Here is a 72,089-nt window from a genome sequence, read left to right as displayed (position 1 = left end):
CTGTATTCGGAAGGTTGAATAACCATTGAACATTCTCAGTGACGTTGATGTGGACTTCCTCTTGCTCCTCGAAGTCCGGCATTGTGAAGACATTTACCTTGGTGATATGATCACCAGAGTTGTTGAATTTCAGTTCTTGGTAGAACTGTCCAATTTGTGTCTTCAAGAAGAATGGTACTTCAGTGGTAACGAAGGTGTGCCATTGATGCCTTGAAAGAATCTCTTCTGCTTCCATGTATCCATCCTTCATTTAAAACGATGGTATATGCAATGATTGCTCATAATGGACTTGTTTCCCGCTGCAGTCAACTTTCACCATTGTTTCTTGTGATTCTGTAGAAAGAGAAATGATGAGATTTTCTCACAGAAAATTGTTGTGGAACAAGGGTTAGAATGCAGGAGAAATTTGAGAAAAGTGTCTAAGGATGGAAGAGAAAGATTTCTATAGGCTGAGGTGATCGGTCGTGGGATGAGAGCAGTTCTTTTAGTGCTTTTGAAAAGACACTGGCGGTTGAGATCCGCGCGCCAAGGTGTATTTAATGAAATTTGAAATCTGCATTAAATGCCCATCAGTTGAAATCCTTAAAATAAGGGATTTTATGAACTGGAATGTGCTTGATTAAATGCTAGAAAAAGAAAAACTGAAACTGATTCTGGAAAAGGTGGGACAAATTAAAGACTAATTTAAATTAAACATAAATGACTTGTCCAGTAAGGATATTACAAAATCCGTTTCCCCTCGAACAAAAAACTCCTCTTCTTTTATTTCCACGACATCAGTTATGAGGCTTGATAAAACTGAGCATCAGTTGTCAAAACTTCAGTTGACATCTTTTTCTTCAGTCGAAAAACTACAGTTGACGATAGGTCCACTGATCATTGTGTTCAGTTGACATCACTGATAAAGACGATGTCTGTCCAGAAAGTTTTCTCTTCTGTGCTTGTGATAGATCTTTAGATGTTGAAGTTCCCACTTCAACAAGTCATTGATTTGATCCTTGATTGTAATCTGCATTTTCCTCAGGATCCTGTAGATGTTCTTTGACTAAACCCAAAACACCTAAGGGATTGACTCGCAATCGTACGAGGTCGTCCTAGTGTAATAAGCTAACCTAAGTCGTCTCTCAAGGAAGGCTAAACAGGGCTCTGATCATGCTACGCACAGAAAACAAGAAATAACCTAAACACTCTAATCAGAAGGTTGGGTCTGACACTCTCTCTCCGGTTAACTAATTCGTAATTAAAATAAAGCATATAAATTTATCTAGGCGAAAGATAGGAAGCAGGTAAAGAAAGCAATAAGACAACATAAAGAACTAGGGTTCTAATCTAACAATCTAAAAATCAATAATCAAATCCAAAATCATAAAGCAACAATTATCTAGGCAAGGAAAATAAACAAGCATTCAAATCTATGGCAAACACTAATCATGATTTTTCCGAAGGAACATGTAAATGAAAAGCGACACAAATTCAACTGAGTATTACTCTAACAAATCAACCAACGATCTAACTATACTAACTAGGCAATAAGATTAACAAAGCATAAATCAATGCTAAATATCATTATCAAAACGTGTTCAATTATCTAGGAAAAGAGCAACCAAGAAAGCTTGTAGAATTCGATAAATCAAAAGATAGAACTTACAATTGATTAAAGGAAACGACGATCTAGCGTAATCTGAGAGTTTCTAATGTGTTTCTCCCTACCAAAACTCTAAGAAAATACAATAAAAATGAAGCTGGAGGTTGGATGGGTCGAGAATGGGCGCAGAAAACCTAAAAAAATGGGTTTTAAACCCTAAAAAACGTAACTGCCAGATCGCGCAGGCGGCCATGGCCACCCGGGCAGCGGCTGCCGCCAGGCGGCGCCGCCGCCTATGCCTTTCGCAGAATGGCCACGGCGGGCGCCGGTCACTGCAATGCGCAAAATTTTTGTTTTGGTCCGTTCTCCCTCATTTCAAGTTGAATTTTAGATCCGTTTTCGCCTACGAACTCGTATCGAAAAGAACTTTGATTCTTCTTCAGACCGTTCAACTAAATTCTGACTTTATTTTTGTCCACATATCAATCAATTTGAGCATAAAATCCTGAGACAACAAAATTAGCACAAAAGCTCAAATCAATCAACTCTTGAGTGAAAGATGAAGGAATATTAAACTGAATTAATGTTCCGCTTTGCCCGATGATCGTTTCTTGGTTATTATTAATTTATCATACAACGATTAATCCTAACATGCTCCTATGAATTTAACAGCTGCACATAGGTGTTAGGAAATACTTGTAAAACGGATGCACAGGTTGTTGATGATCGTATCGAAAGACTCCAGTTCTGATCTTCTCGACTGTATCCCGCTCAGCTTTCACCGTTGGATGGACAACGAGCTGTGAAAGTCCCAAGGCAGAAATCTCCCAACGTTTCCTGCACCTCCTCTCAGCTCTCAAACCCTAATAATTATCAGTGTGTGTTTCCTGAGAGCTGACATCTGTATTTTATAATAAAATAAGCAGTAGGGGGCGCCACTTTAGGGTAGGGGGCTATTTCTGCTCCGTCTAGGGCTAGGAGTCATTGGGCCAGTCCAGGGACCAGATACAAGGAATAAAGATGGGCCTCAAATAAATTAATTTATCTATGGTCAGCCCAGACCATAATTAATTTATAAATATCAGTTCATTCCACTAGAGAACCGATATTGACTTACCCCTTTATTGCCGGTGATGAGTCGGGGCTTGTATTTAGACTTATTAAATCCTCATACTTAAAATATCTGACATCCATTAATTAATTAGAGCTCTGACAGCCTAAATTAATTAATCTCTTTGTAATCCTTAAGCAGTACCACTCAAACCTCATTATTGCGCCTGAACTTAATCAACCTGCAGGGTTTAGCGCAATAAACATTATTGAGCTCCTTAAGGGGATGGCATTATCCTATACCGGATACGAGTACTAATACAGATAATCAGATATCATATATTAACCGCTATCACCCAAGATACAGAGTACTCAAGTTACTATGTAACTCTCGCTCATAGTAAGTCAAAGTGATAAACGAATCAACATATATATCTGACATCTTATTAGTATTAAGATCTTATAAGCCACCGAGATCTTTAATTCTTCACTTAAGTCAGATAGAAGAATATATCTCACCATAGTCCTATCAATACGTTATGACGTACCAGTATAGATAAGTAGTCAAGACAAGGTACTTCCATCTACACCGCAGCCTAAACCAATAACTTGTCATAGAGTTATTTCGGCTGTGATTATATTATATCTCTTAAGGTTATTCCAATTATACGGTCTTCTGTGATCTACAACACACCATATAATCTACTTATATAGAGATAAAGAACATACATATGCAATCATGAACCAATCAGATAGGAGATTAAATAGTGAACACAGGAATCATTGTATACAAGCATAAAACGTTCTTGCTTTCAGTATACAAATCCAACAATCTCCCACTTATACTAAAGCAAAACTTTTAGTATACAATGTGTCTAAATACTAGCTATTACAACATCCACTTCACACTTCACTTCTTCTCCCACTTATACTGAAAGTTTTTCTCTAAGTGGGTGGCATCAACCGCAATCCCATCCCTCGAGCATGTTTCTCGTAGACCTTTTGCGGCAAGCTCTTCGTAAAAGGATCAGCTAAGTTCTCCAAAGTGTCAATCTTCTCAACTAGCACATCTCATCTGCTTACGATTTCTCGTATGATGTGGTACTTTCTCTCTATGTGTTTGGTCGCCTTGTGGCTCCTGGGTTCCTTAGAATTTGCCACTGCACCCGAGTTATCACAATAAATTATGATACTCTTAGGCAAATTAGGTACCACTCCTAGATCCAAGAGGTAGTTCCGGAACCATACAGTCTCTTTAGCAGCTTCAGAAGCAGCTACATACTCGGCTTCCATGGTGGAGTCTGCAATGCATTTCTGCTTTGCACTCCGCCATGATACGGCTCCACCTCCCAAGGTAAACACATATCCAGAGGTAGATCTCTTCTCATCCCGGTCAGCCTGGAAATCCGAATCAGTGTAACCCAAATGAGATAAACTGTCTGATTGGTAAACTAGCCTATAATCTCGAGTCCTCTTCAGGTACTTGAGAATATGCTTTACCGCAGTCCAGTGTCCTGGTCCAGGGTTCGATTGATATCTTGCAACCAAGCCAACGACATAGCAAATATCAGGTCTCGTGCAAAGCATTGTATACATGAGGCTACCTACGGCGGAAGCATAGGGTATCTTCCTCATTTCCTCAACCTCACTAGGCGTCTTAGGACACATGTCCTTAGACAGAGGAATGCCATGTCTGAAAGGTAGCAAGCCTTTCTTGGCATTTTGCATGCTAAAACGAGCAATCACAGTATCAATGTAGGACGCTTGAGATAAGCTCAACATCCTTTTCTGGCGATCACGGACAACCTTGATCCCCAGGATGTACGCTGCATCTCCTAAGTCCTTCATTTGAAACTGTTCGGATAACCACTTCTTTATGTCCGATAATAGCTCAACATTGTTGCCAATGAGGAGGATATCATCTACATAAAGTGCAAGGAAAACCACGTCGCCATTGGCATCTAAACGGTACACGCAACTTTCATTTTCACAACGAGTAAATCCATGGGATTTAATCACCTCGTCAAAATGCTTGTTCCATGACCTCGAAGCTTGCTTAAGTCCATAAATGGACTTCTTCAGCTTCCATACAAGATGTTCTTCGCCCTTTTTCACAAACCCTTCGGGTTGCTGCATATAGATGTCCCTTCCTTCTTCAAGGAAACCGTTTAGAAAAGCAGTTTTGACATCCATTTGCCAAATCTCAAGGTTCATGTGGGCTGCTATGGCAAGGAGTATTAGGATAGACTTAAGCATGGCAACCGACGAAAAAGTTTCATCATAATCTATACCCTGTTCCTGGGTATAGCCTTTCGCCACCAGTCTAGCTTTAAAAGCTGCGACTTCGCCATCCGAATCTCGCTTTCTCTTGTATACCCACCTACTACCTATAGCTTCGAAGCCATCAGGTAGTTCAGTTTTCTCGTATACATCCATAGCAGTCATGGATTCTATTTCAGAAACCATGGCGTCGTACCAAGAATCTGCATCCAGATCTTTCATCGCTTGTCTATAGTTATCAGGGTCAATAGGAAGAAGATCCGAAGACTCTCCCAAGAACATAAATCGATCGGGTTGGATTATAACCCTTCCACTACGACGAAGCGGTGGTGGTACAGCTGTGACAATGGTTCGTGCAGTATCCTGTGGTGCATTCACTTGCACACTTGGCTGAGGTGATGGAATCGCCTGTCCATTGCCTTCGATTTCTTGAAGGACAATCTCGGACCTTGACTTGTGCTCATTTATATAATCCTGTTCCAAGAATCGTGAGTTGGTGCTAACAACCACTTTCTGATCCTTAGGATTATAAAAATAAGCACCTTTCGTTTCCTTAGGATATCCTATAAACAACATTAACTCGCATCTAGGCTCCAATTTCTTCGCTTCCTTGTCTAGCACGTATGCAGGACAACCCCATACCTTTATATGGTTCAAACTGGGCTGACGCCCTGACCATAACTCGATAGGAGTTTTAGGAACCGATTTGGACGGTACCCTATTTAGCAAATAAACCGCTGTTTCCAAGGCATATCCCCAAAACGAAATAGGCAATGATGCATAACTCATCATTGACCGTACCATTTCCATAAGAGTTCTGTTTCTTCTCTCTGCTACACCATTCTGTTGGGGAGTACCCGGTGCAGTCAATTGGGATGTAATCCCACATTCTGACAAGTATTGCAAGAACTCGTTTCCAAGGTATTCGCCACCGCGATCAGACCACAATGACTTGATAGATTTACCCCTTCTCTTCTCCACTTCTGCCTTGAATTCTTTGAATTTCTCAAAGCATTCAGACTTGCGTTGAAGTAGGTAAATATATCCAAATCTTGAGTATTCGTCAATGAAAGTGACGAAATACTCATACCCTCCACGAGCCTTTGTGGACATCGGTCCACACAAGTCAGAGTGAATCAATTCTAACACATGTGAGGCCCTATTCCCCTTGGCCTTAAAAGGCCTTGCCGTCATCTTTCCTTCTATACAGGATTCGCAGGTTCTAAATGGAACAGCTTGAAAGTCTTTCAAGACTCCATTTGAAACGAGCCTTTGGATCCTATTTAGATTGATGTGGCCTAACCTTAGGTGCCACGCATGCGTATATTGTTCATGAGAATAATACTTCATCTTATTCGGATTAGGACAGATTTGTGATGTAGATGCAACATGGACAAAATTTTCATTGGACATGTAATAGTATAGAGAGAGTTGTTCAAAATTCCAGAACAAATAGTCATGTTATTTTTCATGATAGAGACGCCTCTATCAAAAGTAACAGAATATCCATCCAAAAATAATTTTGAAACAGAAATTATGTTCCGCCGAAACTCCGGCACATATAAAATATCTCTCAAATCTAAAATGTCATCACCAAAACATAAAGATAAATCTCCAATAGCAACAGCTGCGACCTTCGACGCATTGCCCATGGAGATGGTGATCTCATCACTTTCCAGCTCCCTTGTCGGCTTGAAGCCCAGCAAGGTGTAACAAACATGATCAGTTGCCCCCGTATCCACTACCTATGAATGAGTAGAAAACGAAGCTAAACATGTCTCAGTTACTAAAACTTGTGGCGTACCTTGTCCCTTTGCCTTGAGCATCGGACAATCTTTCTTCCAATGCCCAGTCTTGCCGCACTTGAAGCACTTTCCCTTTCCGGTCGGCTTCTTCACGCCGCCGCTAGGGCCGTCCACTTTGGCTTTGCCACTCCCACTAGCTTCGTTGTCATTCTTGCCCTTTGGACCTTTCCACTTCTTTTTCCCGCCTTTCGACGAAGAAGTAGATCCCTTGGCAGCGACAAGAACCTCTTTCCCTTTTCGCGTGCCCATGACTCCCTCCGCCGTAACTAGAGCATTCAACAACTCATTAAGAGTATAGTTGACCTTGCTCATAACGACATTGAGACGGAAGTTCTCATAAGATTTGGGGAGAGTGTTAATGATGATATCGACCTTGGCTTCGCCCTCGATACCCCCTCCTTGCAGATCAAGCCTGTCAAACAGATTTATCATATGCATGACATGATCGTGCACAGGACTGCCCTCGCTCATAGTACATGCTAAGATTTCTCTCATTATGTTAAAGCGGGCAGACCTTTCGGATTCCACATAAACCTCAGAGAGATTTAACATGATCGTCGCCGCATCGTCCATGCCCTGATGCTGGAGTTGCAAAGTTTGCGACATAGTCATCATAATATAGCACTTGGCCATATTATTTGACTTGTGCCACTTCCTATGCGCCTCACATTCCGCATCAGTCGACTGATCAGTTAAGGCCGCGGGACGTGGAGTGGTAAGCACAAAACTGTGCTCATCAGCGTCAAGAATGTACATTATGTGGCGTTTCCATTCGGTATAGTTAGGACCGGTGAGAGGATTGCTAGCTAAAATATTAATGATCGGAGACATAGACATATCTGAAAGTAAACAATTTAAACATGTAAGAACATGAACGCATATAGTTTGTAACAATAATATTGTAACCTTTTGATAAAACAATATTAGTGAAACCTCCAACGGCTCAAAGAATTCCATATGTAAGCCACGTGGGGTGGACAGTTACACACGAACTCCTCAACCAGACTATTCACCTAGTCATTTAATTTCCATGTCAACTTAACCTTTTGACAAAAGAAATTAATAGTTGGCACCTTGACTAGACCATATCATCATCAAGAAGGGACTCCGTGGGGGAGTTGTACATTGTACTTGATATGATATCTAAGCAATGACCACATTTTAACCTTGAAAATTAAATTCTCAAAATTGACATACTCACTCGGAGCATGTCGCTTTCAATTTAATTTTCTTGGTTATCTTATTTAATACCATTCTCCAAAGTACTTGTGAAAATTACACAAGTAAGCCACGTGGGGTGGACCGTTACTGCATAACTCCCACTACTTTAATGGTTTAAATATTTTTATAGAAACCTCTTCTGACAAACTTATGAGAAACAAATACGAAGTAAGCCACGTGGGGTGGACCGTTACTCATATTGCTAAACACTTTGTCTAGAGACCGCATGTGGAGGTCTAAAATAATTTTAATTGCTTAAAATTATTAAAACTGCTTAGTGTTTTTAATTCAAAAGGTTTGTTCATGCTCAAGCACATAATCCTAATCATGCTTTTCTAGAACGCAACATGTAAAACATGCTCGCAGAATTCTAAAACATGCTTAAGAAAACGATAAACCTACTATCATGCTTGTCTAAGCGCAGCTAATAAAGCACATTAACAAGCAGAGACGAACAAAAGCAGGTAAAGAGCATAAGGGATTAACACCACGGCATGCAAAGAACAGTAAAAAGAAATTAAAAATCTTCGTGGCCCATTCGTGGAATCCCAACATCTATTCTATTTTTAAAGAAAAATAAAATAAATAAAAAATAAGCCCAAAAACTAAAACTCGGCCCGAACACTTAGGCCCGTCGTTGGAATTAGGGTTTGGGCCCCCTAGAGTTTGAAATACGCAGCTAGGGTTTGGAAACCCTAGCTGCCGCCGCCACCTCCCTTGGCACCCGCTGCACAGCGCCGCCGCAGCAGCAGTCCGGCGTGCGCCGCATCCGCAGCCCAGCGAGCGGGCAGCTCAGCGGCAGCAGCCTCTGCGCGGCATCCGGTGTACAGCAGCAGCAGCCTCGGCGTCCAGCAACAGTACGGCAGCAACAGCAGCACAGCAGCAGCAGCGGTCAGCCTCGGCGTCTCAGCGCGCAGACAGCAGCTCGGCAGCAACAGCAGCGGTCAGCCTCGGCGTCTCAGCGCGCAGACAGCAGCGGCTGCGCGACGCCCTCCGGGCGCGCAGTGCGCGAAGCGCGCACGCGCAGCCCTAGGCGCGCACCGCCCCTGCTCACCCCCGTCCAGCCTCGCCTCGCCTCGCCTCGCCCAGCGCTCGTGCAGAACCAAGAGCAGCAGCGGCCGCGCGGCGCCTGCCTGGGCGCGCTGCACACGGCGTGCTTGTACTCGCGCGCGCGCTGCCCCTCGGCGCCCGCAGCCCCTCGTGCCCGGTCCCGTACGTTTCCTCCTTACACCATTCATCGTCGTTGCTTCGTCGTCATCTTCGTCTCGTTCCTCAGTTTTACAGATTTACAACGGAAAAGCAAATACAATTGAAATCCTAATCTAACCACAGATTTTCTCGCGGTGAAAAACGATTACAACGTCAAACGACGTATCCCACGAATCAACAGACCACGAAGAACAACAACAGTAAAAACAACACACATTATTAATCGTACATAAATTAACAATAGAGCCAAGAAAATAATCCTGGGCTCTGATACCAATTGAAGGAATATTAAACTGAATTAACGTTCCGCTTTGCCCGATGATCGTTTCTTGGTTATTATTAATTTATCATACAACGATTAATCCTAACATGCTCCTATGAATTTAACAGCTGCACATAGGTGTTAGGAAATACTTACTTGTAAAACGGATGCACAGGTTGTTGATGATCGTATCGAAAGACTCCAGTTCTGATCTTCTCGACTGTATCCCGCTCAGCTTTCACCGTTGGATGGACAACGAGCTGTGAAAGTCCCAAGGCAGAAAGCTCCCAATGTTTCCTGCGCCTCCTCTCAGCTCTCAAACCCTAATAATTATCAGTGTGTGTTTCCTGAGAGCTGACAGCTGTATTTTATAATAAAATAAGCAGTAGGGGGTGCCACTTTAGGGTAGGGGCGATTTATGCTCCTTCTAGGGCTAGGAGTCATTGGGCCAGTCCAGGGACCAGATACAAGGAATAAAGATGGGCCTCAAATAAATTAATTTATCTATGGTCAGCCCAGACCATAATTAATTTATAAATATCAGTTCATTCCACTAGAGAACCGATATTGACTTACCCCTTTATTGCCGGTGATGAGTCGGGGCTTGTATTTAGACTTATTAAATCCTCGTATTTAAAATATCCGACATCCATTAATTAATTAGAGCTCTGACAGCCTAAATTAATTAATCTCTTTGTAATCCTTAAGCAGTACCACTCAAACCTCATTATTGCGCCTGAACTTAATCAACCTGCAGGGTTTAGCGCAATAAACATTATTGAGCTCCTTAAGGGGATGTCATTATCCTATACCGGATACGAGTACTAATACAGATAATCAGATATCATATATTAACCGCTATCACCCAAGATACAGAGTACTCAAGTTACTATATAACTCTCGCTCATAGTAAGTCAAAGTGATAAACGAATCAACATATATATCTGACATTTTATTAGTATTAAGATCTTATAAGTCACCGAGATCTTTAATTCTTCACTTAAGTCAGATAGAAGAATATATCTCACCGTGGTCCTATCAATACGTTATGACGTACCAGTATAGATAAGTAGTCAAGACAAACTACTTCCATCTACACCGCAGCCTAAACCAATAACTTGTCCTAGAGTTATTTCGGCTGTGATTATATTATATCTCTTAAGGTTATTCCAATTATACGGTCTTCTGTGATCTACAACACACCATATAATCTACTTATATAGAGATAAAGAACATACATATGCAATCATGAACCCAATCAGATAGGAGATTAAATAGTGAACACATGAATCATTGTATACAAGCATAAAATGTTCTTGCTTTCAGTATACAAATCCAACAAAAGACACCAAAATAAAAGTCAATATAAGACGTAAACACCCACAAATTCATCACAAAATAGGGCTAAACATTCTTCTTGACTCAGTTTCTATCTTCGTCCTCATCGGAGACTATTGGGAGTGTTTAAGATCTGCAAGGGTCAGTAGCCATAGCAAAAGACGAAGAAAAACACAGATAAGAAGTACTTAACATGTTGAAGAGAAAAGTTTTAAAAAAAGATTTAACAACCCTCTTGTGAAGGATCTAGTTCAGTAGAACTAGGTCAAAGCAGCTTGTTCTTACAAACAACCTGCTCTGATACCAATTGTTAGGTCCCGGAGGGTTGATTGAACAGGTGTGTATGGAGGGGGGAATACACCTGAAGGCTATTTTTCGTGGATAATTGAAAACAAACAAACCAAACTTCAGTTGAAAGATGGTTTTAGACTGATACTGAAAGTCTTCAGTATTTTGATTTCAGTCAAGCACAGAGCTTTAATTGATATCCACGTAAGGTTTCAGTCTAGAGTTTGTAAAACAGAGTAGAGTTACTAATCTTACTGATTATCAAAAGATGGATCAGTTAGACTAATAATTCAGCAGCGGAAATTTAAACTTAATCCAGATAGCCTTTAGAAAGGTTTGTCACTTAACAAAATCCTTAGTTACACTTTTCAGTTAAGCCAGTTCAGTTGAAAAATAAGTTTAACGCAGATAAATAACACAAGGATTTTTACGTGGTTTGAAAAACACTTTCCTACATCCACGGCCAGATGATTAGTCTGACAAACACTTTAGGCTAATGCTTACGGGTGCACAGCAAACCTTACAATTGAAAATCAAATTTTCAGTACCAACACACTGGGTTGGATTTCTCGCTCACTCTTAGCACGCTAAGACAAACAAGTACCTTTGCCAGCGCTTGGCTAAGATCTCTAGAGTCAAAATCCTGGTCTGAACTTCGCTCTACTCAAACACTCTTCTCGCTCGGTTAAAAAGGGGTTTGAACTCTTCCAACTAAGATTACAGAGAACAGGCTCTCAAGTAATCAATTCTAGGCTTAGGATAAAATAGGGGTTGCCTAGATTTCTAAGAGAGTTTAGGTAATCAGCTAGACTGATTTTACAACGTTTGGGTACTCTCTTCTTCGATTCAAAGTTTTGTCTAAGTAAATGTTGGCATGTGATTTTGACATAGCTTCAGCGTATGTCTTGAATCGGTCCCCAGATTGAAGGTATTCCTCGAGCTCTATTTATAGGTGAAGTCCCGAATATATCCGTTGGAGAGATGGTCTTCAGGATTTCAGCCGTTGTGAGACATTTCGTTCTTTGGGCTGAGGATTCAATCTCCTTGGCTCCTGATTGGTCGAAGGTTTGAATCATTTTTTACCTTGGAACAGGGTATGTCAGAGCTTTAGTACGAAGAAGGAAAGTTGGTGTACTGGAAAGGAAGATCTTCAAATCTACTGCATTTAATGCTCCGTTGTTCACATGTGTTTGCACGTGAGACTTTAAGTCTGACTGAAGAATCAGCTAGAGCTTTTGTCCTTTGCTTGAGCAGTCATTGTCTTCAGTGAAATTGTCTGATAGTTTAACTGAACGTCTCTAGTTCACGGTGTCCTTCGTATCACCAGTATCTTTCTTCAGTTGTTCAGTCTTCAGTCGAGCTTTGATCTTCTAGTTCTTTAGTCTTTAGTTTCTTCGGTCTTTGTCATCGAGAAACTTCAGTTACCAGAAACCTTCATTCTAGCTAAAAGATTGAACTCTAACAGTTGAGTTCAAATAAAGAGGCTAGTCTAGAGAAAAGAAAGCTAAGGGTTTTGGGATAGGATATTTCTTCTATTTCCCAACATAGTGTCATTTCCACAAAATTAAGCAGAGTGTTAGTATCGTTTCCACAAAAACAGAGTGTTATTGTCATTTATAAAAGAGAATATTGTAACTTAGAACATGTAACTACTAAAAAAACTGATTAATCCAACAATACTTAAGCAATATATAAAAAATTGAATAAAATGAAGAAAAAATTGATGGTTTAAAGCATCATTAACACAATACACCAACAAAAAGCCAGCAAAAGATTGTATCCATCAACATTTCATGAACAATATACTCTTGCATCAACAATCCAACAACAATAGTATCTGAAAAATGCACCAAGAATCCAGCAACAATGCACCATGAAAAAACCTTCAATATTAAAAAAAAATACAAAGTGTATTATAAAACAATAGTAACAAACAAGAAATAAAATGCAAAGTATCATATGACAATAGTATTACTTAAATAAAATCAAACTGTGTATTTCACCAAAAAAACGCAGCATTACATATCTAACCACTCCATCATATATACCCACAAACTTAAATTAATCAAACACACACAAACAAACACAAAAAATACACAATTAGCTCAAAAAGAAAAAAATAGTAAAACAAATAAAAATTGAGTAAGACAAATAACTCACATTGAAATTGTCTATATTAATCTTGGATTATGAGTCTTGCTGCCAAACTCCTTTTCTGATACACGAGTAGTCTTTGACTTCTTACTTTTCAAACTACTCTTAATCCTTTGTTTCCTTCCTTTTGTTTTCGATCTAGAAGGATCCAAAATACTAATAGAGGAGCACGAAACATCTTCATTATCAACTGCATTAGCATCTACATCTTCAATCACTAGTGCATCAACAACACATACTATATTTTCAACTGCATCTTCAATGGCTCTCCTTGCTTCTTCATTATTTTGAGCCTTAAGAATAGAGTTATAAATCTTTCTCACAATCCCATGTCTCCAAGTAGCTGAATTCAAACCATTACCAGATTGTCCTAATCTAGAGTTGTTAGATGTAGAAGTACGTGCATCCCACAAATCTTTCTTAACATATTTCTCCCATCATTTCTTATTATACAATCGTGGTATTTCAGTCACTGAATTCACATGCAATACTCTTAAACAATGGTGACACAATAACCCACACTTTTCAAACTTTTTGCATGAACAAGTAACCAAAAAACCAATAGGGTAGAAACTAACATGATGGGATGTATTACTATCCATATCAGTAACTCTATAACAGCTAACATCATTTTCTACTAATAGAAAGGTACTTATGGTCGCAATAGCCTTAATAAACTATTTCTCAAACTCTTTAAAGAGTGTTATAGTGTATATCTCTGAGGCATGTTTCAACATACCAACCATAGGCAAAAAAGATATAGGATGCAACTTCGTGCACTGAAATTCATCATTAGCTTCCTTCATTCTCCAATTTCAACAATCTTCTGAAATATGGAAAAGAACTCAGTGATGCCAGTTGACTTTTTTGCATTTAATCCCAAAGAAGTATTCGTGCTTTCACTTCTCTGTGAGGATAAGATGCCAGCTGAAAAGAATTCCTTGTTGTATCCAGTGCACCACTTCATTCTCGAATCATAAAATCTCGTAACCCAAGAGATTTCCTCCAAATCATGCCTGTATAACAAATAACATTACTGTGTTAATGAAATAAGTCAATTAAACACTGTTTTGCAATATAAAAGACATTATTCTCCAATATAAAAGACACTGTTTTGTGATATATATAACACATTGTTCTGTTCAATAATATAACATTGTTCTGCAATATAAAAGACACTGGCACTATTCTCTTATATAGTTAACACTATCAATCATATAGTATTATAATACTCACAAGCATAATTCACAAACATAGTATAATAACACTATTGATTTATGAAAATAACACTAACACTGTTATATAATATAAGTAACACTAGCAGATTATATAAATAACATACCTTGAAATCATGGCAGTCCAACAAGCTTCAAATTCTTCTCCGGTTGAACAACCAGTAAGACACTTTTCAAATGCATCATGATTTATTAGACTTCAACTTCCCAAAACGACTTATGGCATTTTGGTACGAATGCGATATACATAACCTATGTCTTGAAGTGGGAAAACAAGTCTCAATAGCATTTGCAATTGCTTGATCCTGATCAGTAAAGATTGTTATGAGAATTTTTTAACTCATTGATATCTTGAAAACCTCAAAAACCCACTCAAATGACTCTGTTTTTTCATTAGAAATCAAGGCACAGCTAAAAATCACATTCTTCCAATGGTTGTTGACACCAACAAAGGGTGCACAAATAAGATTATACCTATTAGTCCTATATGTTGTGTCAAAGACAACAACATCTCCAAATAAGTAATAATCTTCCTTCATCATTGAATCCTGCCAAAAGACATTACACAGCCTACCTTCATCATCCAACTTAACCCTAAAAAAGAAATCTGAATCCTTAGCAACTTCTTGGTAAATGGTATCTATAAGTGTCTGTGTATCTCCACCTTCAATAATATTTATCTTCAAGTACTGAACATAATTGAAATGGTCCTTTTGGGTATGACCAAGTGCATCCTCTCCACCGGCATCATGAACCATATACCTATAGGAATCTACAGCCCTAATACCAAAAGAAATCATCTCCTCAATCACTAAAGCCTTCTCAACCCCAATTGATCTATGAGATCAGTGCATATAAGTCCATTCTGGTATTGAAAGTGGATGGTTATGCTCCATTTCATGAAACACAACTTTAAATAATCCATTATCAACATCTAATTTCGCCCTCAACATAGCCTTACACCCTGTCCTTGTCAAATACATTATTTTTGAACTAGAAGAACCAATATCTCTTCTATTTCCTGAACAGAGAAAAGCTTTACCATTTATATCACCCTTACTATTTTTATATGTATTTTCTTTTCTAACATTGAAGCCTACTTGAAAAACATGTTTAGAATATAAATCATAAAAGTCATCGAGAGTATCTTTCACCAAGCCAACCAAACAACCAGACATATCACCTATAAAAGTAAAAAATAACATTACTGAATAAGAATATCATTTCCTATAAAATAATAGTGCATATACTATAATAAACTATACAACAAAAACTATAATTAGAATATTACCTTCAACATTAACGAAACTTTCATTGTTTTTGGTAATTTCTTCTTCCCTAACTTCAATGTCGTCTTGATTGTCTCCTATCAATATATGAAAATATTATAAACTTTTAAAATCTACAATATTTCTAAATATGACACTAAATATACAACTAACACTATTATCGTATGAAAACGACACTGCCTTACATATCAAGTAACACTGTTAACAAACACAACCATATAAAATAACATTGTAAAGCATAAATTACAAACACAGCCTAATTGTGACGCCCGGGACAAAGTACGGAGTGATCGCCGGTGCAAAAGAGGCACGGACAAAGAGCGGCTCCGATTAAGACTTCCAAGCGGAGGGGCACAGTGATGAACCAGAACACACCCGAACGAGAGGGATTCTGAGAATATGCAGGTATGGGACTGCATATTCGAGGAGAGCTTAAATGATTTGATAGGTGCTACTCATATCAACAAGGTGCATCTTCTTTTCTGGTGCCCACGTGGAAGAAACTCTAAGGTTAAGCGTGCTTGACTTGGAGCAATTCGGGGATGGGTGACCCCCTAGGAAGTTTCTCAGGGAGCGTGCGAGTGAGGACAAAACACGCTAGAAAGGACTCGTGTTGGTCTGTGGGGATAGCCATCAAGTCTGGAGTCGGGCTGTTACACTAATAACACTATTATATTCCAAAAATAACATTATACTCAAAATTAAATATTCAATAATATAAAAGACAATAAAAGTATTCAATTTTAACACTATATTGTTATATATAAGAACAATTTTAAGCATAAATAACACAGTATCATACTATAACAATTTTCAACCAACAACTCAGCACCTAACTCTCTCTTACTTTCTTTCTCTCTCTCACACATACACAAAATATTACACTACAAGGAAACACGCATTTAACGACCGAAATTGACGACCAAAATTTTCGGTAGTTAATTTTGCGGCCTTAACGACCGATTTACAACCGATTTTATTTTTTAACGACCAAAAATTCGGTCGCTAATTATTTTTTTAATATTTTAATATTTTATTTTTCTTAATGACCGAATTTTCGGTCCTAAAAATTATTTTTTATATTTTAATTATTTTTATAATTTTAACGACCGAATTTTCGGTCGTTAATATATTTTTTTTTATTTTAAAAAAAATTAATTTTTTTATTAAAAATATTAATTTTTTTAAAAAATTAAATTTTAATTCGGTCGTTAATATTATTTTTTTAATTTTTTTTAAATTTTTTTTATTTTTTTTAATATTTTTAAATAAAAAAAATATTTTTTTAATTATTTTTTTTTAAAATTATTTTTATTTATTTTTATTTTTTTATTTATTTTTATTTATTTATTTATTTATTTATTTTATTAACGACCGAATAATTAGTCGTTAATATTATTTTTTCAATTTTTAAAATTTTTAAATATCATTTTTTTTATTATATATATATATATATATATATTTAATTATTTTTTATTAATTTTCTATTTAATTATTATTTTCAAATTATAGAGAATATTTCAAAAATGGTTGTTATTTATTTTCATAATATTATTCTAAAAAAATAGATAATATTGATTATCAATAAAAATGTGATATTATTTACAAATAATAATAAATTATTAGATTTATTATAATAAATTATTAGACTTATTAGATTTTCTAAATTATTAGATTCATTATTTTCAAAATATTAATAATTTTATTATTTTAAAATAATAAAATTATTTTTCAAATATTAATTTTATTAATATTGATTATTTGATTTAATATTGATTTTGTTGTATATTTGATTGTTATTTTTCATACTCATATTTTCTTTTCTTTTTTTAATTACGATAATATTAATTATTTATTATTTTAAATTCGATCGTATATTTACCGTCAATGTCTCGCCGGCACCACAAATCTTAGTTATTATCTCGACATATTATAACGTTATGAATGATTAATGATATTTTATATTGAATTAAAGTTTAAATGAATTAATAGGTACTATATATATCAATAATACGAGTGTTTTGTACTGGTGACTACTCAAAAGGAACTTCAAGGTTAATCGTGCTTGACTTAGAGCACAAGTAAGATGGGTGACCTACTGGGAAGTTCGTCAAATGGTATGCAATTAATGTCAAAATATATTAGAAATACAATAAAAATACTTGTGCGATACAAAGATAAAAATATATATATATATATATATATTTTTTTTTCGAAAACAAAAAATATTTTTTTATTAATTTTTAACGACCGAATTTTCGGTCGTTAAAAATAAAATTTCGGTCGTTATTTAAAAAAAATTATTTATATTTTTTATTTTTTTATCTTTTTAACGGCTGAAATTTCGGTTGTTAAAAATAAAAAATCGGTCGTTAAATTTAACGACCGAAAAAACGGTCGTTAAAACTCGGGCGACGATGCAAACAACGACCGGAAAAAACAGTCGTTAAATCGGTTAAAAATATTAACCGATTTTTGGGTTTTAACGACCGAAATTTCGGTCGTTAGAGCCGCATTTTCTTGTAGTGCTATAATCAAAAATAGTACCTTCAACAATAAAAAGACTTTCGCCATTTTCAACATTAGTTTCTTCTTCCATCACTTCATTACAATCCACATTATAACCTGTAAATATAAGAAAATATTATAAACAACGTACATTTAAAATGTCCAATACTTATAAAAATGACATTAATATAGAAATAAAACTATTAACTTATAACAATTACACTATCGTACCTATGAAATGACACTAATGACAGTAACATCAATGATATTATAGAAACATATCATTTTAATTTGTAGAGCCAAATCGAACAACACTGTTACATTATAAACTTAAAACTATCACACTTATAAAATGACACTAATATCAATTGACAGAGTACCTTCATCATAATTACAGATTTTTTCCAAATCATCCATTAAATTAGATTCAAAACCTGATCACAACCATAAAAAATCATCAATGCAAAATCAAATTAAAAACATGATATTTAATAAATTCAAACCAAAATTTGTTTGAAAATCAAACAAATTTTTAAAAATTTGGTTCAAGAATCCATTCGAAATCACAAGTAGCAAAAAACCACGAGAATTTCAACAAATTATTTCTCAAATTTAAAAATTCAGGGGTCGAAAAATAGAACAAGACATACACATTTACATACCTTAACTAAAAAGCTGGAAAAACACCACCACCGGAAAACAATCTCGCCACCAAAAATAACAACAAGAGCAGCGGCGACTATTTGTGTACCAAAAGGAGGCCGCCGCTCGCGAAGAAGACGTCGACTCCGACCGCCGCAAACCAAGGTTTCAATTTCTACAATTTTGGTTAGATTTTCGTTCCCAGAGGTGGTGAGGTAAGGGTTTCGATAGGTTAGGTAAAAGAAGGTAAAAGAAAGTTAAAAGGTAGGTCTACTAAGGATTTTGACTTTCGATTTTAATTTATTTATTTTTTTAATGAAAACGGGTCAGTATCTAAACAGAGTACAATTCGGTTGTACTGTACACTCGGGTGTACACAAGATTTTGTGTATATAGTCTACGATATTTTTTTTCTACAAAACTTTAGAAATGGGATAGAATAGGCTAGAGGTGTCGCCGGTTCAGGAACATAAAAGGCAAATGCTCCATTGAAACATATCGAGCCATATACTCTCGAGTATTTTGTGGCTCAAATTTCCATAAAACATTACCTTGTTCATTACCTTGGCCTTGGAAAGCTTCGGGATGTAGTTGAGAGGGTGCTTACTCTCGACGGAGTGCTTACTCTCCATGTGCCTTGAGAGGGTGCCATAACCCCCTCCCGCTTGCCATTGATAAGTAGCGTTGCAATAGGCAACGAACCTCTCGGTAGCATTTGGACCATCCTTTGGCTTTTTAGGAGCGGGTTCCCTCCTAAAATGTTTTGTGAAAATGTTAGAAGTAAGTAAATTACCCTTACCCTTACCCCCTTACCTCTAGTGGGAGGGATTTCCTCCTCAAAGTTGTGACGTGCTTGCTCGGCTTCCTCCTCCGCCTCTTCGTTATGCAAAGTACGTGCATATTCTTCATCCTCCGCTTCTTGGAGTTATCTAGCATATGCTTCACCCGCCAAATCGACAACCTCCCGGCGTGCGCCGAAAGGTCCTCGTTCAACTGGCACTTTCACCCTTCTCCTAGAGGATGATGATGGAACTTGAACATTTTGAGTAAACTCAGGAGAAGTGTGAGTGCTATCAATATCTTCTTCGGGGTCGACATTGATAGACTTGCCACGGTTAGGGGTGTAATCGAACCGAGCCGAACCGAATAGTGGTGTGCTCAAGTTTGGTTTGTTTAATATCGAATCGAATCCCGAACTTTACTTACCGAATACTTTGAGGCTCGCGAGCGGCTCAAAAACCTAATCGAGCCTATACAAACTTTCTAAATTTATATTTATATTCAAAATATTGATTATTTTATTTTAAAAATAAATTATTTTATTCAAAATAATAAATATATTAATTATTTTCTTATAACAAATAAAATTAATTAGAGATTTAATACAATTATTATTAATTTTAATGGAAAAATATAAGTTGTATCTACTAATAGTTTATATTTTTCAAACTGAATCACTTGACGAACATGTTCACGAGCTAACGAGCCGAATACTACTAAGCTCAAGTTTGGTTTGTTTATTTTACGAGCTTCTCTAAACGAATTTGAACGAGCTTTTTTCGAGCCGAGCTCCGAATAGTTCGCGAGCGGCTTGGTTTGTTTACAGCCCTAGCCACGGTTACCACGACCATGAGACATGATAACAAATAAACAAGTAGAGAAGAGAATATAGATAATAGAGGTTAGAGAATAATAAGCAAGAACAATAAAGTAAATGAGCAAGTGAGTGTAGTGATAGTGTAATTGAAATATATAGTATAGTATAGTATAGTATTTAGTACTTAATAGTAGTACTAATAGTAATATAATGTAAATCAAGAACAATAAAGTAAATTAGCAAGTGAGTGTAGTGATAGTGTAATTGAAATATATAGTATAGTATAGTATTTAGTACTTAATAGTAGTACTAGTAGTAATATAATGTAAAGCAAGAACAATAAAGTAAAGGAGCAAGTGAGTGTAGTGATAGTGTAATTGAAATATATATTATAGTATAGTATTTAGTACTTAGTAGTAGTACTAGTAGTAATATAATGTAAAACAAGAACAATAAAGTTAAGCAATTAAGCAAGAGAATAGCTAAAGAATTATAGAGCAAGAGCAATAGTAAAGAATGGAGGAGAATTAGAAGTAGAAGAGAAGAGAGTGTAGAATTGTTAATACAATGGGGTGAGTTTGAAGGTGGAAGAAGGGGGTATTTATAGATAAAATTGGGTGGGGAAAATGTGAATTAGATAAAATTGGGTGGGGAAAAATTAGAATTATAATTTTGAATTTGAAAAAAAAAATATTGAAAATTTTGAATTTTGAGCAAAAGAGCCGGTCAAGGCCTAACCCCCCTAGCCCCTAGTTGCGCCCCTACCCTGCCTGCAGTGGCGGATCCAGGATTTATAAGTTGGGGGTACGAAAAAATAATCTCATAAACTCAAATGTAAAATATACTTTAATGTTAAAAGTACTATATCATAAAATATTGTTCAAAGATAGTTAGATGCAAAAATAATCTCATAAACTCAAATGTAAAATAATCTCATAAACTCAAATGTAAAATATTTTTTTTTACCTTCAAAACTTCCACTATTATTTTTTAGAACAACTTGTTGTAAACTTGTAGTGCAATATGTCAATATCGATTATCCAACTCTACTCTCCTCTCTTTAATTTATTTTCTTTTTCTTTGAGGAATCAAAAATCTCGCCCCTGTCTAATTTTTTTCTTTTTCTTTAAGGAGTCAGAAGTCTCGCCTCTCGTCTCGTCTGTTAGCCTCATCTCTCTCCAATTCTATTGTTTTTCTTTGAGGAATTATTTGTAATCTCTAATCACAGCCGCCACTTTTATTAAAGAGGGCCGCCACTTTTTCACATTCTAATGGGCCAAAGGCCCAAAGTCCAATTCTTTTTTTTTTTTTTGCAATGCCTGGTGGGACTTGGAGTTTGGGATTGGGGGGGACAAAATCAAGCAGCAAACTTTAATTACATAATACATATATAATACTACTATTAAAAAAAAAAAAATTGGGGGTACAGCTGTACCCCCACCGCCCCAAGTAGATCCGCCTCTGCCTGCCTGCGCCCCCCCTGCCCCCCTAACCTCCTGCTGTCTCGCCTGCCACGCCGGGCCCGACGGTTCAGGGCCGAACCGGCAGGCCGCGGGCCGAGAACCTCTTGAACCTTAACCGGCCCTTAACTACCGGCGGTTCGGCCCTGAACCGGCCCGGTGGTCAACGGTGACCACCGGGCCGGTTCAGGGCCGAACCGCCGGTTCCGATTAGCCCTTGGCACTGATAACACTCATGTTTCCATGATTTTTAGTGTTCATATGATGTCAATTTGATAGGAAATTGAGTGTTGGATGATTGTTTTGTGCTCAATTTGCTTTATCTTTTGAAACATGATTCTTACTCGAACTTTGAAGGAAATTTCAGGTTTATTGAGTTCGAATTTGGAAAACTGTACTGAAATACAAGTTGTAGATCGTCTCGATAGGAGTTCGTGAGTGCAAACGGATCATAAATCCGAGTTCGGACGAGAAGGTTATGGCCGAAACAAAAACAGTCGCGCGCAGCAGTCAGAATCCGGCGGTCAAACACCGTTGACCACCGCCCGAAGAAGGATTTCCGGCGACCTGACCGGCGACCGCCGCCTGGGTCGCCGAATCTTCTGGAACGTTGGAAAAGACGCGGCGATCGCCGCCAGATGAAGGATTTTTGTGCTTGAGCCAATGACCGCCGGATGGGTCGCCGGCTACCCGGATTTTTCAGTTTTGCGCGTTTGTTGAGTTCTTCTGGGTTTCAAACTCTGTATTTTACCCTGGTACTATAAATAGGTCTTCTTATGACCTATTTTGGGTTCCTTTTTCAGTTCCCAACTTTACTTTTTCAATTTCATAGCTTTAGAATTTATTGCTTTCCAGTTTTTACTGCTTGGATTGGATTTTCACAAGATTGAAGATTCAAGCTGCTACAATTGTTCTTATTCAGTTTTTATTTAATTCAGTTTTTATTATTGCTTTCTTTTTAATTATGTTTATGTTTTATTTTACGATGTCTGACTAGTTTCCTTTAGCTGATTATAGGGTTTGTAAATAGTTGATTGAATTTATGTGATTTATTTGTTAATACCTTTGTGCCTTCCAGTTTATGATTCATAATTCCTGGTGCTTAATTTCTTGTGAATTATCTGATCAATAGTTTGCATGTTTAGCTATTCGGTTTGAGACCTAGCGGAGATAACTGTTTAGCGGATTCAGGAATGTATGATATGATTTTAACCTTGAGACCTAGCGGAGATAAGTGGATCATAGGGAGCTATTCTTAGGAGCTATTGGGAGTTAGTAGATTTTCTTGAGACCTAACGGAGATAGATAATTTACTAATCTACGATCGTTGCTGCTCTAGCGAGAGTGATTGATTAATTAAGTGATCTCTCATCATAACTGGATTAAACTGGTACATAGGATTAATAGATTTATTATGTGGATTTAGTTAATGAATTTACTACCCTAGGATCAGTTGTCTTTTAATATTCGAATTTTCCTACGTGTTTTTAATTATTGTTATTTCCGTTTTAGTTTAAGTTAATTAAACCTTCCTGCTTTCGTTTACCTGCATACTGTGAGAGTCTGTTTAGGAGATAGATAAAGTAATTTCGTTTTACAGTCTCTGTGGATACGATACTCTGCTTGCTATTTCTGTGCTACGATTACACCGTGTTAGTTGCGGTATTTGTTGCTAAGAAATTAGTGATCAACTTTTTGGCGCCGTTGCCGGGGACTAATTAGAAGTTACTTTAATATTTCCGATAGGACGTAGTAGTACTTCAGGCGTTTACTGTTTTTTTTTTCTAATTCTCGTTTTTTTCAGGCACTGCATACGATGGCTACTAATGAACAGATTCGTGCTCTACAGGAGCAGCTGCAACAGCTGTTGGACGCTCAAGCTGCTAAAGAGGCTCAGGAACAACCAGCCATAAATGAAGCGTTCATTCCGCAATATGTGTATCAGGAGCCCCCACGAGTGAATGTTAACAACTTTGAGCTGAAAACGGGTTTGATCACGATGGTCCAACAGAGCCAATATGGTGGACAAGCAATTGAAGACCCTAATGCGCACCTGGCGCATTTTCTGGAGCTGTGTAGCACGGTGAAGATGAATGGTGTCCCTGATGACATTATCCGTCTTCGTCTTTTTCCCTTCTCACTGCGGGATAAGGCGAAGTCGTGGTATCATACGCTGCAGCTGGGAGAGAATATCGTGTGGGAGGATTTGGCTCATGCATTCCTACGCAAGTTTCATCCGCCTGGCCTTACGTTGAAACTGAAGATGGACATCGTGCAGTTTCAACAGTACGATGGAGAAAAGCTAGCGGAGACTTGGGAGCGGTATCAGGAGAAGCTCAGAAAGTGCCCAGGCCATGGATTTGATGAGGGCACACTCGTGATAATGTTCTATAATGCCTGCGGGGAGCGTACAAGGATGCACATGGATACAGCTGCGGGAGGTTCTCTGCTTCAGAAAGGCAGTTCCGAGGCGTGAAGCATTATTGATAGTATGGCTTCTACGAGCTACCAATGGCCATCAGAGAGAATACAATTGAAAAAGGTTGCAGCTGCTTCCAGTTCTGATCCTATGGCAGCGATGGTTACTCAGCAGGCAGCAATGGTTACTCAACAGGCAGCAATGGCTACGCAGCTGGCAGAGCTGACTACTAAGATCAGTGAGTTGAATCGAGGTCAGCCAGGAATGTATGGCAGAGGTCAGCAATATCAGCAGGACCAGCAGCAGTTCCAGCCAGGAGGACGACCGCAACCGAATCTTTCTTATGGCAACCCAAACAATGCTTTGCAGCCTCCACCTGGGTTTTCTGTGTCTAGTGGAGGAGTTATCAATGAGCCGAAGAAAGTATCACTGGAGGATATGATGCAGCAGATGTTAACAGAGATGTCTAGTATGAAGACAACTGTTAATACAAGGATGACCAATTTGGAGTCTCAAGTGGGTCATATTGGAAATAATTTTTCAGCACTCTCCAAGAAAGTGCAGATGTTGGAGACTCAAGTTGGTCAGATAGCCAACCAAGCAGCTGCGCAGCACAAGTCGGGCCAATTCCCGAGCAACACTACTGTCAATCCAAAGGGCCAATGCAATGCTATTTTCGATGGCACTCTGTCTCCAAAAGATAGGAGGATGAGCAAGGAGAACGAACAACCAAGTGAGGAACCATACAAATCTCCTATTCCACTTAGGGAGTACATCCCAAAAGCTCCATTCCCCCGTAGGCTGATGAAGAGGGAGGTGCTTGAAGAGCAATGTGCTGTGAAGCCGAGCAAAAATGTGGATGCCAAGGAAATCAAGCTGGAGGTCTCCAATTGCAAGAATGAGAAAAAAATTGCCAATCCCGAGGAGACAGAGTATAGACGTATAGTGGATGAGCTAGAGAGACTACTTGAAGAATCGGACCGGCGTGCACAGCCTCAAACTCTCTCACAATTGCATGATACCAAGGATAAAGAAAAAAAAGGCAGTTGTTCACACCAAGAAGATGGGGGATGAGGATAGGAAAATCTCGCAGGCGAAAGCTGTGTGCACTGAGCTGCCAATGAAGCTACTTTCGAAGAAGAAAGATCCAGGTAGCTTCACCATTGAGTGCGAGATTGGAGGAGAGCTATTTCCCGAGGCACTTTGCGATTTAGGGGCTAGTGTCAATGTGATGCCCATCTCTGTTTTCAAGCGGTTGGGAATTGGAGATCTCAAGCCGACCTCGATGGAGATTCAAATGGCGGATAGATCAAGAGTGAAGCCGAGAGGAAAGCTTGAAGACATCTTTGTGAAGGTTGACAAGCTCATATTCCCTACGGATTTCTTGGTCCTCGATATTCCTGAAGATGCAAATCCGCCGTTGATTCTTGGTCGATCATTCTTAGCTACGGGGAGGGCTATGATAGATGTGCCCAATGGAAGTGTTATCTTTCACGCAGCTGATGCGCACGAGTCCTCTGTCTCTGTTCGTGTTAGGCGGTCTGTCACGCCCGCTGCGTTTGATGTTCATTGAGACCATGAGGTATCGTCGAGCTCTAGACGTTAAATTAAGCACTTGTTGGGAGGTAACCCAACTGTTTTTCTTTGTTTTGTTTTTCTTTCTTTTAGTTTCGTTTTGTTTCGTTGTTTTGTTTGGGAGTTTAGTGTAGTGTTGAGCTTGGAAGATGAGGGAACTCGCGTTTTGTTCATACCACCACCATGGAGCATATTTTTCTGTGAGTCATCCCTCCAAACTTATTTTCGAACTTATGTTTTGTAATAAGTTTGGGAGAGGGGGGTGAGAGTAGATATGCGTATCACTTTTATTATTTTTGTTGGCTTTATTGTTTTATCTTGCTTGGTTGGTGGTGTGTGTTTGTTTTGTTTTTCAGATGATTATTGCTCCATTAGATTTCTGGTGAGATGCCAATGATGATTTCTGTGAAAAAAAAATTTGGAGTTTGATTTTCTTTGATGATTTAAGCATAATTGGAACTAATTTGCATAATTCTAGAGTGATTTTGACCTTGACTTTTGGACGTTGAATAAACATGTGAGATTTTGAGCCATAACTGTTTATCATACACAGTTTATTCTTTGTTGTGAGTTTTGTCAATGCATGTGGTGATCTTCTAGAACTTGCCATGGTTTCTGTGTCGAGGTTGCTGTTGTGCCCAGGATTAGGAGATGATTTTAGGCCATCTTTTATTAGCCACATTATTATCCCAAACAATGTCCTTGAAAAAAAAAATCATCATTTGTTATCCACTTTGTGCCTATTTAGCTTTTTATTCTTTAGCCGGATGATAGGGGGTGATGTAGTATATGGGGATCTTTGTGTGGTGAATATTCATAGTGGATTGTGAAAAAGAAGGGATGATTTTGTGTTACTATTTACTCTTATAAGCTCTAGAAAGTTGTGAAAAGAGAAAAAAAAAATTGTTGAAAAAAAAAGAGAAAAAAAAAGAGATGAAGAAAAGTGTGAAGTCGAGTGTTTATTGAGAAATTTGTTAGAGAATCGACTTTGTTTGTTGGAAATAAATGGAGAGCATAAAAGAGTGTTTAGTTCTGTTTTGTGATGATTAAATCCCTTGAGTTGTATGATTATGGTGGCATAGTTGGGAGGAAGATGGAATTTATTACATACTTGATTTGTGAAGTCATAAGGTTGGTGTTCTTGATTTATTTGAGTCACTTAGCCTATATTTCCATACCTTAACCAATGTCCCTACATTATAACCCGAAGAAAAAGACCTATTTGATCTTAGTCTTGGCACACTTTTAGCGATGGAGATTGTAGACAATTGGCAAGCTTATGGTAAGTGATCTATATTGCATTGAATTCGATGAGAGTATACACGTCCCGTTCCATCAAATTGAGAGTTGAGTGATACACATACCTTGTGAGATTCAATTGTTTGGAATGTCAAGGTTGATTTTGCTATAGATTGTGTTTATTGATGAATTTTGTGCTTAATTATTGAGGATTTGAGAATTCTATCATTCTTTATTATTCGGAGGCATCGATGAGCTAGATTTCTTACCCATTCGTGTTATTGATTATGTTCTTCTCATTATTCGAGGACGAACAATGACTTAAGTTTGGGGGAGTTGATAACACTCATGTTTCCATGATTTTTAGTGTTCATATGATGTCAATTTGATAGGAAATTGAGTGTTGGATGATTGTTTTGTGCTCAATTTGCTTTATCTTTTGAAACATGATTCTTACTCGAACTTTGAAGGACATTTCAGGTTTATTGAGTTCGAATTTGGAAAACTGTGCTGAAATACAAGTTGTAGATCGTCTCGATAGGAGTTCGTGAGCGCAAACGGATCATAAATCCGAGTTCAGACGAGATAGTTATGGCCGAAACAAAAACAGTCGCGCGCAGCAGTCAGAATCCGGCGGTCAAACACCGTTGACCACCGCCCGAAGAAGGATTTCCGGCGACCTGACCGGCGACCGCCGCCTGGGTCGCCGGATCTTCTGGAACGTTGGAAAAGACGCGGCGATCGCCGCCAGATGAAGGATTTTTGTGCTTGAGCCAATGACCGCCGGATGGGTCGCCGGCTACCCGGATTTTTCAGTTTTGCGCGTTTTTTGAGTTCTTCTGGGTTTCAAACTCTGTATTTTACCCTGGTACTATAAATAGGTCTTCTTATGACCTATTTTGGGTTCCTTTTTCAGTTCCCAACTTTACTTTTTCAATTTCATAGCTTTAGAATTTATTGCTTTCCAGTTTGTACTGCTTAGATTGGATTTTCACAAGATTGAAGATTCAAGCTGCTACAATTGTTCTTATTCAGTTTTTATTTAATTCAGTTTTTATTATTGCTTTCTTTTTAATTATGTTTATGTTTTATTTTACGATGTCTGACTAGTTTCCTTTAGCTGATTATAGGGTTTGTAAATAGTTGATTGAATTTATGTGATTTATTTGTTAATACCTTTGTGCCTTCCAGTTTATGATTCATAATTCCTGGTGCTTAATTTCTTGTGAATTATCTGATCAATAGTTTGCATGTTTAGCTATTCGGTTTGAGACCTAGCGGAGATAACTGTTTAGCGGATTCAGGAATGTATGATATGATTTTAACCTTGAGACCTAGCGGAGATAAGTGGATCATAGGGAGCTATTCTTAGGAGCTATTGGGAGTTAGTAGATTTTCTTGAGACCTAACGGAGATAGATAATTTACTAATCTACGATCGTTGCTGCTCTAGCGAGAGTGATTGATTAATTAAGTGATCTCTCATCATAACTGGATTAAACTGGTACATAGGATTAATAGATTTATTATGTGGATTTAGTTAATGAATTTACTACCCTAGGATCAGTTGTCTTTTAATATTCGAATTTTCCTACGTGTTTTTAATTATTGTTATTTGCGTTTTAGTTTAAGTTAATTAAACCTTCCTGCTTTCGTTTACCTGCATACTGTGAGAGTCTGTTTAGGAGATAGATAAAGTAATTTCGTTTTACAGTCTCTGTGGATACGATACTCTGCTTGCTATTTCTGTGCTACGATTACACCGTGTTAGTTGCGGTATTTGTTGCTAAGAAATTAGTGATCAGGCACCCCTAGAATAGGCTCTCGAGATGAATTCTTCTTTCATTATTTTTTCCCCTAAAAAGAAATCTTAGGGAAACAATCAAAATTTAAGTGCTACGAGAAAATAAAATTCCAGACTAATTTTAGGGAGTAGGTCTTGGGTGAGGTTGACCTCATAGCATGAGACGGGTCGGGTCGGGTCGGGGGCGCGGGTCGGGTCGGGTTTGGACGCGGGTCTGGGATAAAGTACACATTATCATTAATAAAAGTAACAATTATTGTGAACAAATGTAATAATTTAAAAACATTACATTTCTTCATGTCAATAATTACTTTTCATTATAATAACAATTACTTTGAATAACGGAGAAAATAAATAGAATATAGAAAAAAAAATTAAATAATAATTTAAGTAATCATTATCTTGAGGAAAAGTAACTATTGATATGATGAAATAATCAAATAATAATTCAAATAATCATTGTCTTGAGGTAAAGTAACTATTGATATGATGAAATGTAATGTTTCTAAATTATTACATTTGTTCACAATAATTATTACTTTTATTAATGAGAATGTGTACTTTATTTCTGGTATCCCAGACCCGCGCCCAAAACCCACCCGACCCGTCAAACCCGCGCCCCGACCCGACCCGACCCGTCTCATGGTATGAGGTTGACCTCACCCAAGTTTTTGTGAATTTTAGGATAAGAGATCAAAAACATTTATGCAAGCCGACGAGTGGGGTCCACCACAGATTCTCTCTCTACATTTCTGCGTTAATTCCACGCTACTCGATTATGATGATATGACTTTTAACACCTTTACTTTTTCTAAAAAGAAAAACAAAATTAATTTTTCATTTACTGTACAAATCGACGAGTAAAATGGTGTGTGACTAAGTTTATAAACTACTATTTAAATTTCTTTTAAAAGTGTTTAAAGTCGTTCCAATTAATAATATGGGCTATTAACCGGGGTGACAAGCAGGTTATTTAATTGACACAATAATTTTGAAATCATGAAATCGCCAATTAGTGAAAAAAGTACTAAATTAATTGACACCGAATATCAAATAGTAATTGTAGAGAAGCGTACGCGGCGTCACGCAACCGCTTTTAATCTGGTTTCACACGCAGTAAAACCAAGTAAAAAAACCCTACCGCATCCCCTCAATAAAGAGTCGTCCAAAACTCGCACGTTATCGCTCGCTCTCTCTCACATTCCCTTTTTCTCCCTCTCTCTAAAATTCCTCTCCTTTTCTTTCTACATAGTCCTGCGTTGGTCTTCGTATTCTCTCTGCTTCAAACTTAAGCACGATCGAAATGGTGAGTTTCCGCTTCTCTGTTTCTCCAGATTTCCTGTCGCATTGCTTTCTCATCATCTGATTATTGCGTGTGGTTCGATTGCTCGCTTGATCTGACTTTCGTTTCTCGTCTTTCGTCTAGTCTAGCTTGAAGTAGTTGTTTTCGCGAGCTGTTTTTTTTAGTTGGCTAATCTGGATTGATCTGGTTTCTGTTAGATGCTGCTGCTCTCTTGAGTTGCTATTTATGTACCGAGTTCATTGAGATTCATAATTCGTGTTGAATTCATTTAACTATTGAGATAAGTTTGCAATTCGCGTCGCAGGATTGCAGCTTAATTGTGCTTGAGGCCTGGCACCTGATGTTTGATTGACCTGGCATTAGTTGCTATCCATTTCTGTGATTTTTTCGATTGAAGATTAATTTATCCAATTTTGGAAGTTTCTGTAGTCCATGAGATATTATTAATTGGTGTAAATCAGCCTAATGTGTAATAATTTTAGCAGATGTATCGTAAATGATTCGAGTATATGAACAGCTAATTTATTGATGGGAATTCCTCTAATTAGTTTCTCTATTCTGTAACAATGCAATGACATAATTGTTGTGGTGTTCTAGTTTGATCCATTTGTTGTTATTATCATCCCCCCCCCCCCCCCCGTTTGCTTGTGTTTTATTTTTTGAGTTACAGATTGCAGTTTACGATGTTTTTGTTATGCAAATGACATTCTTGTGGTCCCGTTATAGGCGAATGCAGCATCTGGGATGGCCGTTCATGATGATTGCAAGTTGAGATTCTTGGAACTGAAGGCGAAGAGGACTTATCGCTACATTATCTTTAAGATAGAAGAGAAACAGAAGCAGGTTGTTGTTGAAAAAGTTGGTGAGCCAACTGAAACCTATGAGGACTTTGCTGCTAGTGTCCCTGCTGAGGAATGTCGCTATTGCATCTACGATTTTGACTTTGTGACTGCAGAGAATTGCCAGAAAAGCAAGATTTTCTTTATTGCTTGGTAATGTCAGCATCATATTGCTTATCCCTTTAGTTAACAAATCACGATGCACTAATTTTTTAGATGAAAAAGAATTGTGTTGTACTCACTGAATCTGGTTTTTATGCCCGGTTTCTTTTGCTATATAAGGTCTCCTGATTCTTCAAGGATCAGAAGCAAGATGATATATGCTAGCTCAAAGGACAGATTCAAGAGGGAACTGGACGGTATTCAAGTTGAACTGCAAGCAACCGATCCAACTGAAATGGGCCTTGATGTTATTAAGAGTCGTGCTATCTAAGTGAACATTTGTAGGCAGGTGCTCCGTGCAATGCCTACAGTTTGTTGGACTGTAAACATGGGTATAAGTAGTCGCCAAGTACTTGGTATACTCTCTTATAACTTTGATGCAATTTATGTGTGTTCTGGTATATGATGTTTTCAAGTGTTGCAGTTGTAGCTTTAATCTACAAAAGCTGATATTGTAACAATCTGGAAGGTGCAAGACTAGCATGTTTTGGTATGATATGATATGGCTACATTTGACCCCTGGCTTTATTTCTGAGTTAAACTAACATTGCTTTCACCATTGCGTTGCCTTTTCAAGCCGTTTGTGGATATGAACGGAACAAACTTCCTTTCTTCATTTCTTTGTGTCTTGCACATGTATGTCATCATCTCGGTTAGCTAAAAGTTTGAATTCTTGTTTGCTTGATTTTCGTCTGCAGAAGATCTTGTTTTCTTAGGGTGCTCTGCATTTGCTTCCTTTGAGCCTGAAATGAGTTTGGTTATATCTATAGTATATGGTAAATTAGTCTCTGTAGCTATATATGAGTCCCATTCTGGATTTGCAGTGTTCCACTCTTCTAGCGTTAGACACTTCTCCGAATAAGTACCTTATCTCAGAATTCTATAGCAAAATAATGTCAAGTTTCTCATTTAACCTTTGTTTTCTATGCCATTTCTTCAATTTGTTTTTCTTATTTTTCATGCAAATATATTAGAGGTTAAAATAGTATAATTGACCAGTTTTTGGTCAATGAGTTTCGACGTGGTATGCATTTGTTTGGGGACGAATGTAGCGCACCTAAAATGGAAAACTTATATTTACATATAATCCACTCTCCGAATCTTCTTTTGAACGAATGTATCTTAGTGGACTAGGATTTAGAGTTTGACCGTAAGTCATGTTAATCCGATTTCGAAAACTATGCAACTCCGCCTGCGTGACAAAACGAATCGCAAAAACTACAAGCTAGAGATGTTACAATGGGCAGATTGAGTTTCCCAGCCCACCGGCCAAGACCTTTTGATTTTAAAGCTAACGTGTTAATCATTGTTACAAACGCATTATCATGTATTAGTAGTGTTGTAAATATATCTTCTAGATATATCTTATATGTGTTGATCAAAAAATCTCCTTAAAACCCTAACTTCCTACATTTATAAATAGAGGCCTTTAGTCCTCATATTGAATACACTTAATTCATATTCTCATCTCTATTCTCTAGTTTATAACACGTTATCAGCACGATAGTTCTAAATCTCCCATCTCCCTTCGATCGTAGAAACGTAAATTTTACTTTAATTTTTGTGTCATCAATATGTGTCGATTTTATGTGAATCATATAAGAGTGTAGTTAATTAAATAACTTCATTTCTGTTTGATTTCACGAAATTCTCATATTATATATGATCTTATAGAAAAAGTTTTAGGATTTTGATGGCTTGATAATCGAGAAATCTATTTTGAGATTTTGATAGAGCTGCCAGAGTTTGACAGTGGGTGTCTGCACTCGAAGCTATAGACGAGATTTTTAAATTGGATTAATTGTGAAATAATATGCACAAATCGCTACAAAAAACACGGGCATTACCGACGACAAATGTCGTCGGTAATCCCCCATATGCCGTTGGAAAATAAGTCACTGTTGGGTCCCTTGAGGGTTGAAAGGACAGGTGTATGGGGGGAGGGGGGGAATACACATGTAAGTTATTTTCGAAAATAAGGTTACTTAAAACCAACACCTTTGTTCTGAAAGACAGTTTGAGTGATTTGAAAATGCACGCTTCAAATGACAAGGGGTGGCGACTGATACTGAAACGAAGGTTCAGTGGGTGACTTCAGTTAATTGATCTGGTCAATTAACTTCAGTCCAAGTAAGGCTTCAGTCGTAAGTAAAACAGAGTAGAATCACTTGTTTAACTGACTATCAAAAGATTGATCAGTTAAACCTATAACTCTAACAGTGGAATATTAAACTTGGTGAAATAGCCTTGAAAGATTTTTTTCACAGAGAATCCGTTAGTTACTCTTTTCAGTTAATCAGTATTAGAGAAACATAGTTATGTGCAAGTATTGAATATAAAGCAAGTAAGAACACAAGAGATTTTTACGTGGTTAGGAATACAACGTTCCTACATCGACGGCTAGATGATTAGTCTGACGATCTCTCGCTAGTGCTTACGGGTGCACAACAAACCTAACCACGATGCTTACGGATGCAACGCAAACCTATCTGCAATGCTTACGGGTGCAAAGCAACCTATACTGAAAGGAAACTCCTTACATCAACCAACTCATAGAGTTGGATTTACACACTTAGCTTGCGGGTGCTAAGGAACCTAATTGTTTAGTTTACTGGTACTAAACAACCACTGAGCTTGGTCTAAGTCTCAAGCTCGATTACAAACACTCTTCTCGCTCATTTGAAAATGGGTATTGTAATATACCAACTAGGATTACTGAGTACAGAATCTCAAGTAATCAGTAATTTAGGTAATCAGTAAAACTGATTTCACAATATATGATATTGTAAAACTGATTTATCTAAGTGAAAATCCTAGTTACAACAAGAGAGTTTAGGTAATCAGTAAAACTGATTTCACAATATTTAGATCCTCTCTTCATCGATTCAATGCTTAAAGAATTTTAAGCTCTATTTGATATTTTGATGTAGCTTCGGCATTGAGGATTGAATCAGAATCTTCTCTTCTCTCTCCTCTCTTTTTCTTGAGAGTTCTTCTGAGCTATTTATAGGCGTCTCTGAGGAATAGATCCGTTGGTGGAGATCTTTTTCTTCAAATCCTACCGTTGGAAGATAATGTCTCTTTTCTGGCTCATGTACAAGGACATATTCTTTTAAAGTCAATGCTTCTAACTTCTTCATTGACTGCGGCGTGTCTTGGAATTTATTCATGTGACCTTTCTTTCTTCAGTCATTCCTGGTGCAGTTTTCTTTAGTTAGGAGCTTTCAGTTGAGTCTGCATCTTCCGCGTGTTCTAGACTCGTGTGGAGTCTTTTTGTCAAACACTTCTTCAGTCGAGATAATGTCTTCAGTTATTTCAGCTTTCTTGATCCGTCAAGCTATACAAGGAACTAAGACAGTCAGGATCATAGGAGCATCATCAGCTAGAGTATGCCTTTTGGGTGGTTTTGGTATCATCAAAATATAAGGGTTTAAATATATCTTTCTTTTCTCAACAATCACTGACGGTGATACCAGCGGCGACTTGTCACCTGTATTTCGCTCATCGGTAACGTCATCACCGACGGCAAAAGACGGCCGCCGGTACGTAACGACGGCAGCGCCGTCGAAATATATCGTCGGTGAGCGGAGGTCTTTTGCCAGTACTTTACCGGCGGCGTTGCTGCCGTTTGTAGTGTTTGGCCGGACGACGGTGGCTTGTTTGCCGAACATCACCGACAGCGGCCTTCTGCCGTCGGTAATCATCGTTGGACCGCAGTGGCCTCTTGCCGGTCAGTACCGACGGCGATTGTCGTTGGTATTTTTTTTATGAAATTATTTATTTATTTATACCCCACAAGTATTTTCATATTTATACTGTATTTTTAACTTAATTTCATACGTTAGACGAACTTCCCAGTGGGTCGTCCATCTTAGTTGTGCTCTAAGTCAAGCACGCTTAACCTTGAAGTTCCTTTCAAGTGGTCACCAGTACAGAACACTCGTATTATTGATATATCTAGTACCTATTAATTCATTTAAACTCTATTTCAATCAATATCATACATTCATAACCTTAGAATATGTCGAGATGATATTTAAGAGATGTTGTCAATTATGGATCGGTTTCGTTCCTATCGGTATTTTTATTTCAAAAAAAATATTTATTGATTTATTATTATTATTATTATTATTATTATTATTATTATTATTATTATTATTATTATTATTATTATTATTATTATTATTATTATTATTATTATTATTATTATTATTATTATTATTATTATTAATCAATCTAGCTTATACCCCATAAGTATTTTAATTTGATATTTGTAATGTATTTTGAACTCAATTGCATACGTTGCATAGGTAAGTGCAATGTTGTTACAAAACATGAAATAAATAGTTCAACAAAACATAAATGTAAAAACAAAGTGCAAGGGTAATGTTGTTCCAAAACATGAAATAAATAGTTCAACAAAATATAAATACATAGAAGTCAGGACGATGGATTGAGGATCGGAGACCTAATGAATAGGGGATTGAGGACCCGGCTGCCTCATATACTGCTCGAACATAGCCATCCTCTCCTCGAGGGCTTGACGTGCTGCTAGTTCTGCAGCCAACCGCTCCCCCAGCGTGGAGATTCGTGCCTCATACATCTACTGAGACATTCCTGAAGTGCCAGTGCTATTAGTAGACCCTCTACTAACCTGGCTCACACCGACACTTCCAGTGCCGTACCGTCGTGACCTCCCGGGTTCTACGATCTCTCAGTAGATCTCGTTCAGGTCCTCTTGTCTTGTCTCCTCAGGAATGCAACGAATCTTCTCCTAATTGATACATAACAATGCATAATTGTTAGAAAATAAATACATTTCACTATATATTACTAACATTTGAATAAAGTTAAATGCTTACATCAAGTCTCGCATCCCTCTCTGTCACATAACTTCCATCCGGGTATGTGTGGAGGCAGAGGAAGGTGTTATAGTTCTGTGCAGTCAGCGAGAGTCCACTCTCCAAGATCTGTTCATACATGTATAGAAGATAAATAAGTTATTATTTGCGATATATATATATATATATATATATATATAGGGGTGGGCTACCGTGATAGCACATCTTAAAATAAAAAATAAGAGCAATTTTAAATGCATGAATTTTATGTTGAACACGTATGAATTCGCTGTATAAAGGTATGAATTGTGAAAAATAATTTTTTGCTACCTTTGGGATTCGAACTCAGGACCATAAATCCATCCAACAGGATTACGAATTAACTGCAGATTTTGATGATCTAAGGGCTGAAAATGATTCTTATTTTATATCTTAAGAAATGCTCTTATTTTAGCCCTTATATATATATATATATATATATATATGTTACTTAAGAACTTAATTGATAATTACTAACCAAACTCTGTTGTAGGATACGAGTGGATTGAGACCCTCCAACGTGTATCGGGTCCATCGGGCTCAGACAACTGGTTCGCACGCGCTCGCCGAGAAACTGCCTGAACACCCTCATGCGCCCAGTATGCCTTGAGCATAGTCCAGAAATCGTCAGTCATGCCCATGTTAGTAAAAAATGGAAGTAGGTAGCCACCTACCACCTCCACCATTTGCCACCTACCACCATTTGCCACCTACCACCTCCACCATTTGCCTATAAATAAACATCTTCTGCAGCATCCCAAATACAACAACACAACACCAAAAATCACAACCATAGCTATCTAGAGAGAGATAGAAATAGAGAGAGAAAAAATCTTGTGAGATAAAACTTCAGTGTGGAAGTTATACACGAGTGATAAAAGTGAGTTGAGAGATAGCCTCTGCGTAGGCAGATACAAAATACAGTGTGGTATTTTGTTGTACTCCTCCTTTTGAGATTCTCTAATATATTGGTGTGGGTCCGTGGACGTAGGCAGTTTGGCCGAACCACGTTAAAAATATCGGTGTCATTTTTTTTTCTCGTTTCATATCGGTCGATATCCAAAATTTTGCGTCACACTAGATCCAGGGCGGAATTAGTTGCATCTCAAATTCCCAACAACTGGTATCAGAGCCACGTTGGTGGCGAAATTTTTTTTTTCTTGCGCTGGTACTATTCACGTGAATAGTGAATTCGTGAATAGTAAATTTTGCGAACAGTGTTTCGTGCGCAACGGTAATTATTCTTTTAAAATTCTTAGTATGCTCTGTGGTTGCAGTGTAAACTGAACCTCCACATCAGAAACGAATTTTTTGAGAAAATTATCGTGTTTTTTGATCGAGTGGGAGCAATGTCGACAGACGATAAAATTTCCAAAATGGAAAAATTCAATGGTGTGAATTTTGGATTTTGGAAAATGCAAATGGAGGATTACTTGTACCAGAAGGACCTGTATAAGCCCTTGAAGGAAAAGCCAGTGGATATGAAGGACGACGAGTGGGAGGTGCTTGATCGAAAAGCACTCGGCGCAATCAGACTGACCTTATCAAAGTCAGTCGCCTTCAACATAAAGCATGAGAAGACAACAGCGTCTCTCATGAAAGCTTTATCCAGCATGTACGAGCAGCCGTCTGCAGCAAATAAAGTTCATTTGATCAAGAAATTGTTCAATATGAAAATGACGGAGAGCGGAAGATTTGGAGAACATTTGAACGAGTTCAACGAAGTGACGGACCAACTTACCACGGTGGACATCAAATTCGATGATGAGGTTCGGGCTTTGTTAATTCTTGGGCAGTTACCTGAGAGCTGGAATGGCACAGTTACGGCCATTGGCAGCTCTGCCGGTAAGTCCAAAATGAAGTTCGATGATGTCGTGAGCATGATCTTAATCGAGGAGATCCGGAGGCAGTCAGATGTAGTCTCCACTTCAGGTGCCGCTTTAAATGCAGAAAGCAGAGGCAGAAACTCAAACAGAAGTCAAGGGCGTGGACGGAGCAAGTCAAGGAATGGCAGGCAGAGCTCCAGGATCCACAAGAATTCCAACAAATCAAAGTCTGTTGAATGTTGGAACTGTGGTCAGGTCGGACACTACAGAACGCAGTGTAAAGTACCTTCAAAGGGAAACGAGACAAAGACCGAAGCCAATGTTGTGGCTGAAGAAGAAGGCGATGCCTTGATATGTTCCATGGAGAAAAGGGCCGAGTATTGGGTCATAGACTCTGGAGCATCTTTCCATGCCACCTCGAATCGAAATTCCTTCATAAATTACATGTCGGGAAATTTCGGAGAAGTATATCTTGGAGATGATCATCCATGCAGCGTGGTGGGCATATGAGAAGTACAGATCAAACTCAATGGATCTGTATGGAAATTGAAGGACGTGAGACACATTCCAGAGTTGAGGAAGAACTTGATCTCCGTCAAGCAATTGTCAAGAGAAGGATGTGATACACACTTCTCTGGTGATTATTGGAAAATCACTAAGAGCGCAATGATTCTTGCACGTGGCAAGGATACTGGAAGCCTATACACAACGATGAATGCGTGTGTGACAATTGCAGTTGCTGATAGCAAGAAGAATGCAAATCTGTGGCACCAAAGACTTGGGCACATGAGCCAGAAAGGGCTCAAGTATATGCATTCGAAAGGGAAACTACTAGAGCTTCAGTCTGTTGATATAGACTTTTGCGAAAGTTGTATCTACGGGAAGCAGAAGAGGGTGAGTTTCAAAACCAGTGGTAGAACTCCGAAGCAAGTAAAGCTTGAGTTAGTCCACACAGATGTTTGGGGCCCAGCAGCAGTTTCATCCAATGGCGGAAAGTCTTACTTTGTGACTTTCATCGATGACCACTCGAGAAAAGTGTGGGTTTACTTCTTGAGACACAAGTCAGAGGTGTTTGAGGCGTTCAAGAAGTGGAAGGCCATGGTGGAGAATGAAACTGGCTTACGGATAAAGAAGTTGAGATCCGATAATGGTGGAGAATACGAAGATATGGCGTTCAAGAAATTTTGTTACCAGGACGGTATCAAGTTAGAAAGGACGTTGCCAGGGACACCACAACAAAATGGAGTTGCAGAACGCATGAACCGGACGTTGACAGAAAGAGCTAGGAGCATGAGGATACATGCAGGACTGCCAACACAATTTTGGGCAGAAGCTGTCAACACAGCGGCATATCTCATTAACCATGGGCCATCTGTACCATTGGAGTACAGAATACCTGAGGAAGTTTGGAGCGGCAAAGAAATTAAACTTTCTCACTTGAAAGTATTTGGTTGTGTCGCGTATGTACACATTAGTGATAATGCCAGGAGTAAGCTCGACTCCAAATCACTAAAATGTACTTTCATTGGATATGGTGGAGATGAGTTCGGGTACCGTTTTTGGGATGACAAAAACAGGAAGGTCATTCGAAGCAGGAATGTCATATTCAATGAAAATGTGATGTACAAGGACAGGAATGCAGTGCAGTCCACCGACACAACAAGTGACGATCCAACATACGTTGATCCAGATGATACTGAAGAGTGCAGTACATCAAAGCAAACAGATGAAGGTTTGCAGACGGAGGAGCCCAACTCTGAGGCTGATCCACCACAGTCTCCAGTTCCAGCTCCAACTCCTATACCCAGGAGGTCATCTCGACCTCATGTTCCAAACAGGAAGTACATGAATCAAATGTTACTGACCGATGCTGGTGAACCTGAATTCTATGAAGAAGCATGTCAAGTCGGAGATTCTGTCAAGTGGGAGCTTGCAATGAAAGAAGAGATAAAATCTCTTATCTCTAATATGACGTGGGAACTAGTTGAGTTGCCCAAAGGAAAGAAAGCTCTACACAACAAATGGGTGTACAGAATCAAAGAAGAGCATGTTGGTTCAAAGCGATATAAGGCAAGATTGGTAGTCAAAGGTTTCCAACAGGAAGAAGGAATTGACTACACAGATATCTTTGCTCCGGTTGTAAAGTTGACAACAATCCGATCGGTCCTGAGTATTGTTGCAACGGAGGACTTGCATCTAGAGCAGTTAGATGTGAAAACTGCTTTCCTCAATGGTGACTTAGAGGAGGAAATATACATGCAACAACCAGATGGATTCTCTGTCAAAGGAAAGGAGAAGCTGGTGTGCAAGTTGAAAAAGAGCCTGTATGGCTTGAAGCAAGCTCCGAAGCAATGGTACAAGAAGTTTGATGGATTCATGCAGAAAAATGGCTACATGAAGTGCAATGCTGACCATTGTTGTTACTTCAAGAGTTCGAGTCCAGCTATATCATCTTGCTACTTTATGTTGATGACATGTTAGTAGCCGGCTCAGACTTGAACGAAATCAAGAAGTTGAAAAGGCAGCTTTCAGCGGAGTTCGAGATGAAGGACTTAGGAGAAGCAAAGCAAATTCTCGGGATGAGAATTTACAGAGACAAGCAAAAAGGTGTTTTGCAGTTGTCTCAGGCCAACTACGTCAATCGAATCTTGCAAAGATTCAACATGAGCAGTGCTAAACCGGTTAGCTCAGCATTAGCTAACCATTTCCGCCTATCCAAAGAGCATTCTCCAAAAACTAAGGAGGAAAGAGACTTCATGGCTAAAATTCCTTACGCCTCAGCCATTGGAAGTCTGATGTATGCCATGGTCTGTACTAGACCAGATATCGCTCATGCAGTGGGAGTTGTGAGCAGATTTATGGCAAATCCAGGAAAGCAGCATTGGGAAGCAGTAAAGTGGATATTGAGATATCTACGTGGATCTATTGATAGATGCTTGTGTTTTCGACGAGGTGATGTTGCACTACAAGGTTTTGTAGATGCAGATTTTGCCGGTGAGGTAGATCGCAGGAGAAGCACTACCGGTTATGTCTTTACTGTTGGCACGACTGCTGTTAGTTGGATCTCGCAGATACAAAAGATTGTTGCTTTATCCACTACAGAAGCAGAGTACGTGGCAATCACCGAGGCTAGCAAAGAAATGATCTGGTTACAAGGGTTGTTGGCAGAATTGGGTTTTGATCAGACGAAGAATGTCTTGCACAGCGATAGTCAGAGTGCGATACATCTGGCAAAGAATTCAGCATTTCATTCTAGAACGAAGCATATTGGACTTCGTTATCATTTCATCAGATCTCTGTTGGAGGATGAGGTGTTAATACTTGAAAAGATCCAAGGAGCTCAAAATCCAGCCGACATGCTTACAAAGGCAGTAACCATTGATAAATTGAAGTTGTGCTCAGCTTCAATTGGTTTGCTAGAATAACAAAGACAGAAAGGCTGCTGCGTTGATCGAGGTGTGAAGACAGATTGAAATCAGTCTTCAAGTGGGAGATTGTTAGTAAAAAATGGAAGTAGGTAGCCACCTACCACCTCCACCATTTGCCACCTACCACCATTTGCCACCTACCACCTCCACCATTTGCCTATAAATAAACATCTTCTGCAGCATCCCAAATACAACAACACAACACCAAAAATCACAACCATAGCTATCTAGAGAGAGATAGAAATAGAGAGAGAAAAAATCTTGTGAGATAAAACTTCAGTGTGGAAGTTATACACGAGTGATAAAAGTGAGTTGAGAGATAGCCTCTGCGTAGGCAGATACAAAATACAGTGTGGTATTTTGTTGTACTCCTCCTTTTGAGATTCTCTAATATATTGGTGTGGGTCCGTGGACGTAGGCAGTTTGGCCGAACCACGTTAAAAATATCGGTGTCATTTTTTTTTCTCGTTTCATATCGGTCGATATCCAAAATTTTGCGTCACACTAGATCCAGGGCGGAATTAGTTGCATCTCAAATTCCCAACAGCCCAGGGGTATCGGCATCTCCTGCGCAGCCTCAGTCCTCTCCTTGAGGCGACTCTTCAAGTCGCTCATGGTGTCACTGTACCTAGTGCGGGCCTTTTGCTTCCGCATCTTCTTCACATCATGCTCATCCTCAGGCGCCCAAACACATTCTTTCTGTTGAAAAAAATGATTAAATTACTCCCTCCGTCCGCCAAAAGTAGACCACTTTTACTATATTGGGCGTCTGCAAAGAGTAGACCACTTTCCTCTTATGGAAATGGTCCCACCACCCACTTTAATCTTTTATCCTTACAAACACTCTTTATTTACAAAAAAACCTACCCCAAATTCAATCTCAACCACACATCTCATAAAGTGGTGGGACCCTTTCTCCACTACATCAAAATCATCACCAATTTTATTAAATCCCGTGCCCAACCAAAGTGGTCTACTTTTGGCGGACGGATGGAGTAATATATAACATTTTAACAATATATAATGATAAATTTATATGCACTAGAAATTCGATTACCTTGAATTCCTCCCAGTACGCGTTCCTCACCCCTGGCGGAGTCAACTTCCAAATGTACCTGCTTGGGTTCTGAATCCTCCTAAATGCTCCTAAGCAGTTGGTTGCGATGCCCGATGGCTCCATCAACTCACTGTGGATATATTCCATTATGTAAAAGTAATATAATAAATTATTTGTTATACGAGAAATATTATTTAAATTAAAATACTTACCCATTAGACATCCTCCTAAAGAGATACCTTCCTCTGTCGCCCCTAGGCCAATCCCTCCTGACCTTGGTAGCTGAGGGGCCTCTGGGCCTTCTAGCCCGTGAACTAGTGGCCTGGGGAGTGGAACCCTCAGGAGTCCCAGAAATGTACAGCCCGGACCCTGAAGAGGTCTGTCCCTCCTGCTCAGACCCAGTAGACCCACGAAAACCTCTACGAAGAGACATTTTATCTGTTTTAAATTCATTCACATAAGCATAGACCCAATAATGCAGAACGATCAAATATCATAAATTACTTGAATCAAACGAAATTTCGGCAACATAACCCCACTATCTTAACTACCAAATGTTCAACTCAACCAGTTATGTGAATTTACAAATACAACACATCAAATACATTAACAAATAAAATAACAAACAGAGGGGGCTGGCGGCGCGAATGGGCTGTTAGGGAATATTCTGCCTGATTTTGTGTTTTTAAATTACCGACGGTAGGTGTCGTCGGTATTAGGCAACCCGCTCCAAGTTACCGGCGGCGTAATGTGCCATCGATAACCGCCGGCAGCCCCTGCCGCCGGTAGTTTTAAACAAATAATAATTAAAAAACTAATTTATAACTATCGACGACGTCGTGTTTACCGGCGATAGTTACTGTCGGTACGTAGTTACCGGCGGCATGAGTGCCATCGGTATAGGTCCTATATCCAACCCGTGTTTCGTGCCGTAGGTAAATAGTCAGATTACCGAGGGCAAACTTGCCCTTGGTAATTTTAATAGGTATTTGGCAAAAAAAATTGTAGTGAATTTTGATTAAATTTGTAATTTTAACTTGATTTTTGAGACGTTTTAATAGTGCCCCATCTTTTTAATTTATAGCAAATTGGACGTAATAATTTTTTTTCCCCCGAAATATTCATGGTTTGATACTGCAATGACAATTCCGGGGCCTTCCTTAGATGAATTCAAAGGCATTTCTAGGCCTTTATGCACTTTTTATTGGAATACAAGGTGAGGATATATAAATTTGTCATAGAAATTCGATTAATTACCTTGAGAAAATTGGGAATGAATTTCTGATTCACAAGGATAAAGTTTAGGAATTATGTCATTTACAATTTCATATCACCAGTCAAATATTAAAATTTTGGTGTCAAATCAAATTCGATTTAACCGAAATTTAAATTCAAGGAAAATTCTAGAAATAATGAAAATTTATGTATTCTGGCACCAATCTTATAATATATGAAAAAAAATAGATTTTGATTATAGTATTTGGACCTACAGTCAATTAATTAATCCTAAATTCAGTTTACTTGATTGTCAATTAGGCATTTGTTTTTGGTGTCGCAGAGATTGGGGAACCATTGTGCATTGCTTAATCTTCTGGGAATCTGTTAAGAAGCAATGGAAGAATTCTGCTTGGTGGCGGTTTTGAAAAGACAAGATCACATTTATGTATTTGCTTTTGGTGGATATGGCGTCTCCTCTGTGATGTAAAGCATGATAATTATGTGCACGAGGGATTAGAGATGATTGACTATTGTGAACTCTTTGGTGAAGCTCGAGTGCAGCTGCAGCTGCTACCTACCTAAGGAAGGTGATAAGAGGTGGGTTCCTCCGAGGCGCCTTTATTATTAGACATCATTTGGGGTCGATTATTGCGGCTGTTGCAGAGCGGGTTGGAGTCACTAATACTACTTTGATGGGAGAGCTCCACGCTATGCTTTTGGGGATTGGTTACAGTATTTAGCATCACATTGGATCGATTATGATTTTCTCGGATTCTTTGCTGGCCATTCATGCATGTTGTTCATGCCGAACATAAGGGTATGGATTCCCTTTGTGATGAATCTATATTCCGCTTTTTCTTACTGAAGGAGCACTCATGTTCGTAGGAAAGCTAATTTAGCTATTCATAGTTAGCGAATTTCACTATTGGGATTGATGATGTATGATCTGTCGATATTTTCAAACTAGCTTTTAGATAATGTTGATCCTGATTTGATATAATATTACCCTTTTATGCTCAAAAAAAAAAAAATTACGTCAATTAGGCCGAATTCAAACAATTTTTAACAAAACAAATTATCAATTTCAAGTCGGTGATCAATATCTATATTTCTAAAATAGAATATAGTATGGAAAACAGCACTAAAACGTAATGAATCAATAAAGGCTGAAAACAATATAAAATGAGGCAACAAAACCAAAATTTATGGTGAAGACGTGGTTTGCCACATAGATTGGAATCCAAATTAGGGGAAGAAAATGACGCTCCCACTAACCATACTTCATAACAGCGGCGGTTGTTCGTCGTCGGCCTCCCACAAGCCAAGTGCTCTGACGGCGCAGGCAGAGCCGGCGACGATGACGGCGGCGAAGAGCGGCGGCACGAGCATATCTATTCTGGATCGCTTGAAGAGGCGCGCGGCGAGGCAGAAGTCCTCGGGCGGAATGTCCAACGGCAGCCTGACGGATCCCGCCCCATGGCACGCCTGAGATAACGGCGATGACGGACTGATAGCGGAGACGAAGGCCCACTCCGGCGTGAAAGACGCCACCGCCACTGTGGCCGTCAGGATGGCCGTCCAAGCTGCGGCGTAGAGCATCAGGGGGTACGTCGGGGAGGAGAGCGATTCGGGTAAGGAATTCAGGAATCTGAAGATCATTTCATGAGAGAGAGAGAGAGAGAGTTTTGATTTGAAGTAGTGAGTTACGTAGTTTATGGCGGAGGAGGCGATGTGACTATGTGAGTAGTGAAGATAGATCACTAACTCCTTATGAATAGGAATATTCATGCCTTTCTGGTCTTGGTTTTGAAATAGGAAATGCTTATATTTTTTTATCAATTTCGTTTTTTAATATCTTCTAGTTAGATTAGAGTAGTCAAAATTGGTCAATCTCATTGGCCTGCCTCGGAGTATCCTGATTTAAGATTGTATTTTTGGCTGAATTTTTTTTTCTTTTTTCTTTTTTTGAGAAAAGATTTGGCTGAAAATTAAAGGCTTGAAAAAAATCCACTCAAAAAGTTAGGCGGACTTATAGGTCTTTGGGGGCTAAAAAATTCACCGTCCTTCATAGTATTCATGACATGTTTATTTTTTTTGAATTGTTCTAATATTTATGATCGATTTCCCTTTTGGACTATTATTAACATTTAATTAGAACTAGTACATCTTCCCGTGCGATGCACAACAAGCACTGAAATTAAACGATACGTTTTAAATAAATAAATATAAATAATAAAGATAATTAAAATAAAAGTAAATGCAAAAATATCTTTTAAAATAAAATAATTCACATCAATTACACCATAAAAACCTAAATTTGAAAACGCAAATTTTCAACTTTATATAAAATGTTATGATAATAATAGTTATTAAGAAATTGAAGATTATTTAATAATTAAAATTAACATTACATATTATTATAGAGTATTATGCGCCATAATAAATAAATATAAATAAAAACTCATATTTGTTCTATTTAAAATTAATAGCCGTAATTTAATATAACAACTTTAGGATATATCTTTTTATACGAAAGCATAAAACATAGAAGTTTTTTACACCCATCCATAAGAGTATAAGTTTTTCATACCAAAATCAATAAAAGGACTAAAACACCCCTAAATAAAAGAGTATAAGTTACGACTTGCACATAATGGCAAGACACGGTCGTGTAGCCACCGTGTGCAACCATCGTGTGCACTTATATATACCACTAATTGTGCACACGAAGGCCAAGACACGATCGTGTAGCCACCGTGTACAGTCATCGTGTGCATAAAATTGTGCACACGATGGTTGTACATGGTGGCTACACGACCGTGTCTTGTGTACACGGTGACTACACGATGGTATCCTGTTGAGAATGACACGTGTTTTAATAAAGTGATTGATGTGTTGTCAGTGGAATAAGAGTCTCATATTTTATGTGAGAGTTAAAATAATTAAAGTGGAGTAAGACCCCACCTACTTTTACTAAAAATAGAAATGGATACTAAAATATGAGATGACCAAAAAAGGAAAGTTGGATACTAAAAGCTGGCACGGAGGGAGTATTACTTAACCCAACAATCTTCAAAAGTTGTTACAGAGACAAAAAGATATAGAGAATCAAACTCAATGAAATTATTAGTATAATAATATTAAAAAAACCAGTTGATCAAAAGCGCTTTTAATACTTCAAATGTTGCATTTGAAACCATAATTATACATCTATAAACTTTATTTTATGCAACAACTTTGTAAGAAAATCAGAAATACAATTATAACTTGAATGTTTTTAGAATGGAGAAGTTGAAGAAAGTTGAAGATAAGGCAGATTGCCACCGTAGAAGGCAGATACACACTATATATGAATTTGTTGTCTTCATTCGACAACATTAATAGACGATAATGCAGGGACTTACAGTGCAGCAGCATCCCTCCTACCATGCTAGGAACGGCTGCCACCGTCTCAAGCATCATAGCACGGCATCCATACCTCCTCTGAATAAATATATCAGTAGGAAATCTGAGTGCCTTGACAGTCCATTAGGCGACCTTTTGCAGCATAAAGCAGTTCCATCTCCACCCCGAAGATTATCCCCTTGTTATCCGTCGCCACCGGCAGGGATCCGTCGTTAAGCTTCCCCTCCTCCTGTTGTACTGGCGTTGCGCGATCCTAGCTAGAACCGGGAACTTCATCCACTTCTCGACCGCATACTTGGCAGTATTACTGAAAAAAGTAGTGGCGCCTCCGCGCATGAGGACAGTTGAGAAGTAACGCATCGCGCTGCCTTCGTGCTACCACTCATCATCATATAAAAATATATATAGTTTTGAATAGATATATATCTGCCATTGCATGATCATATCCCTAATGAAAGCTTAAATGAAAGATACTCATATCATGTCTCCTTATCAATGAAAAATACTCACATCAGGTCTTCTTATACAAAATTGATAAGCATTAATCATCCAAATTATCATACAAAGTCCCAAAATCTTAACTCGGATCATGGCAGAAATTTCCATCAACAGATAGATTTAGATAGCAAAGTGCCAATTAAAAAACAAAGAATGGATGGAATGGATAGGGGAAACTTACTCTAATATGTCTCGAAAAAGGTCTGTAAGTTATGTGACTAATTCAGTAACTAAGAATACTTTCTTACTTCTTCTTTGTGTAATTCACAGCTCCTAAACACTCGTTTTCCTATCAATCAATGAAATTCGCATTCGGATCAAAACTATGCCATATAATGAAATTGCGTTAAAAGGGTAGGATATTTATGGTTACCAGAAAAAGATCGAAAGGTAGTTCCTTCGGCCTAGGTAGCCCACCACGACCACAACCGCAGCTGCCCCTGCCTCTGAATGCTATGTATTGTATGTTCATCGCAGTCTTGAATAAATTACTATTATTGGGAATTTGGATCTGGGAATAGCGAATCTGATTCAAGTGATGGACTTTTCTAGAACTGAAATGAGAAGTGATTTTTAGCCACCTAGGTGTCTAGACACCTAGGCTAAGAGCAAAGCACATTGTGATTATACAATTGAAGGAGAGTTTCAAGCAGGAGTTTGCTAACCTACCTGCCTACATTCAAGTAGTGAAGAGTAGTAATCCAGGAAGTTTGTGTGAGGTGCCACCTCAAGAAGTGATTACTCATGAAGTTGATCCCAATGTCAGATTCCCAATACCAAATGAAAGAGAAATAAGAAAAAACACAAGAGCAGGGCGCCAAATTCGATTCAATGGAAAAGAAACTAAAGTTAGATTACCTACTCAACTGTCATTCAAAGCTCCAGGTTTGAAGTGGAAAGGGAAAAGATCCATGACCACACAACATCTCATTGATGAAAGCATAGCAAAAAGGACGAGAAGTGGAGGGGGCAAGAGTACAGCTCAAGCATCACAAACTGCATCCACAACTACACAGGACTAGGAAGTGTTTTTGTGATGCAAGATTGTAATTGGATTAGGTCTTTTGTGAATCAGTTCTCTGAAACAGTTGCTACCAGACCATGCTTTGTTATGACTTTCTTTTGAATTGAAATGGTGTTTTTTTGTCTTATTTAGGAACCTGAAATTGAATCCAGATTTTGTTACCATTCAAAGTTGTTTATGAAGAAGCAACATGTTAGTTTTGCATTTCAGTTTACATTCTTGTAGTGCATTTCAGTTTAACGTTCTTGCACTTCAATGATGATCAAAGCAAATCCTTTTATTACATTCAAAGTGTGGGCTACAAGAAGATCATCTAACACTAAAAAGAAAATAAATATAGGAATATCAACAACCAAGATATGATTGCAATGACATATGCCACTCTAATCTTCTTTCTTCTTTCTTCCTTCAGTTTTTGGATGATATTCCATAGCTTTTCCAGTTCATCCTCCAATTCACAGGTTACAGTTTCCTTAGCTTGCTTCAACTCATTCACCAACTTCTTGTTCTCCTTCCTCAATTCTATGATAACATCTCTACCTCTTGAACACAATGGTTCGTCATGCCATACGAAATAACCGCAATTCTTAGTCTGAAAAGGGAGCATTAACAACAAAATTATAATTGCATTTATAGTTTGCCCAAGACGTCAAAATTACAAGTACTTGAATACCTTCCTGTTTCGACAGCCGTAGAACCTTCGGCCGGGATTATCGTCGGTCCAAGAAGTCATTCTATGGGCTTTCAACCTCCTACCTTCAAATACGCATTCACAATACCTTGATTCTTCATAGTTTATATCCATCTGCGAGCTCTTACTCCTACTTGCCGAACTGCCCCGCGAATTACAAGACATATTGGAACTCATCTTATGCGTCGACTAAAGGAAGAGAACCCCCAACCTCAATCGTGAAAATTTTTCACGATTGATCGTCTGATTCTTCAAAAATTGAGGAATGTAAAAATTTAAGGGTTCATGTATATAAGATTGGGGATTGGGGATGACTAATCCGCTATTAAGGGTTGCAACGATAAGTGGGGCCCATTTTCGCGTTAGAAATAAAAAAGAAAAAAAAACTAATTACTGGACGGCCTATTAACGGACGTCTGAAACATGGATAGAAAATTTTAAAAAACAATACAATAAGGTCTGCCATACCAGTTACGATTCGTGAGGGATGAAATTGAAAAATACGGGAAAACCTTGAGGTTGTTGTGTTATTTAACCTTAGAATATAATATGGCAAATTGTTATTATAAGTTCATTGATTTAGACTTAGTTATTAAAATTGAATATGCATGGAGATGATGACTTGGTTGATATTCGTTGTGGAGCATTGATGCTTTTAAGTTATTATGTGTGTCGATGAATTATGTAAATTATCGTTAGTTTGAGCAAGCTATTGACGTAGAGCATCTACAGTGGTGACTCGTTCTCCCTTACTCGAGTAAGGGAGAGATCAAGTAAGCCCACTGTGGCACTCTAGTTACTCGAGTATTACTCCAAAAAATGAGTAAGCCTCATTCGCTTTTTTCCTCCATGCGTGTGGTACATGTGCAGAAAATAATAAAAAAAATCTGAATATTACCTGGAAGTTGCGGTGCCATTGAAGGAGGATGAATAAGTGAAGATGAAGCAGCTGCGCGGGAGTAGGAGATAGGTTAAATGAGTAGTTTAGGGTTTTAAAATTATAATTGGGCTAAAAATATTTGGGCTTCTATTTTAAATGAGTAGTAAAGAAAAACTGAAAATGTTAGGGCTTGTAATTTTTTATTGTAATTTTTTTCAATTTTTTAATTTTTAAATTTATATTTAAATTTTAGTAATTTAAATTAATGTAATTTTAATTTGAAGTAATTATGTTATTTAAATTTGTGCAATTAAAGTTAAATGTAAATTATAAAAATCAAAACTAAAAAAATAGAGTAAGATAATGAGTCATCCCACTATGGCCTCCTTAGTCATAAGTGGTCCACCCTCTATATAGTAAGGAGCTTACTCAACCATTGTGGATGCTTTTATAACTTTATTTATGTGCACTATGAGTTTGAATTATGGATTGTGAATTGAATTATGAAATAGATGATTGTACAACCCTAGCATGACTCTCTACACGACTCTCTCCCAAACCCTAGCCTTCACGTAATTTTGCCGTCTTCAATGGCTTCCCCGGCGCCGGCGCACACAACCAGCAACGCTGCTTCGGCGTCCTCTCCACGGTCTCTTCCGAAAGTTTCTTCCAATTTCGATCCACCACCAAAAAACCACTCCAACGTTAGCCCTGGTCCTTCTAGGGTTTCGCCCCAAAAAAGTTCAGAGAGAATTCCGACTGATGTGGAAGTTGTTGACACTTCCTTGGCGACTATTCCAAAACCCAGCTATGCTGCGGCCATGGGGCTCCGTCCTTCCCGTCAGCCCCATATACCTGCGCATAAGTTTTCTGCGTTGAAACCGGAGAAAATAGGCGATGAAGTGGCTTTCAATATACCTTCTTCTATTTACCAAAAACAGGTTACCGATTTTAAGCATGCTCTTATTGGGCGTTTGTTGCTGCGTAAAGGAGACAAACCATGGCCAAGCTTAGAATTAAAGCAAGAACTTCAAAAGCTGTGGGCTATAGAGAATAACTGGAGTCTCATCCCTATGGGGAAAGGGTATTACACTCTAAAGTTCTCCAGCGATGAAGATAAGATGCAGGCCAAGCAGCACACGATTTGGGATCTTCTGAAAGGCACCATGCGAATTCGTGAGTGGGTCAAGATGTTTGATCCTTACCGTGAAATCTCTTTCTTATGTCACATATGGGTTAGAATTTACTACTTACCAGTTGAATGCTGGTATCCGGAAATCATTACTGGTATCGGCAGACATATTGGATTACCCCTAAAAGTTGATGCGGCCTCAGCGTATGGAGAGTACGGACACTTTGCTCGTATTCTAATTGAAGTTGATCTCTCACTCCCATTACCTGAAACTTTGCTTGTCAACTGCGACGAGGGCTCTTTTTATGTGGAATTTGGATATGAACAGCTCCCGCAATTTTGCTCTAAATGTAAGATCACGGGACATTCTCTTGCTAACTGTCGAAGAAACGAGAACGCTGCTCGTAAAGAACCTAAGGGGAATGCTGATCCGGCCCCAGGAAACAATGAACACCGAACTGACATGGGGAAAACAAAAGAGAGTGAACCCCATTGGACACCTAAAAGTGGGAATGTTGACATTAACAACAACAATATCTTCAACTGTCTCTCGACTGAGGAAGAACACGACACCAGTTATGGTCCTGACCTCCTGGAGAAAATTTTAATTAAGAAAGCTGATGTTACTGAGGAAGTAGATCAGGAAATGGGAGAATTGAGAGAAGATTCCGATGTCTCTGAGGAGAGTGCTGATGACGAGGAGGTGATATTTGATGAACAAGCTCATGAGCTTGAACAGGAGAAAGAGCAGCAACAAACGGATGCAATGGAAGATGCACAGCCTAGTGAGGAGGAGAATAAAAAGGCTAAGGAAATTTCTTGTTCTTGCCATAAGAACGCCGCCGTGATGGAAGAATCCTTGGTCGTGGAAAAGAATCCACCTCGGAACGCTGGTGGAATCCTTGAGAATAAACTAAAAGTGGCACGTGTTGTGGAGCATATCACTTCAACAAGTTCAAGGGGGACTGAGCAACAAGTCAAAAAACGAGGACGGCCTCCAAAATTAGAAGCACGCAAGCAGGTGCATGAGGACAGTATCAAAGGAAGATTGCGTAAACAGGAGCAGACTCCAAAGCCGATCAAATCTTCCTCTTCAGCCGTGGAGGAGTACATTAATCAAAAGATGACATCGGCTGTGGCTGCAGGATTGCAACCCCGTGATTTCACGATTGTTAATTCTTCCTCAGCTAGCGCCACTTCAATGGATAATATCGCTGCTAAAAGTTGGGTAGCTGAAATGGAGTCGGGAAAAGTCCCGACCAATAAATTCTGATTTTATGAATATCTTAGTTTGGAATGTCCGAGGTCTCTCGGACGAGTCTAAACTTAACCTCAAGGAGTATTGTCACTCTTTTTCTCCCTTGGTTTTGGGCATCTTAGAGCCCAAGCGAAAGTTTCACAAAGTTCCTGATGGTTTTTGGCGTTCTCTCAATCTTGTTCCTTCTCATCAGAATTCTCGTCTCAACAAACGTTCTAATATTTGGGTTTTTGCTCACCCCGATGTCGTGACTAATATTGTTCTTACTTCTGAGCAGGCGGTTGTCATGGATTGTAGCTGGATTAATCACAACTTCCGTATTGCCATTGTGCATGGGGCTAACACGAGTACCTTACGAAGACAACTTTGGCTTGATCTTCTCAGTGTGGCAGACGGCGCCACTATTTTTGCAGGGGACTTCAACGCTGTCAAAGGTGCCCATGAACGCAGTAGTGATTGCTTGCCTAATGCTGCTTTGTGCCGGGATTTCTGTGATTTTATTGCCGCTTCGGGTTTTATCGAATCTCCAACGATTGGCCTTCAGTTCACGTGGTCTGGCAGGCGCTTTATGCCGTCTCATGTGGAGTCCAGACTTGATCGTATCTTGTTTTCTACAAATTTTGCTGCCGACTGGAGCAATATCTACACTCAAGTGCTTCCGAGGCTCACCTCTGACCACTCGCCCATTGTTATGCGGTGTTGCTCTTCTCTTCCTCCAAGTCAGAAATTCTTCAGATTTCTTCACATGTGGACGCTTCATGACGCCTTTCAGGATGTGGTGAGGTCTTCCTGGAACGAGGAAACGTCTACAAGGTGTCCTATCTATACGGTCATGCTGAAACTTAAGAGGCTTCGAGGTGTGCTTAAAACGTGGAATAAAACGGTGTTTGGGAATGTTGACAATTTAATTGCGGACACTCAAGAGCAGCTGGTTCAAATTCAATCTCAAATTGCTTCTGATGGTTACAATGACTTTATTTGATGCAGAAGTGGGAGCTCAAGCCAGGATTAATTCGGCCCTCACAAGAAAGAATAATCTCCTTCGATAGAAATGTAGAGTCTCTTGGCTTAACGATGGTGACCGTAATACCGCTTTCTTTCACAATATGCTTAGGTACAAGAAGAAACCTCATCTCATCTCTCATATCTCCATTGAGGGTGAAACGGTTTATGATCAAAAGACTATTGGTGATTATATTATTGATTACTTTTCAAAGCTTTTTGAGGAGACTAATCAAGAAGCCCTCGATATTACCTCGGTGGAAGCTGTTATTGACGAGACAGTTGATGAGCATCATAATAGGTTTCTACTAAAACTCCAGATGAAGAGGAAATTAAAGCTGCGGTTTTTGGCATGGATTCGACCAGCTCACCTGGTCCGGATGGGTTTTCCGGCAAGTTCTTTCAATCCTGCTGGGAAACGGTGAAGTTGGATATTTGGAAAGCGGTCACTGCCTTCTTCGAGAAATCTTATCTTCCTACTGGCTGCAACTCCAGCGTTATGATTCTTCTTCCCAAGAAGAAGACCGTGTCTTCAGTGGCTGACCTCCTACCCTATCGTGCTTTCGAATTTCTTTTTTAAAATCTTCTCTAAGATTCTTGCCTGCAGACTCAGTACCGTTGCCGCCAAGTATGTTAGCTCTAATCAGTTCGGGTTTATTAGTGGTCGATCCATACACGACTGTATTGTGCTTGGATCGGAAGGTATCAACTGCATGCGGCGCTCTGGAAAAGGCCTTAACATAGCTTGCAAAATCGACATTAAGAAAGCTTTTGACACTCTTCGTTGGGACTTCCTCTTGGCGGTTCTTAAAGTTGGAGGATATGATCACAAGTTTATCAACTGGATTAAAATCATCTTGGCTTCTGCTCGTCTCTCGATCTTGTATAATGGTCGTTTGCATGGCTATTTTGCTTGCTCTCGTGGGGTTCGACAGGGAGACCCGCTCTCGCCCTTGCTTTTTGGAATTGCTGAAGATGTTCTTAGCAATCTCTTTAGGAATTGTGTTGATGCTGGGAAACTTTTTCCTATGAATTATTGCAGAGCCCGTCAGTTCCCTACGCATCTTCTTTATGCAGATGACATATTGGTTTTTTGTAAGGCCTCTGAACAGAATGCTAAAACTATTCAACACATCCTCACTTTCTATGGTTCTATCTCTGGTCAATGGTATAGTCCTGAAAAATCTCACATTTACTTCACGGATAAGACGCCTACGGCGTTAAAGAGAAACATTGAGCGCGCTTTGGATTTCACTGTTGGGCAGCTGTCGTTTACTTACCTTGGAGTACCGCTTTTTGTTGGCCGAGTTCGTGCGTCGTATATGAGAACTATCCATGATCATATCATTCAAAAATTTTCCAGATGGCGCGAACGGCATCTCTCTATGGCGGGCAGAGTTTGTCTGGTGAGATCGGTTATCCAGAGTTCTCTTACGCACTCTATGATGGTTTACAAGTGGCCACGCTCCCTTTTAAAGGAGCTTGATGCCAAGTGCAGGAATTTTATTTGGACTGGAGACACGGAAAAGCAATCGACATGCACGGTTGCCTGGGCCAGAGTGTGCGCCACAAAGGAGGAGGGAGGTCTCGACGTTCGATCTTTCTCTTTGATGAATAGAAGCTTCCTTATGAAGCGTGCTTGGAACATTATCGATGGTTCCAATTTTGGTATGGAGATCATTAACAAACGTTATTTGAATAACTTCGGCCATGTTAAATCCACTACCGCCCCTTCCTCTGTCTGGCTTGGCATTCGGGATGAAGTGGCGCCTCTTATTAATGATTCTTACTGCTATATTGGCAACGGAGAATACACTAGTTTCTGGAACGACGATTGGCTCGATTATTCTATTGCTCGAAAATGTGGTGTTCCACATTACGTTCAGGATTTCCTACATCATTCGGTTGCTGAGTACTTTTTTGATGGCATTTGGCACTTCACAAGGAACTTTGTGAATGCTTATCCTGAGATTGTTTGCGACATCCTCATGCTTCCCATCGGAGAGGGTCCAGATACTCGGTTTTGGCGGCCTTCGCTTCATGGGAATGTCACCGCCTCTTTGGCCTTTGCACGTCATTGCCACCGCTTCCCGGAGGTTCGTTGGGGCAAGTGGATCTGGGAAAAGTACATACCTACTCGCCGTTCGATGGTTTGTTGGCGGATCCTGCATCGATGCCTTCCCACTCTTGACACTCTCATCCACCAGGGCTTCATTGCGCCTAATCATTGTCCTTTCTGTTTCAGGGACGGTGAAACGATCGAGCATGTTTTCTGGAGCTGCAGCAAAATTCGTTCTATTTGGATGGAATTTTTGGCTTGGTTCAATAAGGAGCATGATATTCATAATTTTGACATTTTTTCTATGTTGGTGGCAGCTTGGGGTCACGATTTCAGCTCCCAGTTGGAGAGTTACTGGAAAGCTGGGATCATCAACCTTATTTGGAACATATGGAGACAGCGCAACGATTGCATTTTCGATAATGGAAAATTAGAGGCTAAAGCGATGATTCGTTCGATCAAGGTTTCTTTTCGGGAAATGGAGGAGAATTTTAAAATTGGAACCATGGCTAATACTTGGGAAGACCTATCCATTCTCAAAAGAATTGGTATAAAGGGTAGAGCGTCGTCTCCTCCTGAATTTGTGAATGTGTATTGGTGGCCTCCGCATAATAACTGGATCAAGGTCAACACCGACGGCTCGGCTATGGGAGCTCCGGGCAGAATTGCAGCTGGGGGCGTGTTTCAAGATAACTTTAGTGTGGTTCGGGGCTATTTTCACAAGAAAGGAGGAATTGGCTTTGCGTTCGAAGCGGAGTTACTTGCTATTATCACGGCAATCCAAATTGCTCATGATAGGCAATGGCGCCATCTTTGGGTTGAAGCTGACTCTTCTTATGTCGTTCGTCTGTTACAGAAACGCTCTACTTTAGTTCCTTGGCGTTTCCTCGCTTCGTGGAAACGTATTCTTGTCTTACTCTCTGATTTTCAGTTGCATGTTACACACATTTTTAGAGAAGGGAATGCAGTTGCTGACATTTTAGCAGCCGATAGTATGGAGGAGGGTTGGTGGCCTTTTGAAATCGACATCATCAAGACGGCTGTACGCCGGGACATCTCTAACCATAGCTATGTTCGACAAATCAGTTAATTGGTGTAGGACTCCTTTTGAGTTGGTTCAGCTAGCTCTTTCAACATATACTTGGTGGTCGGGCTTTTTTCTGGTGTTGGCGACTCAGAGATCGAAGGCTGCGGCGTTCTGGTCCTCTTCAGGCACTTTGCTGGAGCTCCTCGAACTTCGGCGTTATTGGGGTCAGGGTTCTTCCAGATCTCGTGGGGTGGGGAGTCCATCGAGTTTTTGGTTCCTGTTGGCTCGGTCCTTTTATCGAGCACTTGGTGGTCGTTCTTAGTTTTGGCGATTCAGCGGATGCTTCCTTTGGGCAGATTATGATTCGTGGTATACTAACGGCGACGGCGTATAACCGGCCGTGTAGTAACTATTCTAGTATGGTTTTTAGGTTTGGTTTTGTGGTGAACTCACGGCGACGGCGTATAACCGGCCGTGTGTTTCTTATGGAGTGCTTGCGGCGACGGCATTTAACCGGCCGTGTTGCTCTCCTTGTTTTGTTTGCGCTTACGGCGACGGCATCTCACCGGCCGTGTAGCTTTTTGTGTGGGTTCGGAGTTGGGTTTTATGGAGAACTCATGGCGACGACGTATAACCGGCCATGTAGTTTTCATTTTTCTTTGTTTTTGTTTGAGCTTACGGCGACGGCGTCTAACCGACCGTGTTGCTTGTTTTGTTGGGTTAGAGCCGGGATTGTTTGGGGACGATGGTTAGGCCGGAGTTCTGGAAACTTTCCCTTCCGCTCTTTCCCCTTTTTTCTTCTTTATTTTAGACGAGTACTCTTTTTCCTTTTCATGGGTTTTCCCACTGGGTTTTCCGTGAAAAGGTTTTAACGAGGCTCAGCCCTTAGTCTGCTTTCCTGTGCTTGCAAGGGTTTTTAGGTTTTCTTTTCTTTTCTAATAAAATCGCATTTAATAAAATATGAAATAGATGATTGTAAGTTTGGATTATTTATGTGGAGCGCCGAATTTGTATTGTGAATATGGATAAATGTTAGGCTAATATTTCTTTATCAATTAATAGTACTACTATTTTTTCCAGCATAGTACTTGATACAACAATCATTATAAAGATCGCATGGTTTTTAGTGTAGTTGGGTGAATTGTTGAAGCATGTTAGTTTGAGTATTAACTAAGATCGCTTTGTTTAATAATTTATTTTTATTTCTCAATGATTTTGGCTACGAATGGCGTTCTTAATTGTATTCAAATTTGTAGAAATACGTGAGAATTGTGAATGTATAATTTTTATTTCAATCCCGAATACAAAGGTTTCATAGACTTTGCGAATAGTCAACCAACAATAATAGATGGCGACAAAGTTAAATGTCCATGTAGGAGGTGTGATAATATAAAATATCACACCACGAACATTGTTCAATATCACATTGTAAAGAATTGATTCGTACAAGATTATAAAATTTGGAGGTTTCATGGTGAAATTGAGATGCCCACAACTAAACATCATCACTTAGATGATGTTGAAGATGATCAAAGTACTTATCATATACTATGGTGATGGATGTTGTTGTTTCACATTTTAACATGTAAGGCATTAAAGAGCAACTAAATTCCAATGTACAACAATTATATAATATGTGGAGTGCTGCAGATAAGGAGCTATGGTCTGATTAGTCTTTAAAAAGAAATTCTTCAGAAAAATAACTTATTTACCAATATATAGTTTCTACAACGTAACACAGAGACAAAAAATATTTGTCACTTTTAAGTTGAACGCATTTTTTGGGAGAAGACACACATATGATTATCTTGTATTGTTTGAGCATTATGAAAAAACATAAGATGTGAACTGAAGTAGTTCGACACAATATTGTAGTAAGTCGGAGTAGAAGCTTCAGACTTTTCGAGCTGCCTTATTAACTAAGTCGCAACTGAAATCCCATAGTCTCTTTGCCAAAGCCTCGTCTCTAGCAAGTCTGCCCGACTTGAACTCGTTGCAGTCCACGTAGTACTTCCCCGACACTCCTTTAAGGTTGGGGTGGAGCGCTACATAGCACGTCGTGGCTGCGCCCTGAAAATCGAGAGCAAACTTATATACATGTTATGTTAACCTTAGATCATATTTTGTTTAGGATATTCTTACCTGAGGAACATTTTTCCATAGAATGTAAGTGGCCAGCTTCAACATTTCTGCAGAAAAATCTTGATTTAGTAAAAGTAAACTAGCAGAAAAGTAGTGTTAACTTCAACATTTCTGCAGAAGAATGTTTGGTTCAATGCAAGAAAACCAGCACGTAAGTGTTTGTTAATTTTAAGATTCCTGGAGCAGAATCTTGATTTAGTGCTAGAAAACTTAAAAGTGCTATATATCTTGAAGATTTCTGTAGCAAAATATTAGATTTAGTGAAACAAAACTTAGAAGTGTTAACTTGAAGACTTCTGCAGCAAAATCTTGAAAACTAGCACACAAGTCTAAACTTGAAGATTCATTTCAAAAACAAAGTCTAAACTTGAATATTTCTGCAGTAGAACATTGATTTAGTGTGAGAGAAAACTAGGACTACATACTGATAAAAATCCCAGAATATCTGAACAGATTGGTCATGATCAGCCCAGGATGCACTGAATTTACTGTAATATTCACTCCTTCACTCTGCAAAAGCACACGAGTTTGAGTTTCGACAGTTCCTAGAGAGAGTTTGTATGTGCAGAGATTACCTGCAGGCGCCTAGAGAGCTCATTTGCGTGCAATATGTTGGCTAGTTTGGATTGCCCATATGCTTTCTTGTCGTCGTATCTGTCATCAAACAGAAATGTAGGAGAAACACAACATGAAACATCACACTAGGCTATCTTATCATGCACCAGCTGATTTTGATGAACTCACTTGTTTTTATCATTCATCTGTTCGAATGCAATCCCTTCTCGATAGGTGAGTAGATGTGCTACCGATGACAGATTGACAATTCTGCCCTCGATGCCCGTGGTTTTCGCTGTTTCTTTCATCTTGTCTAGGAGTAGGTTAGTCAAGTAGAAGTGGCCTGACCCATCAACCCCATCAAGAATGTAAGAGAAAGAAATATTTCAAGAAAATATAAATTACTTATATTATACCAAGATGATTTGTAGCAAACTGCATCTCAATCCCATCTTCAGAGAGCTGAAAAGGGCAGAACATGATACCAGCATTGTTTCTGTAAAAAACAAAAGCTTCAGTATTCTACACACTAACCAAAATATATGGGAATTGAATGTAAATTTTGTTTTGTTACATTAAGATGTTGAGAGGAAGGTTAAGAGTAAGGAAGTGATGAGTGAAGGCCTTGACTGAGTGGAGGGAAGCTAGGTCGAGTTTAAGGATATCGACTCTAGCTTTGCTGTAATCTTGAAGAATAGCCTGTTTTGCTTCATTTGCAGCTTCCATATTTCTTGCTGCAATAATAACATGTGCATTTCTCTGAGCTAACACTCTTGCAGTTTCCAAACCAATCCCACTTGCACCACCTGCACTTGAACGATTCGGCTCAAAATTTTTTAACCAATATTGAAAATTAACGACTAATTTATGATACAAGACCGTGTTATTATTATTATTATTATTATTAGGGTTAATTGCTCCTAAATACACCATCTTTCCTTGAATTCTACAATTGCACATCACCTTTAAAATCCGCCCCTAAATATATCACCTTTCCTTGAATTCTACAATTGCACATCACCTTTAAATCTGCCCCAAAATACATCATCTTTATATTTTTTCTGTTTTTGCACATGACTAAAAAATCCTCAAGAAATAAATTAAAGTGTTAATTTATAAATTTAAATATCTTTTTAGCAGCGAAAATATAATAAAATAAAATTATTTATACATTTGTATAAAGAATTTTATTTTATTATATTTTCGTTGCTAAAAATATATTTAAATTTATATTTAAAACTTTAATTAGATTAGGGTGTTACCAATTTAAATGACGTGGCTTCCAAATTGGCAAAATTGTGTCGTTTTGAATGTTATGATGGTATGTGTTACCATTTTATTAACGTGGACAATAATTACATGTTCCCACACTAAGTATACTATGTATGCTTATCTCATATTTAATATTTCAGGTAAATGACATTGGAGGCGCATGGAGAGTCGAATGGGCGCATCGAACCTCTTTAAAAAAAAATGTTTCTTTCAAACTCATTATATTATTCATGTAGGTACTTTTGATTATTGTAACTCTAAATTCCAAATTATATCGAATTCGTGTGAAATTTATTAAAATAAAAGTTTCATTTTATTTTCTTAATGCCATGACCTGTTTATTTTTTTAATTCAAGTTATTTCTAAAAATTTATTAGAGAATTTATTTCTTTACGAAAATACATACATATATATATATATATATATGATTTTAAACTTTATAAAGAATTTTATTTTATTATATTTCCGCTGCTAAAAAGATATTTAAATTTATAAATTAACACTTTAATTTATTTCTTGAGGATTTTTTAGTCATGTGCAAAAACAGAAAAAATATAAAGGTGATGTATTTTGGAGCGGATTTAAAGGTGATGTGCAATTGTAGAATTCAAGGAAATGTGGTATATTTAGGGGCGGATTTTAAAGGTGATGTGCAATTATAGAATTCAAGGAAATGTGGTGTATTTAGGGGCAATTAACCCTCCTTATTATTATTATTATTATTATTATTATTATTATTATTATTATTATTATTATTATTATTATTAAGATGGAAATAATATTATACTCCATCCGTCCCACGAATCTTGACACATTTCTAAATAAATTAGTCTGAAAATAAGGGGTCTTAATTACATTATCTCTCATATTTTATCACTTTATTACTTTTTTTCTTCTACTTTATCACTTTTATATTTTATTATCTACACACTTAAAATACTAATTTATAACTCTTTAATTTCTGTGTCGAAATCAAACGTGTCAAAATTCGTGGGACAAATGGAGTAATTAATTGATGTGTACAGTTCAACAAGTTTGTCCGGTGACTGGTGAGGTCTTTCACGATCAAGGCATGGATTCGTTTAATTTTCTTATCATATGAATTTATTTTTTTCCATTATTGAAACCAACCACAAATTTGGAAAATAAATTTGTGGTATCAATGTAATGAAAGCAACCCAATAATGTTAGATTTTGTCATGCCAACAACTAATAACACAGGGATGTACCTTTCGGTTGGCCCAATTAGGGAATGCGGTGACTTTCCAATAAAATGTCAAGAGTTTGAACCCACTAGCATCTTAAAGATCCAACAATATTTTTCTTATGTGCTTGTAAGGATAGCTTAACAATTATATATATATAGAGAGGTTAGTTATAGTGAAAATGAAATTAAAAATTTTAAATTGGATACAAGATCCAAACTTCAATTATTTGGGAAATAAGAGTAAGAGTATTAGTTGTATATATATATTAAAAGTACATCATTATCTCGACATAAATATATACGATATAGCTTTGGTCTTTTTTTTCTTTTCTTTTTTTTTCTTTTAGTTGTAAGTAGCAGGAGCGGATTATGATTCAAGCCTGACCTGTAGGATATGGATAGGCTATCTCCGCCTGTTCGCACTGGATTGAGATTCCGCCTATATTTGATTGAATGTTTTTGTAGGATGGAAAATTATTCAATTAATTGAATTCATTATTTGTTATTTGGTTTCGATAATGAGTTAACTATTAACATTACTTGAGAATAACTCAATCACTCAAATTGTTACCCTTCAAAATAGAGAGAAAACAAAAAGAAGGAAATCCCTTAGTAGTGATTTATTTTCATTGCTAAATCAAACACTCAATAAAAGTAATGATTATTATTACCATTTCACTTCCTTTATTTGATTTCATTCCATTTCCACTCATCTATTTGAACTAAACGAGCACTCAGTGTATTATATATGATGTCCTACTTTATATCTTATTTTCAATTTTACTTATATTTTATATATTTGTTTTTAATTTTAATTTTGCATGCTTTAGTTTAATTTTGTAATTATTAACTAGAGTTTGTTCCATCAAATTAGATATATAATTATTTTTATTATTTAATTTCACTTTTATTAGCTAATAATAGCTTGACAAATTAAAACTTATGATATATAATTTCTTGAAATAAAAATTAAGTATAATTTATACTTCGGCCATAAGGCTTGGACACGGATGTTAAAAAATGAATAGTTTATAATAAAATAGAAGAAAGAAAGTAACTTTTTTTTAGGATATATTTATCCAAAAAGTAGGAAATAAAGAAGAGATAATTATGTGTGGAGTACAATAATATTTAATGTAAACAATATAAGCTGAATGAGGATATTTGTTATGTGTTGACTTTTCATTTTAGAAAGTGACCAATTGAAATGAAACGTTCAAATAAGGAAACATACCTATTAAATTGGGACGGAGAAAGTATTATTATAATAAATTTTATTTTAATAAAAATATTATTAAATAATAGTAAAACATAGTGATACACATCATTTGGAAATTGGATCTCATCCCATGTAAAACTGGATCTCATCCCACGTGGAGTTTACTTAAATTAATATAGTTATAGTACATTCATTATCTACTTCATAAATGGCCCATAATTCATTCATTGCTTCTAGTTGAAATGTCTTTAATTGAATATATATTTAAAACACATGGCATGAAAGCATTGCATATTGTGTCTTACTTATTGCAATTTGCTTGTTTCGTCTTAATTATTTGTATTTAAAAAACGACTTTCTTCTAGTTCTACAAGGTACGTATATAAGCCTAGCTAAGCCTAGGGCATAGCGGTATTAGATTTTCAATAACAAAATATATTATGATAAGTATTGAATAATATTAATAAATAGATAGGAATAGGGGATAGTGACCTTTAAAATACACAAAATCTTCTCTACATCAGAGTGTACCGTACACTCGGGTTGACCCGTACTCAAATCTTGACCCGTATGTTAATCTAAACTCGCATCCTGACTCAAATCGTGTAAATGACATTATTCAGTTATACAAATGACACTGCTTATAATTGACACTATTCAATTATATAAATGGCACTGTAACATTTTAAAATGTTATAGTGTCATTTTCAATCTTATAGTGTTATTTAAAATATTATAGTGTCATATATAATCTTATTGTGTCAATTATAGAAAGTGTCATTTATATTTCTGAATAGCGTCGATTATACACAATGTCATTTACAATGTTATAATGTCATTTATACGCAGTGTCATTTGTATAACAGAATAATGTCAATTATAGGTAGTGTCATTTGTATAACTGAATAGTGTCATTTACACGATTTGAGTCAAGATGCGAGTTTGGATCAGAACGCAGGTTAGGATCTGAATACGGATCAACTTTAATGTACGGTACACCCGGATGTACCCAAGACCACCTCTTATAATATCAATGATCAATTTAATATGTTGGGCCTTATTCCATATGAAGTAAGTTGCACATACATTAAAATTTAGGAAAAAGGTCTTATTCTCTGTTATAGGCAATAGTTACAGACTTTTACGAACATGCAACAGTTACAGACTTTTACGAACATGCGAAAAATAAAAACCCTTTAAGACAATTTTCAATTTTAATTAAAACTCAATTGATTTTATGACGCTGGAGTGTAGGGGTGTAAACAAACCAAGCCGCTCGCGAACTATTCGGAGTTCGCGCGGCTCGAAAAAAGCTCGTTCAAGTTCAATTAGAGAAGCTCGATAAATAAACAAACCAAGCTTGAGCTTAGTAGTATTCGGCTCGTTAGCTCGTGAACATGTTCGTCAAGTGATTCAGCTTGAAAAATACTCCCTCCGTCCCGCGCAAAGTGGTGCGTTTCTTTTGGGCACGGAATTTAAAGAGTTATAGATTAGTGTTTTAAGTGTGTAGGAGAAATAAGATAATAATAAAGTGATAAAGTAGGAGAGAGAATGTAATAAGTGAGTGATTAAGGAAAAATAAGGGGTGTCTAATTTTTGTCAAAAAATGAAATGCACCACTTTCGGTGGGACAGCCCAAAAAGGAATACGCACCACTTTCCGTGGGACGGAGGGAGTATAAATTATTAGTAGATACAACTTATATTTATCCACTAAAATTAATAATAATTGTATTAAATCTCTAATTAATTTTATTTGTCATAAGAAAATAATTAATATATTTATTATTTTAAATAAAATAATTTATTTTTAAAATAAAATAATCGATATTTTGAATATATATAAATTTAGAAAATTCGTATAGGCTCGATTAGGCTCGTGAGCTTCAAAGTATTCGGTACGTAAAGTTCGGGATTTGATTCGATACTAAACAAATCAAACTTGAGCACACCACGGCTCGATTCGATTACACTCCTAGTGGAGTGTGTATATATTGATTTTCATTAATTCGCTGGAAATACGCGTATACAATTGCAGAGTCAATAAGTTTTAGTAAAAACTACTATACAAATTATCCCAAAAATAATGCATTGCAATCAACAATGCATCTCAATCAATTAATTTAGCTTCTAATTGAATAAGTCAACCAAACACCCTCCCTCTCAATGTCATCTCAATCAACACAGGCCACAAATTAATTCTCCTATTTCATTTAGGCTAGTCTCCCAATCAATCCAGTTCATGAACTAACAGACAAATAAAACCCGATTTTGACGTTGAACGTGAGCAAGAACAGCGCGCACACACCAAAACTATATTAATGTGCATGCATGCATTGAAGAGTCTAATCAATTAAATACTAATAAAAAAAATAAAAATAGATCAATTACCTGTGATAATGGCCGTCAGATTTGTAGCATCAATCCCTTGAGTAACCTGTTCAGCCGTCGAAGCTGATCCGAACCCACTAGCCCCCGCTATACCTGTGATCAACCTAAACATCTTCTGCTAGAGAGAGAGGTTGACTTGGCCAAGAAAGAAAAGAAGGTGAATTTATAGAGAGATAATGAGAGTGGTGTTGAGAAATGAAAGAAGAAGAAGAAGAAGAAGAAGAAGAAGAAGAAGAAGAAGAAGAAGAAGGTGGTCACGGAAAAGGCAAAGGACAATAATAAATTGTATTGAGATTGAGATGATATAAGGGGTTTTGGGGGGATTATAGGTTTGAATTGGGTGTATATGCATTTAATGATAATCGGTGACTGCTTGTGAATGACAACTATTCCTAACTACTCCTTACCATATTAATTCTGTGAATACCTATATACACATTTACCTCAAAAGATTCTTATGAATTTATATAAGGCTCCATCTCTGTATCTGGCCTCCCCACGAACAAAAAGATAACTAGCAAAAAAGTATTTTACTTCACATGTACAAGTACATATATATTAGGTGATGACATTAATTATTGATTAATTATTTTCTTGTTATAATTAGAAGATGGTATGCCGTCAGTTTGCTGATGCATGAAAGGTCTGGACAATTAATTTTTAACGTGTCCACGCGTGGAAGCCATTGATGTGGAGACGGATGCACATTAGCACCCATAGGGGCACGTGCCCACACAAATTTGTTTATTTATTATTATTATTATTATTATTATTATTATTATTATTATTATTATTATTATTATTATTATTATTATATATAATAAAAAGGGAGAAAATCCATGGAGAATGACAAAAAAAATTGAGAATGAAGAATAAATATTATCCGTTTGATCTTGGAAATCTAATGGTGGTGATAATTGCCTTTAATAAATATGTTAAATATCCTAAAGGTTAAATAGGTAAAGCAATTATTATTATAACCGTATTCCTCCATAACTTAGTTGACTGAATGTAGTTATTTTCGGAAAATCAGAGCCATATCTTTATGGGGTTACAATTTAATTATTTTTTCCTTGTATATCACATTAGATAACTTATCACACTAAAAGATTTTTCACAATCATCACGAACACAAAATTGAAAAAAATAAAAAGAAAATTGCAATTGAAAAGATTTATTCGTAGAGAGACATGCATGAATATCGGTATTAAGTATTTCGAAAAAATGTTATATATTTTTTCCATTTTAATTCAGTTATTTAAAAATTCAAATATTTTTATTTATATGTTCGTAATTTTGTTACGATTGTTCGAAAAGTTATATATTAAATCAATAATGATGTTTGGACACTAGGTGTGCAAACCTCCAAAAAACCATCGGTTTTCCTACTAGTCCAAATGAGCCGGTTTTTAGTGATTTATAGATTTACTAATTTATCCTTTATTAGATATATTGTTTTTTTTTTTTTTTCTGTGTTATGATTTTTGAAATTTATGGTTTTTTTTGTTTCCTAATTTTTCGGTTTTTTGTTTCCTTATATTTTCCAACTTTTTTTAAAAAAATTAATATTATTTATTTTTATTGATGATTAAATTATTTATTTATATTCTAAAATTGTGTTTTATTTTGTTTCCACTAATTTTATGATTCTCTTTAAAAAAATCTTTTTTTTTGTTTCCACATATTATTTTTTTATTGTTTCGAAAAATATTTTTTTTTCTGAATTTTTTGTATTTTTCGAAAATTATATATTATTTTTTTTGTTTCCACATATTATTGTTTTATTGTTTCGATAATATTTTTTTCTGAATTTTTTGTATTTTTCGAAAATTATATATATTTTTATTTGTTTCCACTAATTTGGATATTCTCCTAAAAATAATCCAAGATTTGTTTCCACAAATTTAGAAATTCTCCTAAAATAATCTTCGATTTGTTTCCACTAATTTAGATATTATTGATGATTAAATTATTTATTTATATTCTAAAATTGTGTTTTATTTTGTTTCCACTAATTTTATGATTCTCTTTAAAAAAAATTCTTTTTTTTGTTTCCACATATTATTTTTTTATTGTTTCGAAAATATTTTTTTTCTGAATTTTTTGTATTTTTCGAAAATTATATATTCTTTTTTTTGTTTCCACATATTATTTTTTTATTGTTTCGATAATATTTTTTTTCTGAATTTTTTGTATTTTTCGAAAATTATATATTTTTTTATTTGTTTCCACTAATTTGGATATTCTCCTAAAAATAATCCAAGATTTGTTTCCACAAATTTAGAAATTCTTCTAAAATAATCTTCGATTAATTTGTTTCCACTAATTTAGATATTATCCTAAAATAATCCTTGATTTGTTTCCACTAATTTAGAGATTTTTATTCTCCAATAAATATTCTTTGATTTGATTCCACTAATTTAGAGATTCTTATAAAATAATCATAGATTTATTTCGACATTTATTTTATTTTTCGATTTTTATTTTTTATTTTGCGAATTATATGTTAATTTTATTTATTTCTACTAATTTAGAAATTCCTTTCAAAGTATTCCTAGATTTGTTTTCATTTTTATATTTTTTTCAAATATTTAATAAAAAATTCGAAGATGATTTAAAAAAAAAAACGAAATACATGAAAAATAATATGTGAGTTATACTTTGCCACCTTGTCCGGTAGTGGCAACCGCATTAGTGAAGCGTTAGAAAGAAAAATAAAATTAATCATATGATGGGGCATCGATTGAAAAAATAAATAACATATACTTGGATTAAATGTATTATAATAATCCAGTAAATGCTATATAACAATAGGAAATAAATTTTAATTAATTAATTAAAATAAATTAGTGAAGTTCAAAAAAAAAATTGTGAATACAATGTAATTTTGGTTGGAAAACTATATAACATATATTTTAAGAGAATGTATTATAATATTTTATTGAAGTCGAAATAATTAAACTCAACCTTCATCAAGTTTAATTACATAATTGAAATAAATTAGTGAAGTTGAAAGCAAAAATACAATATAATCAATCCTACGTAGAGATTTTACTCGGAAAACTATATAACATATACTTTATTAAAAGCGATATGATAATAAGAAAATGAACTACTATAGTGTGAGTAACGAAACAGAAAATTTTCAACTGAATCACGCGATGAGATTTTGCTCGAAAAACAATATTACATATACTTTATTGTAATATATTATAATAAAGTATTGTATTATATTACATGTTATATGGTTCTCCGAGCAAAATGCCATCGTATGATTCATTTTTTTTTTCAAATTCACTAATTTATTTCAATTAATTAATTCATCTCTATTTCATTGAGTATAATTATTTCTTATTATTATATCGCGTTTAATACTATATTATAATTCATTGTATTCAAGTATATGTTATATAGATTCCGAGCAAAATCTCTACGTAGGATTGATTATACTTTAATAAAATTTCCTTCATTATATATATATATCTTATAAATTTTATTTTTATTACAACTTCACTAATTAATTAAACTTCATTTCATCGAGTATAACTATTTCGACTTCGTTACTCACACAATAGTGGTTCATTTTGTTATCATCATATCAATTACAATACTTCATTATAATATATTCAAATAAAGTATATGTTATATAGTCTTTCGAGCAAAATCCCATTGTATGATTCACTTGAATTAATTTTTTTTTCCATTACTCACACTATAGTAGTTCATTTTCTTACTATTATATCGCTTTTAATAAAGTATATGTTATATAGCTTTCCGAGAAAAACCCCATCATATGATTCGTTTTTTATTAAAACTTCACTAATTTAATTCAACTTCATTTCATTGAGTATAATTATTTCGACTTCATTATTTACACTATAGTAGTTCATTTTTTTTATTATCAAATCGACTTCAATACTATATTATAATACATTGTCTACAAGTATATGTTATATAGTTTTATAACGAATAGTTGAATCGACCTGCTATACATAGTCTTGCAAGTGAAATACATTCATATCAACCATTTCACCTCATTTTATTATATTTTTCCTCAAAATCACTAATTTAATTTAAAATAATTAATAAATATTTATTTTATAACGAATAGTTGAATCGACTTGTAATACATAGTCTTGCGAGTGAAATGCATTCATATAAACCAATCGGAGATTTGGTGAGCTGCGCTGCGGCTTTGGTTTCTGGAGTTGCTTTTGGCATGGTCGTTGCTTGTTGGGCAGATCGCGCAATCGGAGATTTCACAGAGTTTTAGTTTCCGGCGACGACCTCACTACGCTCTGATCGTGGTTTAGTGGTAAGCTCACGGCGACGGCATCTTACCGGCTGTGTTGCTTACTTATGTTTGTCTTCTTTGTTCGAGCTAACGGCGACAGAATCTTACCGGCAGTATAGCTTTCCTTTCTGGGCTACTTGGCGACGGCGTCTCACCGACAAGTTGCCTCTGTTTGGTTTTTTTTTGCGGGGTGAGAGCCGGGTTGGTTTGGGGACGATGGTTAGGCTGGAGTTCCGGAAAATTAACCCTCCGCTCTCGCCCCCCTTCTTTTCGTTTTTTTTTTATGGGCACTCTTTTTCCTTTCTACGGTCTTTCCCTATGGGTTTTCCGTAGAAAGGTTTTAACGAGGCTCGGCCCTTAGTCTGCTTCTCCTGTGCTCTCAAGGGTTTCTTTGGTTTTTTTTTTCTTTTCCTTTATTAATAAAATCGCAGTTTAATAAACCATTTCACCTCATTTTATTATATTTTTCCTCAAAATCACTAATTTAACTTAAAATAATTAATAAATGTTTATTTTATAACGAATAGTTGAATCGAATCGACTTGTAATACATAGTCTTGCGAGTGAAATACATTCATATCAACCATTTCACCTCATTTTATTATATTTTTCCTCAAAATCACTAATTTAACTTAAAATAATTAATAAATGTTTATTTTATAATGAATAATTGAATCGACTTGTTAAACATAGTTTTTGGAGCGAAATATATTCATATGAACCATTTCACCTCATTTTATTACGTTTATCCTCAAATTCACTAATTTAACTTAAATTAATTAATAAATGTTTATTTTATAATGAATAATTGAATCGACTTGTTAAACATAGTTTTGGGAGCGAAATATATTCATATGAACCATTTCACCTAATAATCTTTATTTACTTGTGTATCAAGGGTTTGTTATGAAAACAAATCCTAACAAATCCTAAAATTTAATTAATTAATTAATAATAGGAAACAAATTAGTGAAAACAAATAAAAATAACAAAATTTTAGCAATATAAATATCCGAAATTATAACATAATTTTATATTAGATAAAAATAAATAATATTATTTTTATCTTATAAAAAAATCTAATTTTCGAAAAAATTAAAAAATAATATCCAAAAACAAATCTAGTATTATTTTAAGGAGAAACACAAAATTAGTTGAAACAAATTAATAAAAAACAAATAAACACAAAATTTAGGAGAAATAATTTTTGAAAAAATAATAATATTAATTTAGAAAAAAAAATAGCTAGAAACAAACCTAGAATTATTATAACAAGAAACACTAAATTATTGTTAACAAATCAATAATTAAATTTAAAAACAAATAAATCAAAAACAAAACCGAACAAAAAAAATCGAATTATATAAATTATAAAATTTCCCAAAATAAAAACATAAAAATAAAGAAACAAAAGCTTAAAAAATAAAGGGAATTTGGCCGAAAAACTAATTAACCATAAAAATAAGGGAATTTGGCCAAAATAAAAACATAAAAATAAAGAAACATAAGGAAACAAACTAATTAACCGAAAATAAGGGAATTTGGCCGAAAATCTGTACATAAAATGGCAGAAAAAAAGAAAGAAAATGAATGGAATAAATCAAGGATAAATCAGTAAATATACTAAATCTATAAAACCGGCCCACACTCTAAACAGGTAAAAAACCGGTTTTTTACCAGGTGTAACGTACACCTGGTGTTCAAATATCACTACTCATATTAAATATTTTATGTCATAAAAAAAATTGATTATTTTATTCAGGTGTTCGTAAATTTTTTATGCTTGTTCAAAATTTTTTATGTTAAATATTTTATGTCTTCATGCAAGAAAAAATCTAATATTTTATTTAGATATCCGTAATGTTTTTACGCTTTGTTCGAAATAATTTACTTGGGTATTCATAATTATTTTATGCTTGTTTGTAAACACAGACGAGCTCAAGATTTAAAATTTGCAAACACGTAAAGTAGAAAAATACAATTTACCACACGCAAAGCATCTCACCACATGTTCCACATATTAGCCAATTTTTCAACTCTCAATGGGCCACGTAGAATTTTTGCAATCAGATTAACAAAACATATTCATTTACTAGTATTCACTAATATTGTTCAATATATTATTGTTATTCATAAAATACATCTTATTCTAATATTGTTGAAGATGTATCAAATAAAAATTATATTTGTACGAATGAAGACAATAATTTCTGAATAATGTATCTACTACCCATAAACTAGGAATGAAGAAAATATTCTGTTGAATAAAGTAATTCATATAACGAATAATTATACATTTTCAATGAACAAAATACATTTTTTCAATCAGCAGAAACTCAGATAAAAATTATCGGCAATCCAG

General features: G+C 36.9%; 3 protein-coding genes and 1 long non-coding RNA gene across 5 annotated transcripts; 1 reads left to right on the top strand and 3 right to left on the bottom strand.

Moving 5' to 3' along the window:
• Positions 1 to 29,971: 29,971 nt before the first annotated feature.
• Positions 29,972 to 31,791, top strand: LOC131016698 (actin-depolymerizing factor 1-like). Its single transcript, XM_057945400.1, has 3 exons — positions 29,972 to 30,265; positions 30,989 to 31,254; positions 31,384 to 31,791. Exons 1-3 carry the CDS (start codon positions 30,263 to 30,265, stop codon positions 31,532 to 31,534), a joined length of 420 nt encoding a protein of 139 aa, XP_057801383.1. The 5' UTR covers positions 29,972 to 30,262; the 3' UTR covers positions 31,535 to 31,791.
• Positions 31,792 to 44,764: 12,973 nt separating this feature from the next.
• On the bottom strand, positions 44,765 to 45,429 carry LOC131016697 (uncharacterized). The gene has a single exon (XM_057945399.1). It carries the CDS (start codon positions 45,329 to 45,331, stop codon positions 44,954 to 44,956), a length of 378 nt encoding a protein of 125 aa, XP_057801382.1. The 5' UTR covers positions 45,332 to 45,429; the 3' UTR covers positions 44,765 to 44,953.
• A 1,794-nt stretch (positions 45,430 to 47,223) lies between these two features.
• Positions 47,224 to 48,130, bottom strand: LOC131016696 (uncharacterized). Of its 2 annotated transcripts, XR_009099187.1 has the most exons (3): positions 47,949 to 48,130; positions 47,757 to 47,864; positions 47,224 to 47,384 (listed from the first exon to the last, which is right to left on the bottom strand). It is a non-coding gene; the product is annotated as an uncharacterized LOC131016696 (long non-coding RNA). The 2 variants fall into 2 exon arrangements; XR_009099186.1 differs by lacking the exon at positions 47,224 to 47,384 and having other exon boundaries at positions 47,555 to 47,864.
• Positions 48,131 to 58,323: 10,193 nt separating this feature from the next.
• LOC131016695 (short-chain dehydrogenase TIC 32 B, chloroplastic) lies at positions 58,324 to 65,957 on the bottom strand. The gene is made up of 8 exons (XM_057945398.1): positions 65,434 to 65,957; positions 59,920 to 60,151; positions 59,762 to 59,841; positions 59,535 to 59,688; positions 59,366 to 59,444; positions 59,216 to 59,300; positions 58,791 to 58,837; positions 58,324 to 58,718 (listed from the first exon to the last, which is right to left on the bottom strand). Exons 1-8 carry the CDS (start codon positions 65,543 to 65,545, stop codon positions 58,542 to 58,544), a joined length of 966 nt encoding a protein of 321 aa, XP_057801381.1. The 5' UTR covers positions 65,546 to 65,957; the 3' UTR covers positions 58,324 to 58,541.
• Between the last annotated feature and the right edge of the window lie 6,132 nt (positions 65,958 to 72,089).

Source organism: Salvia miltiorrhiza, chromosome 3 (assembly GCF_028751815.1).
Source record: "Salvia miltiorrhiza cultivar Shanhuang (shh) chromosome 3, IMPLAD_Smil_shh, whole genome shotgun sequence".
Taxonomy (NCBI): domain Eukaryota; kingdom Viridiplantae; phylum Streptophyta; class Magnoliopsida; order Lamiales; family Lamiaceae; genus Salvia; species Salvia miltiorrhiza.
This window is presented reverse-complemented; position numbering and strand designations above follow the sequence as displayed.

What these genes read in the sequence shown, in the direction of transcription:
- LOC131016698 (XM_057945400.1), top strand. An exon ending in AAGATTTTCTTTATTGCTTG is followed by an intron (nt 31,255 to 31,383) that starts GTAATGTCAGCA and finishes TTGCTATATAAG; the next exon opens with GTCTCCTGATTCTTCAAGGA.
- LOC131016697 (XM_057945399.1), bottom strand. Translation starts at nt 45,331, where the DNA reads ATGATCTTCAGATTCCTGAATTCCTTACCCGAATCGCTCTCCTCCCCG.
- LOC131016695 (XM_057945398.1), bottom strand. Translation starts at nt 65,545, where the DNA reads ATGTTTAGGTTGATCACAGGTATAGCGGGGGCTAGTGGGTTCGGATCA. An exon ending in GTTTGCTACAAATCATCTTG is followed by an intron (nt 59,689 to 59,761) that starts GTATAATATAAG and finishes TTGATGGGTCAG; the next exon opens with GCCACTTCTACTTGACTAAC. An exon ending in AGCTCTCTAGGCGCCTGCAG is followed by an intron (nt 59,301 to 59,365) that starts GTAATCTCTGCA and finishes GTGCTTTTGCAG; the next exon opens with AGTGAAGGAGTGAATATTAC.